This window comes from Papaver somniferum, chromosome 4 (assembly GCF_003573695.1).
Source record: "Papaver somniferum cultivar HN1 chromosome 4, ASM357369v1, whole genome shotgun sequence".
Classification (NCBI taxonomy): Eukaryota; Viridiplantae; Streptophyta; class Magnoliopsida; order Ranunculales; family Papaveraceae; genus Papaver; species Papaver somniferum.
The window spans coordinates 128,146,209-128,218,297 of record NC_039361.1 but is presented as its reverse complement, the minus strand read 5'-3'; the positions used below and the strand labels follow the sequence as shown (position 1 = coordinate 128,218,297).

The 72,089-nt window shown below is 38.6% G+C and overlaps 2 protein-coding genes and 2 long non-coding RNA genes across 21 annotated transcripts; 2 read left to right on the top strand and 2 right to left on the bottom strand.

The window, feature by feature from the left end:
• The first annotated feature begins 4,472 nt into the window (after positions 1-4,472).
• Positions 4,473-8,322, top strand: LOC113276551. 2 transcript variants are annotated; one of them, XM_026526181.1, is made up of 3 exons: positions 4,473-4,661; positions 5,592-5,613; positions 6,630-8,322. In XM_026526181.1, the coding sequence occupies exon 3, from the start codon at positions 7,426-7,428 to the stop codon at positions 8,284-8,286; it is 861 nt and encodes a 286-aa protein (XP_026381966.1). In that variant the 5' UTR covers positions 4,473-4,661; positions 5,592-5,613; positions 6,630-7,425; the 3' UTR covers positions 8,287-8,322. The 2 variants fall into 2 exon arrangements, with proteins under 2 accessions (XP_026381966.1, XP_026381965.1); XM_026526180.1 differs by lacking the exon at positions 5,592-5,613.
• Positions 8,323-15,276: 6,954 nt separating this feature from the next.
• LOC113276550 lies at positions 15,277-19,932 on the top strand. Of its 16 annotated transcripts, XR_003324506.1 has the most exons (11): positions 15,277-15,402; positions 15,492-16,054; positions 16,134-16,170; positions 16,296-16,423; positions 16,513-16,712; positions 18,289-18,359; positions 18,708-18,776; positions 18,878-18,958; positions 19,065-19,133; positions 19,339-19,418; positions 19,607-19,932. It is a non-coding gene; the product is annotated as an uncharacterized LOC113276550 (long non-coding RNA). The 16 variants fall into 16 exon arrangements; XR_003324496.1 differs by lacking the exon at positions 18,708-18,776 and having other exon boundaries at positions 15,492-15,541; positions 15,624-16,054; positions 18,289-18,678; positions 18,815-19,133; XR_003324504.1 differs by having other exon boundaries at positions 18,289-18,335; positions 18,878-19,133.
• Positions 19,933-23,885: 3,953 nt separating this feature from the next.
• On the bottom strand, positions 23,886-27,952 carry LOC113276549. 2 transcript variants are annotated; one of them, XR_003324490.1, is made up of 7 exons: positions 27,435-27,952; positions 26,980-27,061; positions 26,760-26,873; positions 26,444-26,616; positions 25,127-25,280; positions 24,884-25,003; positions 23,886-24,152 (listed from the first exon to the last, which is right to left on the bottom strand). It is a non-coding gene; the product is annotated as an uncharacterized LOC113276549 (long non-coding RNA). The 2 variants fall into 2 exon arrangements; XR_003324489.1 differs by having other exon boundaries at positions 24,884-25,280.
• A 25,041-nt stretch (positions 27,953-52,993) lies between these two features.
• Positions 52,994-53,731, bottom strand: LOC113273113. The gene has a single exon (XM_026522881.1). The coding sequence runs from the start codon at positions 53,729-53,731 to the stop codon at positions 52,994-52,996; it is 738 nt and encodes a 245-aa protein (XP_026378666.1).
• Between the last annotated feature and the right edge of the window lie 18,358 nt (positions 53,732-72,089).

Sequence of the window (72,089 nt, the reverse complement as noted above, 5' to 3'; positions counted from 1 at the left end):
TCTTTGATTTCTATATATCAAGAGAAGATGCAAACTTATTCTTAAAGTGATCTTTCTGATCTAGCACGTTATCAAGAGACGACATTGGATCCAAACTCATAGTTCGAACAAGGAATGACCAAAGAAGGAGAAGGATCTTTTTATAATTTTTATACTTCCGAAAATATAATATTCATATAAATACGAATATCTCAAATATTTTCAATTACTAGATTTTATTCCCATAATCTACACATAAGTGGCTTGATTTTTCTTCTTCCTCACTAAATTTGGCACACGAGGTGACGAAAGAATGCTGATACCAATCAGGTGGTATTAATATGAGATTTTCTCTCATTATGTAATTTTGAACAACCAGAGTGTCCTTGATCTAGTATCGTATGAGAAATTCTCTTTTTGTTACCTCGAACTAGCGAAGTATCTTTAGATTGACTTGGGTTGCCTATGCAACTTTTAGCAATTCTGTTTAGACAGTTTTTGCACCTTGTCTTATTTTTCCCTTTACCATTAAATGATTTAATAACATCGGAAGACATGTCCTTTTTTAAAATGGGTAAATCACCAATGGAGGAGGAAGGAATAAGATTAAAAACTAATGCAATATTACTTGTTTCCCCTTCTTCAGAATCATATGAATCAGAGGACTCATCTTGAGTTACATCCAGAGCCTTGCTTCCAGTGTATTTCTTAAGATTGGGATAGTCTTTAGCAATATGACCAAACCCTTTACACTTAAAGCACTGAGGCTGATATTCATCATCTTTTTCCTTATCCTTTTTGACAGAAACTCGATCATGTGGACGCGAAGATCGATGAGTATCCTTTATGAATCTCTTACTTCTTTTCTTTAAGAGATATCGAAACTGTCTAGTAATCAATGATAATGATTGTTCAATTTCATCATCAGAATTTTCTGCAATCTGTTCATCTGAATCACCCACCTGTCTATTTCTCTCCATTGGAGCTTTCGGAATTTTTGCAGCTTTAAAAGCGATTCCTTTAGTTTGAATAGACTGTGATTCATGATCAAAGATCTTTAACTTTCCAATGAGTGTGCTTCGTGAGAGTGTTGAAAGATCATTTGCTTCTATGATTGCATGCTTCTTAGAATTTTATCTAGATGACAACGATCTGGGAATTTTGCGCACCATATCCTTTTCAGAAATAGTCTTTCCAAGAGAGAAAGAGGCATTGATTTTCTCAGAGAGTTTAATATGAAAATTTTCAAAAGTGTCGTTGCCATCCATTCGAAGGTTTTACCAATCGGACGTAAGAGTTTGAAGTCTAGCTTCTTTCTCTGATGTGTATCCTTCGAATATGATCTGAAGATTATCCCAAGCTTCTTTCGAAGTTTGACATGTTGATACATGATGTTGTAAATCACGACTTACAACATGTATAATAGTATTCAAACCATCTGAATTCTGCTTAACAAACGCCTTTTCTTCGTTTGAACAATCCACTAAGCGTTTAAAATTAGTTTCCGAATTTTCTACTTTCGGGCGATTATAACCATCGACGACTAATAGCCATGTATTAAAGTCTCGTGATTGAAGAAACGATCTTATATAAGATTTCCTCCATAGATAGTTTGTTCCGTCAAATATTGGCGGTACGTTAATTGAAGTCGATTCATGAGAATTCGAGTTCATTTCTTATAGGTTGGATCGCACTAAACACAGATTGTTAAATCTTTTCGTGTTTTCCTGCTCTGATACCAATTGAAAAGACGAGGGTACCCAAATATACCTCAATCTAAAAAAATTCCACCTGTAAGTCCTTTCTCCGAAAGCGATTGTCTATAAACTGAGTCGAGACAATACAACTAATCGGTTCACACTTCGTGTGATCGTCTATGGATACGAGATCGAGACAATACGACAACAAGATAACTTGTGTGATTGACTATGGATACAAGATCGAGACAATACAACAACGAAGTATGATTACTTGATAATAGGTTTGGACTTAACCAAACACAATAGGATTGCTATCAAGTAATTAGGAACTAACGTTTGTGTATTTTATTTCTAATTATAATTGCGGAAATAGAAAAGTAAAAGACACAACAAGATTTTGTTAACGAGGAAACCGCAAACGCAGAAAAACCCCAAGATCTTGTCCAGAATTGAATACTCTCAGGATTAAACCGCTATACAAAATCTAAACCAACTTCGTATAGTTGAGACCAAGCAACTAAACCTATAGTTCACCTAGTTTCTTCTATATACCTGCGCCTCCAACTTGTAATAAGTCACGCACTTGGAAGAATTCCTTTGGTTCGTATCCCAAACAGTAAAGGAACAACAAATCTATTCAGTAACAACTCTTTTCAAACAAGTGATATGAGTTTGACAAAAGGCTCTTCCGTTTATCCCAATAAACTCCTTTGTCTGGTTCTTAGATCTATCTATCAATACAATTACCAAAGTAATTGTCTAGATTTTGCAATCAATACTCGTAGTCACAAAGACAATATATTGATGCCGATCTACTCAACTAATCAATCAAGATTATCATAAAGACAAACCGATTATAGTTGGATCCCCAGCCGATCAAGTTTTATGCACACCAAAGATTATGGACACAAACAAGCAATCTTCTTTGTCTTCAAATCTTCTTATATCTTAAATAAACACCTGCACACAATCAACTTGAATCTCTTGTGATCAATCACATACAGAAAGGAGTCTGTTAACAATGGATTATCACAAGACGTCTTTAGATCTACAAACAGTCTAAAGATCCCCGTCGAAACTTCGATATAGTTTGAGTGAATCTTATATCAGAAGAGAAGATTCTCAAGCATAAACAAACTACGTGCAATCAAAGTTCAACAACCGTTAGTCAATCAAATCAATCGAAAACTAATAATAAACTGCAACTATCTAGTTTCCCACCAACGGTACTCGTAGAGCTTCTCAATCTCAAAGAAGTCTTAAAAAAGAGCAGTCGTAAGAGATTTCTCCTAATTAGGGTAATTTCCTCTTCGAATAGACGACTCCACCAGTAACAACACAACTAGGTAGTTTTGTTGGCTCTAAGGATTAGTTTACTTGAAATGCAAACTTCAATGTTTATAAACCAAGGAAGTTTGGACACCAAGGACTTTCCAAAACCGAAAATATTCTCAAGATATGCAACATATTTCCAAATTCGGCTTTCATAATTCCTGGAAATTCTCTGTCCAAATATTGACCGAAATCTCAGTAGAAAATCTCCAATTAGTAAATGCACATTACCAATTTTTATTTTCTAAAGATATGCATTTTAATTGCTGGAAATTAAAAGCATATAAAACTAAAAACCTTAATTAAAAGATTCTCAATTTATTTCGATTCGGGATTCTCCTTTAGTTATTAAGGAATATCTTTGAACAATAAAAGATAAGAGTTACTGCACGTGTTCAAAGTATGTCGACATCTTTACTTTGTAAATCCTTTTTCATATTTACAATCCTGGAATCGATTTTCCACACTTCCAAATGAGTTTAGAATTGGTTCATCTGATTTCCAAGAACTATGTGATTGATCAAAACATTCAATCACCATTCATGGGTTTAACGGTTCTACCAAAACAAGTTTCAGTTCTTCCTCCAAGTGGTTACTAGGATCGGTCACATTAATTTCCAAAAACATTGTTAACTAAGTACCAGGATCGGTTACCACTTATTTATGGTACTTACTTGTGATCGATTGCACAAGTTATAAGATCGGTCACACCAATTACTAAAACTTGTTGACCTACTACAAGGATCGATTACACATCTTGTGATTAGTCCCAACCAAGTTTTAGGATCGGTCACCCGATGACTAGGAATGGTCACACCAATTACAAATATCGATCATACCATCTCAGGTGATTACTTAGGATCCGTTTCACTAATAAAAGTCATACCAATACAAAATTCAGGCATTGTGAATAGTTTTACCAAGATACATAAACAAATTATGAGCGGTTATATTAAACACACATACTGGTAATCCAAAGATTTGCAATGAATAACAATACCAATAAGCCTAGCGATTTCTCTTTCGATTCATAAAACAAGTTTATGAATTGTACTTCCTTTAAACGAATGTAAAACATTGTTTCCAAGGACAAAATTGTAGCACCACCTAAGCTAGCAGCTGACTAATCCAAGAGATTATGTGATACCCTGTATTTTCCTCCACCCATTTTGTATGTGTGTCGGGTCGGGTTCTAACCCGAGTTTGATAATCCGTTTGTTGTTCGTTGATTTGAGATTAAATTGGAAGTTTAGTCTGGTGCTTTCTATGTTTTCCGTGCATCAAGGATAGTAGTAATTCTAGTTTGTTGACAAGCGACATTCCTTATAGTAGGTCCATAATCCTGACTACGTTTGTAAGGCTAAGAAAATTAGATGATTTTGGTTCCACCCCTCTAGAGTAGTGGACTGGGGTTGGAATAGTCAATTATCTTACCAGAAGATTTAAGAACAGGGAGTAAATGTCTGCAGGAATGTTTAGAAGCAGGAAAATAAATTTGGGGGAATGGGTTTTTATTGCTTATGGAAATGAAAATAGTGAAATTAAAGTTGAAAAACAAGGAGTATATATATCTCTCAGACTTTAGGAATTGAAGCTAGGACATGAGAACAGTTCTAAGGTGGAAGACAATTAGGTGCTTGCTAATTACAGGTAGGTTTACTACTCATCCTTTTTGAGAATTTTCTTATTCATTTGGGTTCACTAATTCCTAATTTTAATTAGAAATTCTATGATTTAAGTTATTTGTTTTCCTATTTGAATTTGTTGGCAAAACTTGATTTTGAGGTTTGTTATGATTGATTAATGAATGGGAATCTTGTTTACTGTCACTAGAAATGACGTGATTCCAAGTCTTCCTTGCCACTGTTTTATGAACACCAGACGTTTGTAGAAATGCTTGTACGAGCTTTGGTTCCTTTTCCCAAGTTTTTGTGACATAAAACCATGTACTCTTTTACACTCATGAAAGTATGATTCTGAACCCATTCGTAATATATGATTTTAGTTACCACTTTACATTTGATTAATTTTACTTCCTGCCTGTGCGCAAAACTTGATCGAAAATATGAAACCTTGTTGAGTTTTGGGTGGTTGTAAACCCCGTATGACTGTACTGATAACCCCATTTGGATTGTTTGATTCAATTGTAAACCATTGTATGGGTTTGAAAATGAATCTCATTTTGTTGAAAGTAAAGCAAGTTTTATGAAGAAAACTTATTGAGTTCATGCCTTCCGTTAGTTGGAACATAGTTCCATCTTACGCTGGGTAATGATCCCCATGGGAACGTAGCTTCCCGACCATCGGTGGCGGCTATCCGTTCCGAGAAACGATAGGTAAGTGTACGAACCAATGTTTTCGTGCCGTGGACTCAATGTACCGAAATCTAAATGAATTGATTTGTCGGAGGCTTTATGGGTTTGTGAATTTATTTGTTAAATGTGCTTCCAGAGTTGAAGTTCTAACTTTGCTTATTGATGTTTTCCTTATGTTTTTCTGGGATTTGTTTTCCCCATCTCTTTGAGGATGGGAACATAAGCCTATTGAGCCGTAATCTCACCCCAATTGACGATTTTGCAGATTTTATCGAAGGGCGAAGCAAGTGAGAAGTCGTTATTTTAAGCGTGCATTGCTTTTATTTCATTTCCATGTCACTTGATGTTTTACTTTGAGAGAATAAACGTGGATTACTTAGGCTTATGAACCACGTCTAGAAGTTTTTATTATCCAGTTGAAGGATTTTTTGAATTGAGATTGTCTTTGAAAGCTATATTTAAACTGAATGTTGAAAAACCATGTTTTCTGACACATTTTTATGCACCCCGTTGACTGTGAAACTGGCACCAATAGGTAAGGATTTAGGCGACATTTTTATGCACCCTGTTGACTTTCTTAAGGATTTAGGATTTCTAGCCTTCAACGTCCAGCACGCCAGATCTGGAAACTGCAGGTTCACAGTTCAGTGACCATCTTTGCGCATACTTTTCATAGACCAAACGAACCCTGAATCTGGATTTTTCAGGTACATTTGAAAGCTGGGTTTGTCTAGTTTTAGAATTGGGGTCAAGCTCAGAATTTGAAATTATAATGAAGTCTGTGGAGCCCCGACAGCGCACACTGTCTGAGACGTCAGTTTTGCGACGTTTCTGTCCAGTTTTTCCACTGTGTACTGTTTGTTTCCCACATTTTTTGTACTTTAAATTTTACACTTCTTAGTGAGATGCAGATTAATTCTCAAATTAAATTATTTAGGCCTGAATATTGAATTGTGGGTACAAGATGTAAGCCAAGAAGTAAGTTTAGGCTTCGATACCCGGCCGTAACCTCTAGAACTTGGGTTAACACCAAGACCCGAATTTTGGGGTGTTACAAGTTGGTATCAGATCATTAGATCTAACATGGGACCTTAGGTACACTTTCTATTATAAAAACTCTGTGATTGATTGTTTTTTAAGTTTGTTTGAATCGTTTGGCTTGATTGATTGCTTGTTATGTTTGTTTGGAGTGTTAGCTTGATTGTTACTTGATGTTGTGTGGTTCTTACTGAACCCTTTGGAACTGTTAGCTATATATATATATATAGGTATCTTTTTGAATCGTTTGTTATATCCTATATAGGATATGGCTGGAGATGTACCTCCTGAACTCAACAAGGAATCTACTGAGAATGATGTAAATGGGAATTAAATGCTAGCCGAAGCCATTCGGCAAATGACTGAGAGTTTGCTTGAAAATAAGGGAAGCACGTCAGGTCCACAGGTACGTGATGATTTTAAGGTGATGGATGAATTACATAAGTATAAGCCAGCACCATTTAAGGGTTCACCAAATCCTTTGGATGCCGATAACTGGTTACTAGAAATGGAGAAAAGAATGGAATTGCTTGAGGTAGAGGATCGTCTTCGAGTTAAAATTGCTACGTATTACCTTCAAGATGCTGCTGGTCATTGGTGGACGGTGACTAAAACCAAGGAAGGGATGCAGAAACTTACTTGGAATGAGTTTCAAGGAACTTTTCCTCCAAAAGTTCTTTCCTGTGGCTTTGAAAAATGCCAAGATAATGGAATTCATACAGTTGGATCAGGAGAAGGAGGGATTGTCCGTTTTGGAGTATGATATGAGGTTCGAGGAGCTATCTCGATATGCTACTGATATGGTGAAAACTGAGCACTTGAAGGCAATTAAGTACCAAAAGGGGCTGCTGCCAGATATTCGTTTTAAGCTTGCACAACACATGATCACGAGTCATAATGAAATATTTGAGAGGGAATTGATTATTGGGGCAGCGTACAAAGAATTTCGAGAAGGGAAGGACCGAAAGAGAAGTAACTTTAACAACAGAAATGAGCCTCCTAAGAAGCCAAGGCCAGAGAATGCACCGAAGAGATGATACGAAGTGGTTCACCGCAATAATATGCAAGAAATGACTTGTTACGAGTGCCGCAAGCCTGGACATCTTCGTAGGAATTGTCCGCTTCTTAACGGACAAAGGTTTCGACACGGTAACCGTGGTAACAACTCTCAACACAACAGGCCTAATCAAGCGAGACCAACACCACCAACTAACCAACAAGGAAAGGCGTTTGCAACAGTAGAGACTAAGGGTGATGCTGACAATGCAGTGGTAGAAGTTACACTTCTTCTATTCAATTCTTGGGTTAAAGTTTTATTCGATCCGGGTGCTACTCATTCCTTTATTTCTGATCGGGTTGTTCTAAGTTTGGATTTGCGTTCTGAACCATTAGAGAAAGTATTCCATGTGATAACACCAGTTGCTAGTGTTAGCCTAGGTCGTATTTGTCGGGCTTGTATAGTTCGCTTGTATAGGCCTAATCAAGCGAGACCAACACCACCAACTAACCAACAAGGAAAGGCGTTTGCAACAGTAGAGACTAAGGGTGATGCTGACAATGCAGTGGTAGAAGGTACACTTCTTCTATTCAATTCTTGGGTTAAAGTTTTATTCGATCCGGGTGCTACTCATTCCTTTATTTCTGATCGGGTTGTTCTAAGTTTGGATTTGCGTTCTGAACCATTAGAGAAAGTGTTCCATGTGATAACACCAGTTGCTAGTGTTAGCCTAGGTCGTATTTGTCGGGCTTGTATAGTTCGGGTTGGTTACCAAGAACTATCAGGAGACCTTATTGTCTTGGGAATGACATTATTCGATGTTATTTTAGGCATGGATTGGCTTGCGAAATATCAAACATTAGTGGATTTTTATAGGAAAAAGGATCACTTTTCTTTCCAAGGATGGTGTATCCTTTTGTTTTGATGCTGTAAGGTATTCTCTTGACATCCTTGCTAGTATTATTTTGTGTGGTAGGCAATCAAAATTGTGTCGTAATCTTAACTTCTTAGCTCATATGGATAGTGGTAGTAAGTCTAGTGGGTTTGCTATCGAGGAAATTCCAATAGTTAGGGATTATGTTGATGTTTTTCCTGATGACTTACCGGGGATACCGCCGAAGCATGAAGTTGAGTTTACAATTGATCTTATTCCGGGGACATCAATTTCAGTTACACCATACCGTATGGCACCGGCAGAACTTAAGGAACTCGATAAGCAACTATCAGAATTACAAGAGAAGGGTTTTATCCAAACTAGTACTTCTCCTTGGGGCGCACCTGTTCTCTTTGTAAAGAAGAAGGATGGGTCTCTCCGTTTGTGTCTCGATTACCGCAAGCTGAATGATGTTACTGTGAAGACTAGATTTCCTCTACCAAGAATTGATGACTTGTTCGATCAACTTAAGGGAGCAAAATTCTTCTCGAAGATTGATTTGAGGTCTGGTTATCAACAACTTCGGATCCGATATGAAGATATACCCAAGACTGCTTTCCGGACACGTTATGAACACTTTGAATTTCGTGTCATGCCCTTCGGACTTACTAATGCTCCAGCTGATTTCATGGATTTGATGCATCGTGTATTTGGACCCTTCTTGGATAAATTCATTGTGGTATTCATAGATGACGTTTTGATATATTCCAAGACTAAGGAGGAACATGCTGAGCATCTGCGTATTACCATGGAAACGTTAAGAAATCACCAGTTGTACGCCAAATTTAGCAAGTGCGAATTTTGGATTCAAGAAGTGTAATTTTTGGGTCATGTAGTAACTAAGGATGGAATACGTGTGGATCCAGTCAAGATTGAAGTTGTACTCAAATGGGAGAAACCAAAGAACGTGTTTGAAATTCGAAGCTTCCTCGGCTTGGCAGGATATTACCGAAGATTCGTGGAAGGTTTCTCAAGCCTCGCAGCACCGTTAACGAAGTTGACAAGGAAAGGGGTGAAATTTGTTTGTGGTACAGAATGTGAAACTTCATTTCAGACTTTGAAGGAGAAGTTAACATCAACATCAGTCCTAATTACACCAGAAAGTGGAGTGGGTTATGTCATTTTCAGCGACGCGTCTTTGAAAGGACTTGGATGCGTACTAATGCAGCGTGGACGAGTGGTGGCTTATGCTTCTAGACAACTGAAGTCTCATGAACAGAACTACCCAACCCACGATCTAGAATTGGCCGCTATTGTCTTTGCTTTGAAGAATTGGAGACATTATCTTTACGGCGAGAAATTCGAGATCTTTCTGACCACAAAAGCTTGCGATACATCTTCACTCAAAGGGATCTGAATTTAAGGCAACGACGTTTGATGGAATTTATCAAGGATTATGAGTTTAATTTGCAAAACCATCCAAGTAAAGCAAATGTTGTCGCTGACACCTTGAGTAGGAAATCAAGAGGAACCCTAGCTTGTTTGGGTTTACATACATGGAAGCTATACGAGGCCGTTGAAGGGTTGATCCTAGAAGATAAAGGAACAGAAGTTCGTGCCTGTAATATAGTGGTGCAACCCGTTCTTATTCAAGAGATAGTGGAGACTCAAAAGTATAGTGACGATTTGAATGAAATATGCAAGAAAATTATTGATGGAACTGGACCTGACAGTTGGGCAATTCAATCTGATGGAGGATTAAGATACTTTGGGAGGCTTGTTGTACCTAGTGCTTTGAGGAGAAAGGTTATGGACGAAGCTCATAAGTCTAAATACTCGATTCATCCCGGTGAGTCAAAAATGTATAAGTACTCGAGAAGGTAATTTTGGTGGAGTGGTATGAAGAAAGACGTCGCAGAATATGTATCTCGTTGCCTAACTTGTCAGCAAGTGAAGATAGAACATCGTAGACCGTCGGGACTGTTACAACCTTTGCCTGTTGCGGAATGGAAGTGGGAGCATATAACCATGGACTTCGTCACCGCACTACCTTGAACAACATCAGGTCGTGATAATGTATGGGTAATTGTGGATCGCTTAACGAAGTCAGCACATTTCCTTCCTATAAAGAAGACGGACACACTTGGCACCCTAAGTCAACTTTACATAAAGGAGATTGTAAGACTTCATGGAGTTCCATTATCCATTGTGTCTGACAGAGATCCACATTTTACATCTAAGTTTTGGGAAATCTTTCAAAAGGCTATGGGTACGTCCTTGAGCCTTAATACTGCATTCCATCCGCAGACCGATGGGAAATCTGAGCGGGTGATTCAGATTCTTGAAGATATGTTACGTGCTTGCGCTTTAGACTTTAAAGGGAGCTGGATCGATCAACTGCCATTGATTGAATTCTCTTACAAAAATAATTATCAAGCTAGCATCGGTATGGCACCGTTTGAAGCACTTTATTAGCGATCTTGTAGATCACCTGTTTGTTGGATTGAAGTTGGCGAGAAGAGTCTTCTTGGACATGAGTATGTTCGTGAGACTACAGAAAAGATTCAGGTTATTCGAAAGCGACTTTTAGCTGCACAAAGTAGGCAAAAGAGTTACGCCAATAATAGGAGAAGGCCCTTGTCTTTTTCTGTTGGTGAAAGAGTTTTTCTTCACGTAAACCCTCGCAAAGGGGTAATTCGTTTTGGTAGTAAAGGCAATTTAGCACCAAGGTGTATTGGACCTTTCAAGATTATAAAACGAGTTGGTGACGTGTCTTATGAACTTGAGTTACCGGCGCAAATGGGAAAGGTTCATAATGTCTTTCATATCTCTGTGTTGCGGTTGTACAAACCGGATGAGTCTCACATCATCGACTGGCAAGGCATTGAAGTTCAAGATGGTGCTACATACGAGGAGGCACCTATTCGTATCCTGGACGAAAAGGAACAAGTACTGCAAACCAAGACAACTCGCTTTGTTAAAGTCTTATGGAAGTTTCATGGTTCCGAAGAAGCCACTTGGGAGCTCCAGTCCGAATGAAAAACAAGTATCCGAGTCTTTATAAAGGTATGAACATCTTAATTTTGGGACGAAATTCCTATAAGGGTAAGAGGATGTGATACTTGTATTTTCCTCCACCCATTTTGTATGTGTGTCGGGTCGGGTTCTAACCCGAGTTTAATAATCCGTTTGTTGTTCGTTGATTTGAGATTAAATTGGAAGTTTAGTCTGGTGCTTGCTATGTTTCCGTGCATCTAGGATAGTAGTAATTCTAGTTTGTTGACAAGCAACATTCCTTATAGTAGCTCCATAATCCTGACTACGTTTGTAAGGCTAAGAAAATTAGATGATTTTGGTTCCACCCCTCTAGAGTAGTGGACTGGGGTTGGAATAGTCAATTAGCTTACAAGAAGATTTAAGAACGGGGATTAAATGTTTGCAGGAATGTTTAAGAGGAGGAAAATAAATTTGGGGGAATGGGTTTTTATTGCTTATGGAAAATGAAATGAGTGAAATTAAAGTTGAAACCTAAGGAGTATATATATCTCTCAACTTTAGGAATTGAAGCTAGGGCATGAGAACAATTCTAAGGAGGAAGACAATTAGGTGCTTGCTAATTACAGGTAGGTTTACTACTCATCCTTTTTGAGAATTTTCTTATTCATTTGGATTCACTAATTCCTAATTTTAATTAGAGATTTTACGATTTAAGTGATCTGTTTTCCTATTTGAATTTGTTGGAAAAACTTGATTTTGTGGTTTGTTATGATTGATTAATGAATGGGAATCTTGTTTACTGTCACTAGAAATGACGTGATTCCAAGTCTTCCTTGCCACTGTTTTATGAACAACAGATGTTTGTAGAAATGCTTGTATGAGCTTTGGTTCCTTTTCCCAAGTTTTTGTGACATAAAACATGTACTCTTTTACACCCATGAAAGTATTATTCTGAACCCATTTGTAATATATGATTTTAGTTACCACTTTACATTTGATTAATTTTACTTCCTACCGATTTTAGTTACCACTTTACATTTGATTAATTTTACTTCCTACCTGTGCGCAAAACTTGATCGAAAATATGAAAACCTTGTTGAGTTTTGGGTGGTTGTAAACCCTGTATGCATTGTACTGATAACCCCGTTTGGGTTTGAAAATGAATCTCATTTTGTTGAAAGTAAAGCAAGTTTTATGAAGAAAACTTATTGAGTTCATGTCTTACGTTAGTTGGAACATAGTTCCATCTTACGCCGGGTAATGATCCCCGATATAGAGAAATGGGTAATGATCCCCATGGGAACGTAGCTTCCCTACTATTGATGGCGGCTGTCCGTGCCGAGAAACGATAGGTGGGTGTACGAACCAAGGTTTTCGTGTCGTGGACTCAATGTACCGAAATCTAAATGAATTGATTTGTCGGAGACTTTATGGGTTTGTGAATTTATTTGTTGAATGGGCTGCCAGATTTGAAGTTCTAACTTTGCTTATTGATGTTTTCCTTATGTTTTTCTGAGATTTGTTTTCCGCATCTCTTTGAGGATGGGAACATAAGCTTATTGAGCAGTCATCTCACCCCAATTGACGATTTTGCAGATTTTATCGAAGGACGAAGCAAGTGAGAAGTCGTTATTTTAAGCGTGCATTGCTTTTATTTCATTTCCATGTAACTTGATGTTTTACTTTGAAAGAGTAAATGTGGAATACTTAGGCTTATGAACCACTGTCTAGAAGTTTTTATTATCCAGTTGAAGGATTTGTTGAATTGAGATTGTCTTTGAAAGCTATATTTAAACTGTATGTTGAAACACAATGTTTTCTGACACATTTTTCTGCACCCTGTTGACTGCGAAACTGGCACCAATAGGTGAGAATTTAGGCGACACTTTCTTAATGAAAAACGTTCCTTTATGTCTTGTCTATAATGGGTTCAAAGGGCTTAGTGTTTCGAATTATTGTTTAGGATTTTTGACCTTCAACGTCCAGCACGCCAGATCTGGAAACTGCAGGTTCACAGTTCTGTGACCATCTTTGTGCATACTTTTCATAGACCAAACGAACCCCGAATTTGGAATTTTCAGGTGCATTTGAAAGTTGGGTCTGTCTACTTTTTGAATTGGGGTCAAGCTCAGAATTTGGAATTATAATGAAGTCTGTGGAGCCTCGACAGCGCAGACTGTCTGAGACATCAGTTTTGCGACGTTTCTGTCCAGTCTTTCCGCTGTGTACTGTTTGTTTCCTACATTTTTTGTACTTTGAATTTTACACTTAGTGAGGTGCAGATTAATTCTCAAATTAAATTATTTAGGCCTGGATATTGAATTGTGGGTACAAGATGTAAGCCAAGAACAAAGTTTAGGCTTCGATACCCGCCCGTAACCTCTAGAATTTGGGTTAACATCAAGACCCGAATTTCGGGGCACTAACAATCTAAAACATCTATTTAAAACACTAAGAAAGAAGTTCTAAACAAAAATTAACCGAATCTAAACCCTATCTGAAATAAATACAAGAACTCCTCTCAAGTGATACATATTTAACAGTGAGTTGATTTACAAATAGAATATACAACAAAATAAACATAGCGGAAGCTAACCAACTAACGAAACCAACTCCTCAAAGCTTTCATCGCCATGTGCACAACTTGATCTGTCTCTGAAACTGAAAGTGGGAATTGAGTGAGCACATCATCCCGAAGGGTGCCCAGTAGAAATAACAACTAACTTTCAAGTAATCACTAGAATGATTTGTAAACAATGCAGGTTTTGCTAAAACCGATAAAACGCGGAAAAACAGGTAAAGCATATTAAAATAATAAGTTGTACTGAAATATAAAGTTCTACCAACCATTAAACCGACACATATTCACAACATAAATAATAGTTGAACGACGTCTTCCTTCAGAGTAGCAACGCATGAATGTTGCGGATTCTTCAATGATCATTAAAGCGCCGATGAGGTTTCCGTCCTCAAGTCATAAACGATATGTACCTTACCAGTACCTTATTCTACGCGCACTCTACATAGCAAGTATTCAAAGAAATTAATGGCAACAACATTATATCCGATCGAAGTGCTTACACAATGGAGAGCCCACATCCGCCCACGCGTAAATCCAACAATCATATATAATATTCTCAACATCATTCTCTTTAAACACCAAAACATAATATAATAGCTTTTGAAAGTAATTTAAAAGAGCGGTAAACATTCATGTATGAGACATGCGTTGCCCATACAGAAATAGGGAAAATAATATTCAGTGACGTGTCACACACCTATTAGTTTATTAGTGGCAGCAATTTTCACTCCTTTAGCGCATAAATATAGATATAACTTTTGGGAACACACAAATCTCACACCATTCAAAAGGAAACCTTCTCCCTTTCATGTTAACAACAAATAAAGATTGTAACCGCTTTCCAGTCAATGGAAAGAATCACTTTTGAAAATAAGTAAATACTCCCAAAACACAGATATCGGTTGTTTTTAAAGATCCAAGCCCATCCCAAAGTGTAAAAGAAAACTAGTTATTACACACAGATAATACATGCATACACTATCATATAGTAACAAAGATATGCATGGATTTCACAAAATATAGATTTGTAAAAAAATAATGAATACATGAGAGTTCGTTATCAACTCCCACCTCTTTCGATGACAAGCCTCGCCTACCTCAAGATCCATAAGTCATTGGTTCATTCTTTAGATCTATCGTTATTAATAAAGATTAACTGTTAACACTACACCAAATTCAAGGATTAGTAACTAGATTTCGCAACAGCTTAGGCCCTGTTGCAAATTTTCAGTTGCGAATTTCAGTTGCAAATTGTTTGCAAAGTACAGTGACAAAACTTGTAACTGTTTAAACTTGTTACAATTCGCAACTAGATTGAACTGTACGCGTGCGAAAAGTGAGTGTGGCTGTCCACATTTTCAAACTGACTCATTATTCAGCCCATTCAGATTCTTTGCAAAGCTGACCCGGTTCTCTTATCTCTTTTATCAGCCTCTCATTCTCAAATCATTTTCTTCTCCTCTCATTTCTCCCTCGTTCTCCTCGTGGAAACGATGGAAACAACACCATCTAGATCTGCTGAAACCCATACTAATTTATCTCTTCTTAGTGATCCTTCTCTTTTTTTTTTCCAGATATTATTTCGAGAGGTAAATACAATACTAATCTCAATCTGCAAAACCTAAAACTCGTCCTTTATCAATGTTTTAATTTCTATTTTGAATCTTGTATGTTGCAGCTAATTTACCTGCTTCAGCTTATAAATCCGGAGAAAAGCATCATGAATCAGTTATGTCTTTGTTCTCAAACCCTAAAAAATGTGATTTTTGCGATTTTTTTTAACACTAGAACCCTAGAAATTTGTGTACAGAAAAATGGAGTGATGTATGAGTGACGATGAAGATACTGAAGAAGAAGAAGAATCTGAGGAGTTGTAATCGTTTCAATGATTTTCCTCTTGATTCTCCCATCCAAGATGAGTTTCTTTCCCTTGTCATTAGATATTTTTTGGGTTTCATTGGATACGTGTTGAGAAATCTTATTATGATTTAAGATAAATTAAGGATGCTGAGATATGGATTTTAAATAAGTTTTTCTTATGGAGATGTTAATAGCACACCGATATAGTAAGAATCTAGCTAAAAGTTAAACTTGATTGTTTGGTTTGTACTGTAGAAAGAAAATTTGTAATTGACGCTCCTGCAATTCTTACATGTGTTGTGCCGAATGTAATTCGGGTTTGATCCTACTAAATGTGGAACACCTGAGGTCTTTTTCAAAGATGAGGATAATCTTGAACAGGTGATTGCTACTTGTTGTAAATATAGTTACTAGATGCTAGTTATTGACACTGATCAACGATTATTGTCATCGGTTTTAGGTTGATTGTACTAGACAGAAGAATCAAATAGATCCTGGTAAGGCTCTTTCTTTTGTTTCTTAAGTTTAATTTGCATTGTTCCTTGAGGTTGTATAACCAGTTTAACCCATTATGTTAATAGTTTCAGTTCCAATCTGAAGTATTAACTGTTTTGTTGTGAAGGAAGAGATGGATGTACAAGTAAACCAAGTTGGTAAGGAAGTTCAGCTAGGGAACTATGAAGACTACTTGTCCTGAAGGCAGGTTTTTGAATCGACTATGAATGCAGCTTATGAGTCTAGGGTTTTGAGGTGATGACTCATTTAACTTGCGTTTTAGTTCTTCTCAAAGTCTATGCTACTAGATCTTGCTCAGTTAACTATAATTGAACTCCATTCAGGGTTTTGGTGATGATTGTGTTGTGGTGGTGATGAAACAGTGCACCAAGGTCCAATAATGAACATGGAAGAAACTCACTGCTCACTCGTATGTCTTATGAATTCTTGTGATGGGGAGTTAGCTTTGACAGCATGGGGTACCTCAGACTGCGATGTAGTAATCTTGCCTTAACTGAAGCATGCATTTTGTCTTTGCATATTGGTAAGCAATCTAATTGATATTGTCTTTTAGTTAGTGTTCGTTATCTGAATGTCAATTGCCATTACAGGACGGTGCTTGTCATTGCAATAAAATGTCTTCATGATCAATGCCAGCAAGCACGTTACACTTAATATCATTTAATTTTGTTCTTAATGATTTTGCTTGAACTTTTTTGTTCCAATATATGTATGTTCACTGATGAGATACAAGTCGTGTTGTCTACTATGCTCTACGACTGAACATATCATCTTATAGCATAACAAGAATATGCATCTCTGAACATCTGTTGATCCACAAACTGCACAAGGATATAAGTGTTCATCAATCCTTGCCTCTATTTATCTTATATTATAATGCTTGTTTTTTTAGTGAAAATTGTGTCTCAATTGCAAAGACATGATGCAGGTTATCTATAAAACTTGAGCTTGATTTCTATGAACTATTAAATGTCATTTGGTCTCACGCAATGAGTATACCTCTATGATTGGAGTCCTTAGCAGCTCTTTGAGGCATACCTGATGTTTCTTTGCGCAGTCATTTAAGTTCTAAATGTGAATGTTAACAGGTCAAACTGATGCTTTACCTTATAAGAACTGCCAACTGTGTTTGACTATTAATATGATATATTGTATAATATTGAAGTATGGCTTAGTATTGGTTCGTTGATGAGGCATTTACTTAGGTTTTTCTTTCTGAGATTTTCCCTAAAGTCCCTCCATAGGATTTGCCTGTGAAATTTACTTAGTTGCTACTATTGTGCAGCGATACAGGTCACTTTGATCTTGATGGGAAGCCAAGCTTTTGATTATAAATGTGCGTAAGTTACAGTGGCGGAGGTGGCTTACCCAGGCTGTAGCCCACCCCAAAATGTAGAAAATCTCATCTTTCCTAGCGTAACCGTCAACCAAAAAAATAATAGCCCAGGTCAAAATTGAAGTCAGCCCATTAATTCACACACTATACTCACGGGATTTCACTTTACCGCGCAACTGTTTTCATTCCCTCTCTAATACAGAAAGAAAACAAGTCAAAATTGTAGTTATTTTTCGTCTTCTTTATAGTTTTTAGGTTAGAATTAGGGGATCAAACACTGAAACTTTGTTGTCGTACAAACAATCGAAGGTTCTCTCGCAACCACAATCCAATATCATTATCAAACTGTCATCTATAAGTTCACGTATTCACTGATAATAGGTAATTACTTTTGAGTTTACTAATTATGGTGTAAAATTTTCATCTAAGATTATGTAGAATTGGGAATTGAGATTGGTATTTGTAATTGGATCATTTGTATGATTATTTCTACTAGAATAATGCATTTTTAGCTTGATTCAGTGGTCTATCGGTCTTCCGTTCTCAATTAAATTCTATTAGTTCTTATTCTGTTTTTGGAATTAGGGTTAACTTTGAATTTTCAGTTGGGAACAGGGGGATTCTAGGTTATATCTTTAAATTTTCTGGTTACAATGAGCAAACCTTCGGTGAATGTCTTTGAATCTTTCTGCAAAAAGTATTTGTTCTTTTTCATATTATGTTCATAAACTGTACCAATTGAAGTTGTACCTGACCCTCGTAGGATTGGCAGTGGAGATATCAGTATTGAAGGAGCACAAAATGTAGAAGGTGAGGAAGCTAATGGTGCAAGAGGTAAACACTAAGAAATTGATCATTTATAAGGCACGAGGGTACATTTAAATCCCCACATATACAACAATGACGTGTGCTAATGACTTCATGAATCAACGTCAAGATCTTGCAACAATGTTTAATGAACAATCCGTAGTTATGGCTAAAAACAGGTTGCCTCTGGATTATTCCATGGGTCTCTATATCGAAACTAGATTGAGTGATGTCTTTGTGATTGTTGTCCACTGTTTTTGTAAGAGTCTGAAACAAAGGATGGACTAACTCAATGTGTGGTGTTTGAAGCGATAGAATACTGTGTTGCACGCTTTGCTCACTTCAGGTATTTTACCGCGTTTTTCTTTATTGCAGTTGAGATTAATGAATTCCTGAGAAATTTTTTTTAGCCCACCCGAACATGAAATCCTGGTTCCGTCGCTGGTAAGTTACTCACTTTTTCTTGTTTTTACGTGCTTTAGGTCTGTCTGAAGCTTTTGCTCTTCCATTATTATGATTAGGGGTGGTGCTAATATATTGCGCAGAATAAACACTATTCTTATAGTTACTCCCTTTTGAGGGCCAGATTGATTTCACCAAAGGCCTCTGTCCAGGATGGTGAAAAGGTCCAGAACATATGATCATCTTAGCTTTGACCTTTCAATAATGGTTGTTGTCTTCTAGTTTTACTTGAAAGTTTGTGACTATGATGGGTTGTGTCTTATCAAACAGTATGTAGATCAACTGCCAAGTGCTCATCCTGACAGTTCTACTGACAAATCAGAGTTACAGAAACTCCCGGTGGGCATTCTTATCTTAGCTGCATAATTGGGTTTCCTTAATTGTATTTCAAAGTTCATCTAAACTCGTGACAAGAACTCGTTACATGATGGTGTATCATGTGATGCTGATGATTTTGCCTATTAGCGATGTCAAACTTCTTAGGTTGCATCTTCGAACACCCAATTGGCAACTAGATGATTGTTTTATCTGCTTCTTGTTTCAGGATGATAGAAAGACACATCCAATCTATCCTTATCAATAGGAACTACAGCGCATCCCTTCTTGATATCTTTACAAAAGATGGTACTTTTCTAAGCAAGCAAAGACTACTCATATTGTTGAATATTTGGGATATTGTTCGTACAATAAAATTGCATGCTTTCTTTTGGAGTCCACTAGCATATACTGTCAAGTATTTCGTTTTCACCTTTTCAAACTGTGTGCCATATATGCTGAAAATTTCCTGTGATTTCCTGCTTATGGTGAAACAGATTAAACAAACATGGACGTTATACCAATATATGTGATTTCGTGAAATCATGTATGATGTTGTCTCCAAATGAGGATGTTAACAGGTGGTCACTTTGTCTGGATAATGTCAATCTGTCCAGACGATGTCATTTTGGTTTCTTTGAGATGCTAGTCTTTATCTTCTTTTGGGCAAGTTGTGGTGCTTGTTATGAACTTGTAATAAGATGTTTCTTTTGGAAAAAATCTTTCTTCCATTTTGCTTTGATTTTATGATGAAACATTGAAACTTCAAGAACTGTATGAACAGGGGTAATTTGAATTTGATAAGAGGGAACTATGATTTTAACCTGGTTTTGACCGGTCAAAACCACCATTTTTTTGTTGTTGCAAAAATTTCGCAACCGCAGTAAGCAATTGCGAATTGCGACCGAAAGTTTGCAACGGTAACTTGGTCGTTGCGAAAGATTGCAAAATCGACTTTCACAACAGAGGAAGACTGTTGCGACCCCGCTTTGCAACAGTATTCCACCGTTGCTACTCACTAAAAATGGTGTAGTATAATCACACAAGCACTCTAAAGATTAGCCAAAAGGCTCGTACAAGGTTCATAACACAATCTCATACAATTCTCTATTTACAAGCTAAGTGAACTATCTGATGGTTCTAATCCCATCTATGGTTCTACACATTTTCATTATCTATCTTTAGCATACAAAAGTTTATTACTCCAATTAGATTGGTTCTATAGTCCATCGGATATGTCTTATGAATATCTACAACTTTGTAGAAGGAACTAAAGGTTAATTCGGACCACAAGTGGTCCAACTCATCATGATAGAAACACTAACTCTAAGCCCAAGTCCACTAAACCAGGCCCATTAATCTAAGACCCAGTCCAAATGGTCAACAAACAGTCATAACAGTAAGAGGTCTACTAACAGTCAATCGTTAATCAAAGTCCAAGGTCAGGTCAACAGTCAAGGTCAATACAGGAAAACAATGAGTCAAGGCCAAAACTATTTACACATACTAAAAACACCAGTGCAACATAATCACAATGATTCCAGCCAAATCTGCTAAACTCATATCTAAATCTTGATTTCTCTTTATTCAGTTCCATGAACACCAACTATTCTGCACATCTAATTCTTAGCTGCAACTCATTCATTCATCTCCATTTCATTACAGGAAATACAACACTATTAACATATCTTAAGCTTTATCTGACAGTGACTTCATTTAAATCACTTCTCATTTTAACACCAACAACAATACCACCACTGCACATTCATACATACACCACTCTAAGCTGTCTTCATTTCACCAATTCTCAATAGCAGTCACTTAATCCCAACATTTGCAACTTATACTCACTGCCACCAGCAAAACAATACCCTTCTCATCTTCTTCACATTCTCTCAGTTCAAACCACTAGACCCATTTGGATCTTGAACTCAAAACTCTACCCTTCATTGTAATGGCATTGAAAACATTGTCAGCAACCCAACTACTCCAGTATTACCACCAGACCATCATTCTAAAACAATATCTTTTCTACACCCAACACAGCAGCAACGACACATTACTCTTCTAAACTTCACCAACATCTGAACAACAATTCATTACACTTTTAACAATCTAGACATACACCTCTTTAACTGTAACCCATACCAGTCCTTTATGCAACACCTGAAGCTCAACTACAACTCTCATTGCATTAGCACCACCCTTACTTAGTCAATCCCATTCTTTATCACTTCCATAACTTCAGTTAAGGCCACCGCTACCAACAGAACTTCTTCATCAATACCTGCAGTACCATTACCAGACCCAGCTCTACACATTCTCCCAATTCAGACACACATATAACCGAAACCACCGGCACCATTAAAATCTGCAGTTCCACTGGTAATTTCCACAACTCTGATTTATATGAACCACCATTGTAACACCACCACCTTCATCTGAGACTCAATTCCACACAGCTACAAATCATGTATCATCCAAACCCAAACACTTAAGCAGCAACACAAACTCTTGCAATTCCATTCATCTAACTGCATCATCTTCTTTATCACTTCAACAATTCTAGTTACAAACACACAGGCAATACCATATCCAGCTACAGTTCAACTTCAATCATAACAACTCCAGCTTCACAGAAATCACTACCAACATCAGTTTACTACAATTTACAACTTCTTCATGATTTACCTTTCACTTTAATTACAACAGCAACAATAATCTGAATTCCCAGACCACCCTTGAACTGGATTTCCTTGAAATCCATAATTGAGTTTTACAATTGATCAAACCTGAATCACAAACTCTGCTTCTTTCCAGAACCCTAAATTCAGTAATTTAACTACAATCACCTGAATTCATTCCATCTTCAACATCTGCAGCTTCCCCAGTTTCAAGAACCCTAATTTTCAATTCATCTAAACCCTAAACCGAAACTCAATTACCTAAAGAAACCAAATTAAACCTTATACAACTCTTCCTACCCTAATTAACAACAAACCCATGAAATAATTCATCAAAACAAACTCAGTTTCGTAAAGAAAATCAATCAAAGCAGAAACCCTAAATAGCTTACCCTTTTTCTGCTTCTTCCTGTGACTAAACAACTTCAACACCATCACCTTCGTCGTCAATCGATAATTAACCAAGATTATGATGAATCGCTCACACAAACAAACGTAAAATCTGAATTTGAATCTAACAGAGAAGAGAAAAGGAAGAACTGAGAAGAAACATGAGAGGAAAGAAGAAAGAGGAAAGAAGGAAGAATAAATTCTTCGGTTGACTTTGGTGATAAGACCAAAGAACATTATTAAGGCGCCCAGAAAATGGATAAGGGCAGCCCAGGTCGGTTTGTCTGCAAAAGCCTACTTTGCACTTCATACAAATCTGATGTTTTCTTCTTTGTCCGGTATCCTAAAGACACGCTCGAGTAGTCCATTCCACGTAACTTTCCGAGATCTATCTAGCGGTACTAGTTTCGTATCTAGATCTTTTGTTAGATTATTTTTTATTGATTAATGTTCGTGTTAAACTAATCAAGTCATTAGCGGCTTAGTCACCACTTGACTGGTCTAATCGCATTGACGAACTTGAGGGTCGTTACAGATATCTTCACCCATACCCATACACATAATCACAATTGAATTCATATGATTATGTCGATGTCTTATATACGAAGTTCAAAAGATAGACGTTATACTTCGTATTGTAATTCCTTAATACTACGTCTAACTAGAGTATAATCATTCACAGTTTCGCAGTTATGTTTTCAATATGCACGACTTGAAAGATACGTTAGGAATGAAACAGTTCAAGTCAAATATTACTAACCCTAAGTGGAAGGATGATGTCGTCGATGTAGCTCTTTACTTCTTCACATTCTTCAAGTCTTCATGTAATACTTGTAAGTCTCATATCCTAGTAAATTTCTAGCTAACCTATACGAAGTTGACTCTAATAAATAATCAAGCGACTCTTTAAATGAGTTTTGATTCACTAAAATATGATAAACAAACTTGGCATACTAACGCTTGGTGGGTTCAACCGAGCTATGCTCTAACAATATGACACATAAATGACTGCAAACTTCCACTTCAAAAATTCATAAGCCCGTTCTACATCATTCCTCAAATCCATTTATCCATTCGTAAAATACCTAAATGAACGGCCAAGTCGCCATGGGTATGGGGGCTGTCGAAGGTAAGCTTGAACTATAGTTAACCATATTTGATAGATTTCATACGTAAGATAATACCCATTAGTATATTGATTGTGATATTTACTTGGGCTAAATTTCCATAATTTAGATCTTCAAATAAAAGAAATTTGTGCAAAACATTTATGTCATTTTGTGAACCAAAAAAAGCATGACATATCCAACAACCATAAGTAGCAGCAACTTCCAAACTAACAGTTAATTTTGGATAATGACCTTTATATTGACCAACCCTATAGATAGGGCATCTTATCCTTACCCAATGTACTCAGTGAAGACTATCTAGTGTTCCTAGAATTCCCCTACGGGTTATATATATGTACTAGGGATTAACCCGTGCCGTGATGGCACGGGCATACAGTAGGTTGTTGTGTTTAAGCGCGTGTTATAAGAATTGTGATCTTTGTTAAATCATTTGATTTCATTGTATTTTTCAAGGGGATTCCGGACAACAAATTTTCTTTTTGAAGACTTTTGATTCAGAACTATTATACTACGCATTTGCTATACAGGTAGTATAGCAAATATGTAAAATAATAATGATAAAAGAAAGTACATCAAGAAACAATTTAAAGCATACTTCGATGAGTGTAAAATAATATAAATCAAATGATATACTACAATTTATGAATTGCTGCCTTATTATACTGAAAATTATCTTTCATCTGAATAGGGGAGCCACTACAAAAACTATGATAATATATTTACAGCATACAATAACTAATTATATTAAAAACCAAGGAAACTGTGCACCCCTTGTGCCACATACACAAATAACCACCATCGAGTCAAAAATTTAGAGCGGATCAGAAGCGCTTGCCGTGCTGCAATACAAAGCACATATTAAATTAGCATGAGTATTGTGCACTCCTTCAGTGAATGTGGGTACATCAGTAGATTCCCAGAATGTAACTACTTCAAATACTACTTCAAAGCAGTGTAATTAATCGAGTGTGGGTACTGGGTACATGTATAGAGGAAAGCTAATTCTGTAGTTAATGTAATCGCTAGAAAGGATGTGAGCTGGATGAGGAACCAAACATGTGGGGTCCCATGCAATCTTTCTAAGGTGAAATCCTTGAAGACATTACCCCATTAAAATATTTCAAGTTAAAAACAAAGGAATTGAAAATGAAATGCAAACATTGTTAAAAGCCTAAAGCAGGATGTGAAAATTTTGATTGATGCCCTAGTAACTCAAGTTAATGCAACTCTGAACTCTCCATCACAGTATCTGCATCTCAAACTGATGGTTGTGTGAAAACCTTATATATTAATTCAAATAAGCATATCAAGAATGTCATAGACCATGCTAATGCACTGATATAGATGTGCAAGAGATTATATATGTAACTCAAAAGGAAGCTAGTAACAGCATTTCCACTTGTAAATGCAAGATGCATGAGATTATGAAATGTTAACAAAATTTGGTAGCAGAGTATGGTAAACAGTAGTATCCTATATCTTAACATAAATGTTAATTACCCGCAGGGCAAGCATGAGAATGATTTAGGTTCTGATGCTATTCCTAGCCACTTTATTGTCTAACACTTACCGTCTTTTTTCTCATCAGAAGGAGCTCTGCCCACCACGAAGTACAAATATTTATAATCACCATCGCATAAACGATGATTGGAGGTGCTTGTAAGTAAAATTACTCAATAGAGCTCAGAATCTATAAGAACAGTTAAAAATTAAAATTATACAGAGTCAGCTAAATACAGTGTTAACCAATATATGGAGTGCGTGGAAAATTTAAGCATTGAATATTTATTTATCCAGAAGCAGATCAATATACCCGTCCGCGACTATTTCCAAATATAAAACTTCTAACGTCTTTAAGCTAGCAGATGTATGTAGTCACATAGAGGCTTCCTCAATCCCTTGTCAGCGAGTATGCTTGTGCTGTATTTAATCCCCGCGTAATTGTCAAGCAAGGGAAAGCTTCGTTCCTGAAATTCCAAAAGCATTAGCAAAATTACATGAAAAGAACCCATTAAATCCATTGCAAAGGCATATGCTATTATTCATGGTTTCAAGCTACCCGGCACATGGCGGAAAATAATTACTTGTTATCCGACCAAGTTCCTAGTAATAATTAAGATTATAAAAAGAAAATCAACAAAAAATTTCCAATTCTACACAAAATTTGGAATTCACAGAGAAGAATTAAAAGTGTGATACTTTAGAAACGTTAGATCTTTCAGAGAATGAAGAACAAATAGAAAGGAATTAAGTGGGTACTCCAAGAAAATCTCTCATTTCTAAATACACAAATATAAAGGAGTTAAATGGCCACAAACTTAGTAGACTAGAAAATTAAAGAAAACTAAATTACCAAAGAGATATGTAACTGCTCTATGGTGAAAGTGACAGAAATTTTTTGACTCTCACAATTACTTAGATTTAACAACTATCTTCTCTTAATAAAAGCCTGCTTCTGGATATAGAAAGTATTGGGAATTCAGCCCAGCTGGGTTGCATAGATACTGGTACGGTGTCTGATACCGGTCCGATACGGCACTTTCAAAAATGGCCGATACGGATGCCGGCCGATATGGCATACATATAATTTTGTTACTGTAATTTTATATGAATCACTAATGTATTAGAGCACATAAATTCAATTTAACCCCAAAAACACTCATTGTACACCTGTATCACACAACATTTCAGTACCACATTGCTAGCAAAGTTCCAAATTCCTCTCTCAACCCTTTTTATGATGGGAGTAAACTCCTTCATTTTTTTAAAGTGTTCTCTCCTTCTTATGTCAAAGCACGTGAAAGTAAGAGAGACCTTTATAAAAAAATTGAATGAGAAGCTTTTAGAAAACTAATAAATTTTTAATAAGCCTTTTGGGAAGTATCTGAGGGTATCATATCCGATTCGGGTACCAACATAACCCTCAGGTATAGTCACAACCCAGCAACCCAGATTCTCAAACTATTACTTATGGAAAACTCGTTTTCAGACTACTAATTAACCAAGATGGTAAACGAAAATGATAGCTCTGATAGAGCCACGGGAATTAATCATGGATGATGACCACAAAAATAAAATAAAAATAGAAAGCTAAAATAATGCAAAAGAAATGATTATTATGAAGGAATACCAGCAGTTAACAGATGGATGTTCCAGAAGGGAGAGGTGCAGAAAGTGAGATTAGAGTAAGGATGTTAAGCGAGTTCCTTAATGCAACCAGGTGGCCTGTCAGACACTCCAGTATTATGTTCTACTATAAATTCCACCACATCCTCCCCCGACCGTTAATGATTCCATTATCACCTGAAACAGCTCAAGATAATATCAAGGACATTTACAAATTTTGAAATATTAATTTAAACCTTTGCCTAAGAGTGATCCATTTTTGTGGGAGAATAAAATAGTTGGAACCTCAATCAGATATATCCTATAGATCCTATACTTACAATGGTAATGAGTATGTTGATGCCAGCAAAATTAAATTATCTTGTCCGTTTCAATTGGTTTATATTAGCGCTGAAGAAATCCAGATAGTTAGGTTGATGTGTATCCCTGTATAGCTACATAGAATCACAGACCAACATATCCTTCCCAGAATCAACATCGTTGGATTATAGAAATTGTTTATCAATTAGCCAGGTCAATAACGAAGATTGATATATCTACCTGGGAACCACTTCAGTCAAAGTAGAAAGAGCAAACATATTACATTTGAATGCAGCTGCTTTTATTCCTTCTTCGCTTGAAACTGAAACCACATCATAAACTTATTTATTGGCAATGATGAACCCTAACATTGCTATTAGTAACAGCAATCAACCTAAACAGATCACAAACAACTTCCTATTAGAGATAAATACATCCAGCAAAACCCCTAAAAACAAAATTATTTAAATATAATACCAAATATTGGCAGTCAGAAAAAGTCCACCCCAAAAAGAAAAAAACTTCCTTATTTAAAACTTTCAATGTCATAGACCTTGAAATCCCTATAATTAGATCAAAATTTGCGTCTGAAAAAAATAAATCAAAATTTGCGTTTAAAAACTAAAAAGCACTTGAATTTCCATGTCAATTAGAAATGAAATAAAAACACCAAGAGGATGGAAAACTTTGAATACCTTACTTGAAGAGATCATTTGAATCTTTCTTGTTCAGTTTAGATTTGGGACAGTTAGGCTTCTGTTAGCGAAGGGTTGAAATTGATCGTATTAGGTAAGGCACAAATAGAGATCATGCTCACTAATAGTAAGGTTGGATTTGATTTAGTGTTGGAAGCGGAAGAATGAGAGAGCGAAATTATAGAATTCTTGCGATTAGAAGGGGGAGATTTGGGCGTTTCATTATCAATAAATATAGTTGGAATAAAGGATACAATTTATCTGAGCAACTGGAAGCCATAGAGTAGATTTATCTATTGGGGATGAAATCTTGGCTGCCACTTGCAGTTAGAAAAGGAGATGAACATGAAGCCATACAGAACTGAAAAACTTACATTTGGTTGGGAAAATTAATAATAATGGAAATTGCTGATTGATTTATCTTTTTGAGGACAAATAGCCAAACTGTGTTTTGTATTCTTGATATGTATCTTAGTTTTGCTTTAATATTTCTCTAACATCCATTCTAGTTGGTTTTCATAAATAAGTTGGACCAAAATGATTAATCATTATACCGCAAAACAAAAAAAGATACTTGTACTCTTGTTCGAAGTTATTTTTCCCATAATAAGATATCGTTTGAATACGCAATTTCTCATTGTTGATGGTGGATTTTTGACGAAGGTGTTGATGGTGGTTTTCAGCTTAGGGTTAGAATTGTAAAATCTTACATCTGATATGACGTCACTCTGTAAGGAAACGGAGCCATGAGTGTCAACCTCTTCACTGGCACATTTATTGAGCAACTCAATACTTTCTTATGAAATTTACCCAGAATGGTGCATGTAGCAACAATCCCAGACATTCTGTAAATTTTGGCACCTTGCCTACACTCAATTAATATAAGTTTCTTTGAATGCTTTATGTGCCATATTCCCCGACTGAACCCTTAATGTTGATATGGCATGACAATTTGTGTTCACTCGCAGCAGAGTAGCACGAATTCCAAATATCAAGGATAAGGTCTTTGCATAAGGTATTCAATCAGAAAGCATGCTGCTCTCTGGCAACGAACTTAAAAGAACTATGTGTCAATACATAGAATTCAATCAATTATCCTGACTAATTTGCAAAAGTTAGGGTTTTGCGCTTTGCGCAGTATATCAAACCTTACTTGTCGAAATTAAGCCTAGGAAAACTAGGTAATTAATCCGCCATGGATTAGCAGATGCAAAATCTTGCCCAAGATCAGAAAACAAGGAGCCGCAGGATAGGAGTAGCAATAAAGAGAGGCATGGCCATGCCTTTGGCCAACCAGCGCCATTTGCCATTGGCCACGCCCCATCCTAAATCGGCCATATTTCCCTCGACCAATCAGGTCGCCTTAAACTCGCTACGCGCCCATAAGTTGTGGCTGGGCCCACACTTGCCGGCCCTATTTTCCATCGACCAATCAGGTCGCACTAAACCTACCACGCGCACCAAAAAGGTGGCCACGCCCATGCTTAGCCGGCTCCCTGCTTTCATCGACCAATCAGGTTGCTCTAAACCTGCCACTGCTTTAAAAATGGTGGAAGTTGTGTCAAAATTTTACCCTACCAAGTTGGCTTCCCGAAACCATGCCAACATGCTAACGGCATTTCAAACATGTCAGGCGCATGCCAAATGACATGCCAAACGCGCATGCCAGGCGCACATGCCAAACGGCATGCCAAACATACCAAAACCATGCCAATCGCACACGCCAAACAGGCATGCCAAGTGCACATGCCAAATGTGCCACCTACCGCATACTACATGCCATATACGCTAATTAGGGTTTCGACATGCCAAACCCTAATTTAGGCAAAGTTCCCTCGCCAACCGAGCCAAACAATGTTCCACAAAACATGGGGATTAATGTGGCCATTAAAACTGATGTTGCCACACCACGTTTGAATCTAACACCAACGTGCCAAAAATCCAGCAGCCATGGCTATGCCAGGCGCCACTTGCAACATCGTGCCGCTGGCATGCACAAACTATGCCATCCATACCGCAACACCACTAGCATGCACTAAAGGCGCCACTGTGTCATTGTCAGGCGCCAACGGAAGGTAGCCACAATCAACGACTACCCTTCCCCATGAGATGCAATCTCAGCCATCCAAGTTTGCCACTGGTGGGTTTTATAAACAACCTACAAATTGACCTGCAAGTGCACAGGGTCAGTTGTAGCTAGTGATGGGAAGAAAGGGTTTGTCCACAGGGACTTGGAGGGAGCTATTGTTGTTTTCTAAGTAAAATCTAACCTAAACAGGGAATTGGGGAAAACTAGGATATTGAATCCACCTAAATCCTCAGCTATATCATGTCCAGTGCAAGTCTTGTTTTTGGCCTTAGTAAACAAGGTGAAGGTTCAGGCCTGCCTTGTGTTCTGGGCTTTCATCTAGGATAAGCTATTCACCTAGTTCACTAATGCATCCCTAGCATTGATGGTCTTCTTACAGCACCATCAATCACAGATAGACTTGATCACTAATTGACTAACTATCCTATATCTAAAAAAAATTGCTCACCTAGTTAATCCTGTTCACCCCTAGCATTGGTGGTCTTCTTACAGCACCCCCAATCACAGGTTACTATCATCACTGAGTAATCAATTCTCCATGGTTCTAATTCAAGCTCATCAAGAACAAAACTAAATCATTTACTTCACTGTGGCATAGAGGCTTCATCTGCTTCCTAGTGATGAACTAAAACATGGTAAACAGAAAGAGTAATTGAAATTGAAATAGAAATTGAAATTGAAACTGAAATTAAAATTAAACCTACTCAGACCCAAATTGGGGGTTAACTTGGCTATCCCAAGAACGAGTTCTAACACACACCCATATCATCTATTTATACAAACAATCAAAAACCCCAAAACAGTGAAATTAGGGTTTGGTGAAAATTAAAATTAGGTTTTACCTAATCACTGATAGCAATTATAACTCTTCACCCATGCTTCCTATTCGTATTCTCCTGCTCCCCACACCAACTGTGATTTCTGCTTCGACACATGCTCGTCCTTCCTCTTCTGCTCTGCTGGTCTGTGCTGTTGCTCTAGCTCGACCTATCTTATTGTTTTCTCATCTAGGGTTTCAGAGAGTTGAGAAAACTATAAAATAGATAGCTAGAGGAATAGGGGGAGTGATGGGTGTTGGGGTTTGGTTGATTTGAGAGGAGATGGTGGTGGTTGAGGTGGTGGTTGAGCGGGGCAGTGGAGTTGGTGGCGCTGGACATCGAGTTGCAGAAGAGAAGAAGGGGGAAGAAGAAAGAGAAGGTCGATGGAAAATGGATTGGGGTGCGTTTGTTTTGGGTATAGGGTATTTGGTACTCGGGTGTTGAGCGGGTTTAGAAATTGTTGATGAACAGCGAGGATGAGACGTTGGATGCGAAGATGATGGATCGATCTAACGGCGAGACAGAAGGAAGCGAGGAGCGACCGTTGGATGCGGAAGTACAACGAAACTGACGGCTCAAGATGGAGTTAGGTGCTGTAGTGTTTGACAGGAGCTTCAGACTTCGATGCACGACGATGAAGCGACCGTAGGATGCATCTGTGGATCCAATCTGACGGCTACGAGCTTAGGCAGGCTTTGGGCTTGGTCTTGGACTTAGGTTATAGTTTGGGCTTAGACAATTCTGAGCCCACTTCTTCTTTAAGAACAAATTCTTCCTTCCAAGCCCACTTCTAGCCTTCTGGTCTTGCGCACAACATTCTTCGCGGCTTCCTTGTGTGATTCCTCTTGGCTTCCACCACTTTTCTGCTCTTTTGGCTCCGTAATTCATCCAAGCTTTATTTAGTACCTAAAAATACAAAATTAATTAATAAAAATATTTATTCTTGAAAAAAATGAAAATACATAATATGGGATAAAATGTAGAATTAATGCACAAAAGATGAGTTAAATGCCAAGAAAAATATATAGAAATATGCACTTTTTAGCACTCATCAAATACCCCCAAACCTGAATTTTACTTGTCCTCAAGTAAAACAAAACTAAGGAAATCCTACCTATACCACTGTCGTTGTTCTCTCGAATGCATTTAGCGTATGCACTAAGCCTTTTAAACCACTAAGTGTCCCTAGTGGACGAGTGAAGTCTCGTGAAGGTTTGCTTAGAACGTACCTACAAAGTTCTAGGACAAAATATAAGCTCAGATTCCATCAAATATGACATGTGCAAGTCAGTTTAAGCTCACAGCAATATGGAGATGTCAATCTAGCTATCAAAGGCACAATCCTAGCACTGATAACAAATAAAGACATGTGATAAGAGTGTAAAGTGTATCTACACATGTGTAAAGAAAGATCGGATGTTATGACTACTAATCACCAAGAGATAGTTTCTCAGGCTAAGAACCGAGGTCGAAATCTAGCTAGCTGTCCGGACTTTACGAGAATTGTGAATGAGTTGGAGGTATTTCACAATTACTCGCGTTGTACATCAGTGGCATACACCCTTCCTTGCTTATAACACAAAAACACAAAAGATGACTCTTTACATGACTCTTATTTACATTGACTACTCTCTTTTATTTTTGGAACAAGAGAGGATGGAATTGATAAATACTTGATTCTTTTTTTTTTCTTTTTTCCTTTTTTTTTTTTTTTTGATTTTTTTTTTTTTCTGAATAAATATTCATTTTTTCTTTTTCTTTTTCTTTTTCTTCTTTTTTTTTTTGTGAATAGAATTTACAACATGGTAACTCTTTTGATACATAGAGAGAAAGGAATAAAAATTACATGACACTTAGCAAGAGGTAGCCCTTTTTGATGCACCCAGTTAAATTCGATGGTTGTCTTTCTTAATGTAACCTCCACCTTCTATCCCAACCAACCAAAGAACAAGCTAGTCAAGTTTCGTTCAGTATTCTAAAGTGATTGGCAACTAAAACTTCCGATAGAACACCTCAAGGATGAGGCTATACATGTATTGGTAGATCGTGCGCGTGCAAGTTTCTTATCACTATGTGAATTGTGCTAGAATCAGGGTGCCTAAATATCTAGACTAAGACTCCTAATAAAAATACATATTTGCACAAGAGTCAACATTTCAAGGTAAATGAGCTCCATTTTTATGATTTTTTTAATTTTTAATTTTTTTTTGGAATTTTTAAATTTTTTCAAAAAGAAGGAGTTCTGCTTTTTTTTTTTTTTTTTTTTTCAATTATGGCATATTATCAAAGTATCTACTTTTCACCCCCAAACCTAAACTAAACATTGTCCTCAATGTTTCAAAATATGAACAATATTATAATACAACATATGAAGAGGATCATGCTGAGTAGAGAAAAAGGAAAGAGAATACCCGATTTCGGCGAAAGCAAGATTAGAACTCCGTTATTCAAGGCAAGAATCCAACATATGTCAGCCGAGATCATATTGGATTAGCAAAATATATACAAAAGGAACAAAAGGTTTTTTTTTTTTTTTTTTTTTTTTTTTTTTTTTTAAAATTTATCTACTGGATTATGTACAAAAAATTCACCATACACCAATAATCTAAAGAGTTGAGGATCAACCCAAAAGACGAAGTGTAGAGGTTTCAACAGCTTCACACAAATATAACAGGAAAGAAACGCAAGTGAAACTGTGAAACAAAATGAGCTACCCCCAAACCTGGATTTTTCAACGGACAAAATTTTGGAAACAAAATCTCGCAGTTTTGGGGGTTCATCATGCACAAGGTCTAGCTCGAAATGAACTGTGCTAGGGACGGGCAAACATGCTAATTCCAACTGTGGCTCCTCAAAGATATTATACTTAGATGCAAAATAGTCCAAAAGGACTTGGGAAGCACACAGTTCCAAACCTAGATTAGGGACTCTCAGAAAAGTCGGTTTGACAATATGGGTACAAACCAAATCTAGGTTGGGTGGAAGGCCATCAGATTGTGACTTATGTAGGACGATAGGCACATCATTACTAATCACATCAACATCTCCTAAGTCTTCTACACGTGTCACAACATGCTCACAATCATCAAACAAATTGGCAAGATCACAATCAGAGTCATCAACATCATCAACAGATTTATTCTCATGCATCAGCAAATCAGGAGAAATATCACAATGTGACCTAGGTAGAGAATCAGACACATCAAATATATTTTCATGCATATTAACATTAGTGTCTACAGAAGATTCAACTATTCCTATGTCATGCTCATCTTCACAGAATAATTGTACGAATCCCATGTCAATATCAAAATCATATGAATTACAATGAGTATTAGAAAGAACAACATTCATGAAGGTCGAGGGCGAGAAGCCATATGTTTTTGAACCAACAGGTTCCACAATATTTTCATGTTCTTCTAACATATCATCATAATCATCATAATCATCATGGTAGCATGCATATTGGTCCTCATTAACAGTGGTGGTGTCATTAGTCGATTCATGTTCCTCTAAATTAGGTTCATATTCAACATCATTTACAAGAATGGGACTAGACACTTCATTAGGGACAACATACATTTCCTCATGAATTTCCTCCTTTTGTAGGTGAAGCAAAATCTGATCTAAACATGCCTGAATTCGTGATGTAGATCTATCAAAGTTTTGCTCACTGAGTCTGAAAGCTTCTGTGGTGGAGTCTAAATTCATGGGAGTACAAAATTCTTCATGTTCAAATTGTGGTGAATGGTACATGTGTGCATGGTCATTAGGGTTTACAAAATATTGATCGCAACCCTCAAAGGATTGATTATGGTCCCAATGACTACCATTCTCACAATTTATGGGCATTTCATACCTTGGATTTTCTCTAGATTGCCTAAAATTATGCAAAATATGACAATTCTCAACAGGGTGGTCTAAACTACCACATGCGGGACATGCATAGATTTCAGGTTGCCTAAGAAAATTAGATGTGACAGATTCCTCATGTGATTGCATTTCTAAAGCTGCGATTCGAGCTTCTAATTGATCGATCAGTGATGATTGTGTGAGTGAGGCACTAGCAAAATGTTCATTTTCACGTTGTGATGAATGATGCATGTGTGAATAGTTACTAGGGTTCATGGATTGAGGCTCGGGACTTTGAAAATGTCCATAATAATTCCTATAACTATTGACATCATGGTCTATGGGAGGTTCATAACGTGGAGTATGTCCATACGCAAGTTCTCTAAGGGATTTGTTGTATTCCCCAACTGTAGACCAAGATCTAGACATGATTTGGCTCAAAAGCTAAGTAACTATGTTACAAAGCCCAAAATTTGGTTTTTAATGGGTTTGGATTTTTGGGAAAAATTTGGTTTTTTTAATTGGGAGCAAAAATTTTGGTTTTAGTATTGGGAGCAAGCCCACATTGGTGGGAGAAATTGCTTTGCCAAGGGAAGGTGAACAAGCCCACAATGTGTATGCAAACTGAAGCCCAATGTAGCTTTTGAGATAGCCCAATTGTTGCTTGTTTGGTCTGCGGCCCAGTTGGGCTTTTAAAAGTTCAGTTTTTCTAATTTAAAACTACAGGCCCAAATCAATGTAACACCACAAGCCCACAAGCAATTAAACAAACAAGCCCACAAGAAATTAATTACAAACCCAACAGAAAAATGGAAAAAATTATTACAAACCCACAAATTAAAAATGGAAGCCCACAGGTTGGGTTCTCTTAATGGGTTTAGGCTTACTTGCTTAAGCACAGCCCAGCTGCTCAGTTTGGTTGCAAAAGCCCAGTTGGGCTTTGGATCATCCTAAGCTTTAGCTTTTCTGAGGCCCAGTTGGGCTTTGGTTCAACTTCTTCACCTTCTGCAGCTTACAGCCCAGTTGGGCTTTATCTTACACCAGCTGCAGCAGCTTCAGTGGCAGCAGGAGCACCAGTTCAGGTTCAAACAACAACAGGCCAGCAGCAGGCTTTGGGTTTCAGGCTGCAGCTTTGGTTCAGCAAGTTTCAGCCTTAGCAGCACAGCAACAGGTGCAGCAGCTCACAGGATTCTTGGCCTGGCACCAGCAGGAGCACCACAACAGCACAAGAGCACCAGCAGCAGCAGGTGGTTCAGTTCAGGGCTTGCAGGCAGGGCAGCAGCAACAAGGGTCAAGTTCTTACAACCCAGCAGCTTGGCAAGCTCAACAGCAAGGTTAAGAAAGGTCTAGCAGCAACATGCAACAGTTAGCTAGCTAGCTAGCAAAGGCTAGCCAGCAACAAGACCTGCACCAGCAAACAAATGCAGAGAACAGCAAACAAATGTAGAACAAAAACAACAACAGCGCCGCTAACCGAGTCCCCGGCAGCGGCGCCAAAAACTTGGTGGGTTTTATAAACAACCTACAAATTGACCTGCAAGTGCACAGGGTCAGTTGTAGCTAGTGATGGGAAGAAAGGGTTTGTCCACAGGGACTTGGAGGGAGCTATTGTTGTTTTCTAAGTAAAATCTAACCTAAACAGGGAATTGGGGAAAACTAGGATATTGAATCCACCTAAATCCTCAGCTATATCATGTCCAGTGCAAGTCTTGTTTTTGGCCTTAGTAAACAAGGTGAAGGTTCAGGCCTGCCTTGTGTTCTGGGCTTTCATCTAGGATAAGCTATTCACCTAGTTCACTAATGCATCCCTAGCATTGATGGTCTTCTTACAGCACCATCAATCACAGATAGACTTGATCACTAATTGACTAACTATCCTATATCTAAAAAAAATTGCTCACTTAGTTAATCCTGTTCACCCCTAGCATTGGTGGTCTTCTTACAGCACCCCCAATCACAGGTTACTATCATCACTGAGTAATCAATTCTCCATGGTTCTAATTCAAGCTCATCAAGAACAAAACTAAATCATTTACTTCACTGTGGCATAGAGGCTTCATCTGCTTCCTAGTGATGAACTAAAACATGGTAAACAGAAAGAGTAATTGAAATTGAAATAGAAATTGAAATTGAAACTGAAATTAAAATTAAACCTACTCAGACCCAAATTGGGGGTTAACTTGGCTATCCCAAGAACGAGTTCTAACACACACCCATATCATCTATTTATACAAACAATCAAAAACCCCAAAACAGTGAAATTAGGGTTTGGTGAAAATTAAAATTAGGTTTTACCTAATCACTGATAGCAATTATAACTCTTCACCCATGCTTCCTATTCGTATTCTCCTGCTCCCCACACCAACTGTGATTTCTGCTTCGACACATGCTCGTCCTTCCTCTTCTGCTCTGCTGGTCTGTGCTGTTGCTCTAGCTCGACCTATCTTATTGTTTTCTCATCTAGGGTTTCAGAGAGTTGAGAAAACTATAAAATAGATAGCTAGAGGAATAGGGGGAGTGATGGGTGTTGGGGTTTGGTTGATTTGAGAGGAGATGGTGGTGGTTGAGGTGGTGGTTGAGCGGGGCAGTGGAGTTGGTGGCGCTGGACATCGAGTTGCAGAAGAGAAGAAGGGGGAAGAAGAAAGAGAAGGTCGATGGAAAATGGATTGGGGTGCGTTTGTTTTGGGTATAGGGTATTTGGTACTCGGGTGTTGAGCGGGTTTAGCAATTGTTGATGAACAGCGAGGATGAGACGTTGGATGCGAAGATGATGGATCGATCTAACGGCGAGACAGAAGGAAGCGAGGAGCGACGTTGGATGCGGAAGTACAACGAAACTGACGGCTCAAGATGGAGTTAGGTGCTGTAGTGTTTGACAGGAGCTTCAGACTTCGATGCACGACGATGAAGCGACCGTAGGATGCATCTGTGGATCCAATCTGACGGCTACGAGCTTAGGCAGGCTTTGGGCTTGGTCTTGGACTTAGGTTAGAGTTTGGGATTAGACAATTCTGAGCCCACTTCTTCTTTAAGAACAAATTCTTCCTTCCAAGCCCACTTCTAGCCTTCTGGTCTTGCGCACAACATTCTTCGCGGCTTCCTTGTGTGATTCCTCTTGGCTTCCACCACTTTTCTGCTCTTTTTGCTCCGTAATTCATCCAAGCTTTATTTAGTACCTAAAAATACAAAATTAATTAATAAAAATATTTATTCTTGAAAACAATGAAAATACAGAATATGGGATAAAATGTAGAATTAATGCACAAAAGATGAGTTAAATGCCAAGAAAAATATATAGAAATATGCACTTTTTAGCACTCATCAGCCACCAAACTAACAGACTTATGGCAACTTTTAGGCAACCAGCCGCCTAAATCCCGTGGCCATGGCTATGCCTGGCGCCACTTACACCATCATGCCGCTGGCATGCACAAACTATGCCATCCATGCCGCAATGCCACTGGCATGCACTAAAGGCGCCACTGTGCCATTATCAGGCGCCAACAGAAGGTAGCCATAATCAATGACTACCCTTCCTCATGAGATGCAATCTCAGCCATCCAATTTCTCCACCGAACTGATAGACTTGTGGAAAGTTTCAGGCGGCCAGCCAAGACGAGTCTAATAGCATCACATGCTATTTTCCTGCGACAATTCTCGTGATTTTGACTTTCAAAAGTGCTAAATGTTTTCCACAAAGAACACTCGAGACATTAAACATGCCAAAAACTGGGGGATATTCATCAGGGTATTGGTATGGCGGTTTACGGCGTGCGGCGTGCAATACACCTGTTACAAGAAAGTGTCATGAAGAGGGGCGGTTAGTAATAGTGTAAACGTTTCCTTCATCGTGGAAGCATAAATTCTAACATTACACGTTACTCCACTCTTCCACCACTCAATCGTTTCCACTTCCTACGAGATCAGGGTACGTTTTATTATGACCTGTATAAATAGGTTTCACCAATTTCCACCAAACGACAAGTTTTGGTCAGGAGAGCAACACAGTATCCAGAAATCACCTGATAGCTCTTCATTCAGCTAGCCAGTTCTACTTTCTGATACAAGTCACAAACAACCACACTTTCAGAATCAACGCTAGTCTCTACATTTTCTTTGCTTCCCTCCCTAAGAACAACCCTTCTCCTTCACTTTGTCACCGAAGCAAGCCTGGAACAACCATTTATTAGTTTAGGCCAGATTTGTACATATTGATCTCTCGAATCAAAAGTACTCTCGTGCAGTACATTGTTTAGGGTCTAGACTCGTTTCTCATCCACACACACGAAATTACCAAAAACAACAGAAACTGTTTTCACCCTCAAACAATTGGCGACCACATTGGCAGATTAATCTCTCGATTGCAATATCCATCATCCAATTTTGTCACACGAGAAGATTTGGAACGCTCTGAAGTGCGTTGTTCAAGGAAAGATAGATTCAAGAGAATTGCGCCTGGGGAATGGAGATTCTCCGTCTTACCACGACATGAAGATGTTTCACAGAACGACTGAGGATTTCTCGCAATATGGACGGCGTCACCCATAAAACTCGAATTTACACCCTGAGAATCCAGTTTTGTTTAAAGACCCTAAAAGCGAGTAAGTTTTTTCAGGCAATGTTTACACGACCAATTGCTTTGAGTTTCAACATTAATAATAGAAACTGATAACTATGTTATCCCAAGATTTCATGTTATCCCATATTTTCCATTTTCATATGACATTTATTGTTTTGTGACTTTTCTGGAATAATTATGCTACTCACAGTCGTAATCAAAGTGGCATTTTTTAAAAATAATTCATTCCAAGAATAATCCAAAACCCTCATAAGAAGAAATGATCTATTAATCCCAAAAACCAGAAAATCAAACCATAAACTACGCGTTTTGTTTGCCTTTAAAAAAAAAACCTAAGAAGAGGAAGTTCAGAAGACAGAAGATATTCAAGGGAAATCATTCAATAATGGTTCGTTCTTCTTGGAGAAAGCATCCTTCGCGCTTTGAAAAGCCGCCCGTTTCAGCTTCAACTCCGGAGACAAGCTTGCGACTTCTGCTTCCTGATGGTTGATCACATCCGCAGAGGGACCTTCGATCGTTTCAGCCTGCAACTTTTGGATCTCGAAAAAACTTTCACAGAACCAAGATACGTTGAACTCAAAGTCTACGCACATATCCCGGTGAAACTTCCAGCTTGAGACTACATCTCCTGAATCAGTATGGCCAGTCACATTGCACATGTCATGAAACGAAGATAAAGCTTCTTCCACGCGCTTGACCAACGCAAATCGGCTAGTGATCTTTTTGGATGTGGCAATATGTCCATACCTTTTCCACATCTTGGTATATAGCGCCTCATACTTAACTGGTACACTGAAACCTCCAATCAGCATGTGATCTTCATAAGGAATCAAGAATGGAGGGACGAAAGCGGCGCCTGCAGCTGAACCCGCAACCAACAAGGGTTCTTTAGTAATAATTGCACCAGTTGTTATAGAAGCGTTATTCACCGTTTGAAGCATATCAAGCTCTCCAGGACGATCAACCTCCATCTCCAGATTACCAGCGGGCACAACTTCCATGAATGGAGATGAAGCTATATCTTCACTGTGACGATTCTCTCTCTCAGGTTTATCTCCAAGAATTTTTCCTTCCTGCAATGTTATCGATTGAACATTTATTCCAAATAAATATCTCAAAAAGAAAAAAAAACATGTGGAAAACTCACCGACTCGTCTGAGGGATCACTGGAAGAAGACTCATCATTACTTTCAGAAGAGTTATTCTCATCATCACTGGATTCCGAACTTTATTTCTCGTCGGATTCTCCTTCACTGTGGGGAGACTCAGTGTTGCCACCCACTTTTTCGAGAGATGCCGTCTTATGGTTATGCGCGAGTTAGGGAAAGGCGTTCGTGCTGTTAAGACCCTGAGTTTCAAAAAAAAAAAAGAGAAAGAGACGATCAACAACAAAACAGAAGATTTGTATCATCCAATCAAGTAAATAAGGAGTTCATGAATACCCGTGTGTTGGAAGAACTGAAGGTCACAAGAGCCGTCGAACCCGATTGGAAGCCGCCTGCACGATTTTCGACCTTCGCTCCCTTTTCTGGGGACTTCTCATATCCGGGCTAAGAGATTTCGTTAACTGTGGGAAGCTCCCTCAATAATGGATGTTTCACCAAAATCGCAGATGAAAACTTGCCACGAGGATCTTTCACCACGTCATTCACGAACCCGTGGATGGCAAGAAACTCATCCTGCCAAAATATGTTATATCTGGAGGTAGTCGCTGGATTCTGTTCTGAAAGCAGGAAAGGGAGGCTTTTACCCGTGCAAGGACACTAGCATCAAGAACAACTGACAAAAATTCTTCTGGAGCCGACGACTGCCGAAGAAATGGGACTCCTTGGTCAAAGACCATATGCCGAGCAGCCTTGTTAATGTTATAAGGAACTGCCTCATAAGATCCTCGAAAAAAAGATGGCACGTGTCCGGGTATACATCTTCGCATGAATACCATTTCTCCAACGCTCATATTCTTTTCAACAGAAAGCAAAGTCGTGTTTGGGGCAGAGGCAAAAGTGTTCGCCTGAACTATGGATGCATGGACCGGAGCCCAGGGACGAAAGTTAACTGCGTGCGCGTTGTCGAGGAAGTCAATGAGATTTGATCCAGGTCTTGGACGCTTATTCAACCAGCGAAGTATCTTGGAGACACCATAGGATCCAGGGAATGAAGCCAGTGGCTTGGGAGCATAATTTTTGAAGTGCTCCCACAACCACGTTTGGAGAAAGGCGACGTGGACATACGAGTCTACTTTCATATAGCCATTGGAAGCATAAATGTCCGCATCCAGATGATCCAGATGGGTGTACAAAGAGCCAAAAAATAAGCTACCAATGGGGAGAACAACACCTTTCGCCAATTTGATGGCAAATTTGATAAGCTCCTGGCTTATCTCCTTATTACCAGAGCCATCATCAAAAATATCCCTGGATATCCACAGAGCTAAAAATGCCGCAACATGGAGTGTAATATTCATCTCATGATCTGACTCCGATTCATCCGGGAACCACTCAGAAACCCACAAGTTATGGAAGCATTTCGTCTCTTTTTCCTTCCGAACGAATCCTGCAGACTTCTCGGCGAGAATGACACGCATTTTTTCTTCTTCATCGGACAAGGTGATGTTAAGATTCCCTGTTGTTGGAAGGTTCAGCAAGATGGCTACACTCTCCAAGAAAATGGTCATTTCACCCCACCTGCATATGGACGTGTGAGTATCCGGACACCATCTGGAGATAAAAGTGATCAAGACCGCGATATCTTTCCTGATTTGAAGTGTTGCAGAAGCCATGGCAGCATTGATGATTTGTGCCCTGGTCAGATTGGCCTTACACAGTCTTGACTTATCATGAATTGCATCAATTTATCAAAAGAGTGCAATGGACTCTGACAAATATTGAAGTCAATAGGAGAAGCAAGATACTCTTTCTTCTGAAGACAAAACCGCATTGCACGACCTGGCCGAACCTATTGGACGTCTCCTTCATTCTCGGAACCGGTCAAAAGGATTGTGACATATTTGGGATGTGTCCTCTTAACTGTGGAAGACATTGTGAAGAACTCATCATCCATATTCGGCTTGGAGACGCTAGCATTTTTCGACGCAACGGAGGAACTGGTTTCAGGTGACATCTTAACAAAATCTTTTTATGCTGCTTAACTACAATGGAGCAAAAACGGAGAAAAGTCATTACTTTGAGAAAACCGTGCATGAAGGCTTTGTCAGAATCGAGTACAATGATTAAAAATCCACGGCAAGTTTTCTACGGGAAACTTTGTTTAGCCACAAGTCATAGCACGCATAGACAAAAGGAGCACGCATAGCCAAAAGAGTGGGGACTGATGCTCGCTTCAACAAGCCATATTTTACCGCAGAAAACACGTCCTTAGACAAAACCGTGTCTTGCGGCAATAATTATGCTCACGACTACAAAAGTAAAAGGAAACCTTAAAGCTAGGTTTTCATGGGAAAGGAATTAATGACAGCCACCCGTCCGTACATGCCTACTTTGCATAATAATTGTTTACGTTGCTATTAATATGGTGGCTAACATTATTGCGGTGCTACTGGCAAAGAGGAATCATTCATACTGAAGTATTTCAAAAAATTTATGGAAGATGTACCTATGGCTAGGGTTTACACCAATACAGAAGAGCAAATAAAAGAATAAACACTGGGATACGTACCTGAAATATGCTCGCCTGCTTTATTGCTACTGCTCTGCCGCTAGCACCAAGACGTGGAAACAAAGCTAATAATACGAGATTAAGAGGATAGTTAACGCCTTTTATAAGCATAGCACTTTGGAGTTCGAGTGAAGGAAGGTTTCTTGTTTGGGCTATACACGGAAAGAGGCAACCGGTCCCACGCTGACAACGCTCCATGACTCCAACAGGTCGCGACCAAGACAGCGCCAACAGCCCGCGCCCAAGCCGGGACCAACAGCCCGCGCCCAAGCCGGGACCAACAGTCCGCGTCCCAGCCAGTGCCATGCCCAGCTCCAACAAGCCACTCCCAGCGCCAAAAATCCACGCCCAAGTCAGCAGCCATCTCCGCCGTTCAAAGAAGCACCATCGACCTATCCATCCAAAGTCCAGCGCCATCTTCTCCGCTCCGCAGCCAGCCAAAGCAGCGCCATCCTTGCCATTCGAAACAGCGTCAAGGCTCCAGCACTCCGTAGCCAAAGCAGCGCCATCCACCTTTTCGTAGACAGCCAACGCCCGTTCCGCGGACCAAGTTGCAGTGCCACCTCTGTCGATCAGTAGTAAAAGTTGCAGCGCTGACGCCAACACCCTATGTCCAAGCCGAATTCATGCAAATCCGCCAATGCAAGGATCACACATTCTTTATGCCTCCTGACAAAGGTTAGCCAAACTTTCCTGACAATCTCTTCATGACTTGCCGTTTCGATTTTATCCTTGTCTGTCACCATCTCATGCTTACCCCGCAACAATGCCACTGTTACGAGCTAAGCAGGGGACTTAATGTTGATGGTGGTTTTTATCTTAGGGTTAGAATTGTAAAACCTTACATCTGATGTGATGTCACTCTGTAAGGAAACGGATCCATGAGTGTCAACCTCTTCACTGGCACATTTATTGAGCAACTCAGTTCTTTCTTATGAAATTTACCCAGTATGGTGCATGTAGCAACAATCCCAGGAATTCTGTAAATTTTGGCACCTTGCCTACACTCAATTAATATAAGTTTCTTTGAATGCTTTCTGTGCTATGTTCCCCGGCTGAACCCTTAATGTTGATATGGCATGACAATTTGCGTTCACTCGCAGCAGAGTAGCACGAATTTCCAAATATCAAGGATAAGGTCTTTTCATAAGGTATTTAATCAGAAAGCATGCTGCTCTCTGGAAACAAACTTATAATAACTCTGTGTCAATACATAGAATTCCAATCAATTATCCTGACTAATTTGCAAAAGTTGGGATTTTGCGCCTTGCGCAGTATATCATACCTTGCTTGTCGAAATTAATCTTAGGCAAACTAGGTAATTAATCCGCCATGGATTAGCAGATGCAAAATCTTGCCCAAGATCAGAAAAAAAAGGAGTCGTAGGATAGGAGCAGCAACAAAGAGAGGCATGGCCATGCCTTAGGCCAACCGGCGCCATTTTCCATTGGCCACGCCCCATCCTAAACCATCCATATTTCCCTCGACCAATCAGGTCACCTTAAAATCGCCACACGCACATAAGTTGTGTCCGGGACCATACTTTCCGGCCCTATTTCCCATCGACCAATCAGGTCGCACTAAACTTGCCACACGCACCAAAAGGGTGGCCACGCCCATGCTTAGCCGGCTCCCTGCTTTCATCGACCAATCAGGTTGCTCTAAACCTGCCACAACTTTAAAAAAGGGTGGAAGTTGTGTCAAAAGGTTACCCTACCAAGTTGGCTTCCCGAAACCATGCCAACATGGTAACAACATATCAAACATGCCAAAACAAACATGCCAGGCGCACATGCCAAACGCGCATGCCAGGCGCACATGCCAAGCGGCATGCCAAACATACCAAAAGCATGCCAATCGAACACGCCAAACAGGCATGCCAAGTGCACATGCCAAACGTTCCACCTACCGCATACTACATGCCAGACCCTAATTTAGGAAAAGTTGTCGCGCCAACCGAGCCAAACAATGTTCCACAGAACATGGGGATCAATGTGCCCATTAAAACTTATTTTGCCACGCCATGTTTGAATCTAACACCAACGTGCCAAAAATCCAGCAGCCATGGCTACGCCAGGCACCACTTGCACTATCGTGCCGCTAGCATGCACAAACTATGCCAGCCATACCGCAATGCCACTAGCATGCACTAAAGGCTCCAACGGAAGGTATCCACAATCAACGGCTACCCTTCCCCATGAGATGTAATCTCAGCCATCCAAGTTTGCCACCAAACTAACAGACTTGTGGCAACTTTTAGCCGACCAGCCGCCTAAATCCCGTGGACATAGCTACGCCAGGTGCCACTTACACCATCATGCCGCTGGCATGCACAAACTATGCCATTCATGCCGCAATGCCACTGGCATGCACTAAAGGCGCCACCGTGCCATTATCAGGCGCCAACATAAGGTATCCAAAATCAATGGCTACCCTTCCTCATGAGATGCAATCTCAGCCATCCAAGTTCGCCACCGAACTGATAGACTCGTGGAAAGTTTCAGGCGGCCAGCCAAGACGAGTCTAATAGCATCACATGTTATTTTCCTGCGGCAAGTCTCGTGATTTTGACTTGCCAAAGTGCTACATGTTTTCCATAAAGAACACTCGAGACATTAAACATTTCACAAAATGGGGGATACTCATCAGGGTATTTGTCTGGCGGTTTACAGCGTGCGGCGTGCAATACGCCCGTTACAAGAAAGTGTCATGAAGAGGGGCAGTTAGTAATGGCAAGAATTGTGCAAAATTTTCCTTCATCATGGAAGCATAAATTCTAACGTTACACGTTACTCCACTCTTCCACCACTCAATCGTTTCCACTTCCTACGAGATAAGGGTACGTTTTATTATGACCTGTATAAATAGGTTTCACCTATTTCCACCAAACGACAAGTTTTGGTCAGGAGAGCAACACAATATCCAGAAATCACCTGATAGGTTTTCATTCAGCTAGCCAGTTCTACTTTCTGATACACTCACAAACAACCACACTTTCAGAATCAATGATTCTGGTCTCTACACTTTCTTCTCTTCCATCCCTAAGACCAACCCTTCTCCTTCACTTTGTGACCGAAGCAAGCATGGAACGGCCATTTCTTGGTTTAGGCCAGATTTGTACAGATTGATCTCTCGAATCAAAAGTACTCCCATGCAGTACATTGTTTAGGGTCTAGACTCCTTTCTCATCCACACACACGAAATTACCAAAAACAGCAGAAACCGTTTTCACCCTCGAACAGAAGGTTATATTCGTAAAACCACATTGGAAATGATGTATCTGTGATCAGCATCAGAATCATTAGAAATTTATATCTTCACTTTCCGCAAGAGAAGTAAATTGCAGTTATATAATCTCATCAAATGTAATAATACCAGAAATAACCCTGTGTCGTAACGGCACGACATGAGACGGAATAATTTTTGGTCATAATGATTTATATAAATCCTATAAACTAAGATAAGACTTATATTGACCCATGAGAACTTGTAGCTGTGAAAATCTTAGATATTTTTCATCCAAATAATTATAAATTCGGTCACCCTTGTAATTGATAAAATAATAATTTTTGACAAAAATGCCAGTCAAATTAGTTTATTTTGCCCTAAAATAATATTTTTTTTATTAGATCTCTAAAGATTGGTGGTCTTTGATACTGTTTTGCGTTGTATTCAGACTATTGTGCTGAATCTTCGTCGATATTTGCCACATTTTCCAGATGAAAATATAACACCACTCTGCACGTTTTCCATATTCGATATTTGCAAAACCAAATCAGGTTTTGAGACAACATGAGGAAACTAAATCACATTTATTATTACACTGTAAAGTGACTTATGAGGTATGGTCTTACTTCTTGAACAGTTATGGAGTCAGGAGGGTTTTCTCAAGTGATGTTAAAAGAACCCTTTGGGAATGGAGTAACAAGAAAAGTAAAAACAGGCTCAAGCGCATTGGGGTTATCTCCCTTTCGCAATCTGGTGGAGTGTTTGGAGAGAAAGGAACAATAGGCTTTATAAAAATGTCTCTAGAAATCTGAAGCAGTTAATTATATAAGTGAAATGTTTGTTGTTCAATTGGACTTTAAACACAAATATCTTCACAGGTTTTAGTCTTTCTACTCTGATTTATAACTGGGATGTTGTGACACACTCATCCGTATAATTGTTTTGGTTACTATGGCACTTCTTTGGTGACTATGTAACATTCTTAATGAATTTGCCCTTTGTCAAAAAAAAAAACCCAGGTTTTGAGAAGCTGAAGGTGAATCATGATAATAAAGAAGGATTTGGTGATAGTGATGGCTCAGTATTGAAGGTTTAGATGACAATACTCAATCGTGTTGTTGTGGAGGATAAGACAATCAAGATCAAGAAGATAAAAAAAAATAGCAGATGCAGAGGAAAAAGGAAACCACCAAAAAATCCAGGGAGGTTTGTGAAGAGATTGAGGTTTCCGTGTCAGTGTAGCTTTAAAAAGGAATGTGATTCCAAGATAAATTGTTGTCCCTTTTGCAAGGATGCAAAGAACGCAAGCTTGCGAGTCCATGTCCTAGCTAGGTCAATTATAAGTTTTAAAATAACATTTCTTTTTCACTAATATTAAAACTAGGCCTATGATTGAAGTGGAAAGTTTTGGTGATTCATTATTTGGATAGATCTCAATTGTATGTAGTTATTTTTGTTTTTCGATTGTTTCCAAAAAAAAAATGAGTCAAATGAAATTGAACATTTTGTATTTTAACATAATGTTCTTTGTTCTTTGCATGTTGATGAAGGACATGTAATTTTCAAAGCATAAATAAGGGTTTTACATGTTGTAACCGCAAATTTTGTATTGTTATTTGTTCTTTGTAGGTTGATGAAGGTGGGCTAATTAGATTTTAAGAAGATATCATTTTTAATAGAAAATATGAGTGTAAAAATATGGGTTTTACATAGTTGTAATATTTAACTGGTAAGGATTTTTTGTTGGCACGTTATTTTTTTTTAATTGGTTGGGAACTAATTACGAAGGTTATCAATGCATATATCCATAATTGAAGGAGGTTACAAATCTTACATGGGTCGAATGTCTTTGTCTGAAATGAGACTGGGATGGTTGGATGCGATGTTTGTCTATCAAAATGTTATCCGACCGTCCAAGGATCAAGAAACCATTCTGTTTGTATTATAGGTATGGCGAAATTATTAGGGCTTCTGAAGTAGAACTTTCAGTATTCCATGTATTTTACAGTTAAGCTGAAAGACTCAAAATCTCTTTTGAATTTCAGAATTCATCTTTGGTGTATGAACTTCCCCAGAATAATATTCAGAATTAATATGATAAATGTCGACTCATATCTGAATTAAATGCTCCTAGACGGATTGCCTGCTAGTATAGAGTGATTAATTAATTGAATCTAGTATCATATTCATCGGTTGAATTCCTAGAAAAATACACTAATTAAACCATAACATTCATTTACTCTGATTCATGACTTTGTCAGTTGAATTGGAAGGACCCTAAGTTCTATGACTTATTACATCGTAAGGGCGGACCCTGTGTTATGGTACCGGGTGTATTAGTAATAATTATTAATTAGCTATTGATTATGTTTTACGTTGGTAATCATGAGTTAGTTATGTGCCTGTGGGAGACGCACAACTACTCACTAGGGTTTGGTTTATATTCCCGTGTTGTAGAGAGTGTGTGGTAGAAAATTATTAATCCAAAAACTCTTATCTTCTTCTCTTTCTCTCACTATTCTTATCTTCCTTGAGCTTTTTTGTGCCGTTTGTAAGGTAGATCCTTACAACTGGTATCAGAGCACTCGATCTGAGTGCTTGTAACAATGGTTAATCAAAAGGATTTCGACGATCTACATAAGAAGTTTAATCTTCTCATGAAGAGCCATGAAGATGTGATCCGTAAGTTTGATGAGACTCAAGGGAATATAAGTAAATCAATCAGCACAAAAATGGAAACTATGGAAGGAAGATTAATAGAAAAACTGAAAAATGGAGATGGGTTGTTATATACTCCTCAGAATCATCTGTTTCATGGAAAGCCTGCTGGGAATCCTCAAGATGGTAGTAATAGACATATCTCGTAACAGTTCTCTAATTCTCACAAACCTAAAGTCGAAGTTCCAAGTTTCGATGGATACAACCCCAGATCTTGGATTAGAAAGTAGAGAAAATAATTTCAGCCGCATACCATCGGAGAGGAGCAGAAGGTGTTACTAGCCTCATTATATTTAGAGGGGAGAGCCTATGTGTGGTTCCAAGACTATCAAGAAGGAAGAGAGGTGATTATTTGGGAAGAGTTCGCTTTTGACATCAACTTCAGGTTTCAAGAGCTAGGACATGATGATGTATTTGGTGAATTTAATAAGTTGAGTCAAAAAGGCTCGGTGATCGAGTACCAAACATAAGTTTTGTATGGCCTAAGCTACCACCCCTCTCTATTCCTGCACGCATCCCAAACAGAAGTTTTGTAACCTCACCTAAGACAATTTCACCGTCCCTAAGAAAAAATTCTAGTCCCAGATTGCCACCCATTAAGAAGCTTACATATGATTATATGAGAGCTCGGAGAGAAAAAGGGATATGTTATAACTGCGACGAACTATACTCTTATGGGCTCAAATGCAAGAAACATTAGTTGTTCATGTTGGTTGTAGATGATGGAGAGAACTTCATACCAGAGGAAGAGTCACCTGAGGATTCTCCGTTGATTCGAGAAGTCGGGGAAGAGGTGGAGATATCTCTCCATGCCTTGCCAGGTAATGTGTCGCATAACACTATTAAAATACGAGGCATGACTAACAATAGAAGGACAATAACTATATTAGTGGATAGTGGTAGCACTCATACATTTCTTGACCATGAGATAGCTGGACTTAGTGGCTCCTATATATAACCAACAACAACATTTCAAGTAGCCGTAGCAGATGGAAACAAACTGATCAGTGATGCAAGGTGCCCAGATTTTTCTTGGAGTATGCAGGGCCATGAATTTCAATTTGGAGTTAGATTGTTAGCTCAAGAGGCTGTGACATGGTCTTGGGAGTCGATTGGATGAGGAAAGTCAGACCCATTAACTTTGATTTCAAAAAGTTAACCCTCTCATTTTCATAAGGTAAAGAAGCTATTGATCTCAAAGGTGAGGCATACTCTACAAAGGTCAACATGATGACAACAAAGGAATGTGACAGGTACTTCAGAAAACATAAGCATGGGATTGTTGGTCAGTTCTTCTCTCTTACTTCTCAGAAATTTCTCCTATTACACCAGAACCATTATAACCCTTATTGGATAAATATCAAACAGTTTTCCAGGAGCCTACTTCTTTACCTCCTAAAAGAACCCATGACCATCATATACCTATCAAACCATTATCCACACCACCCAACCAAAGGCCTTACAGAATCCCACATATCCAGAAGGAGGTGGTTGAGCAACTAGTTCAAGAAATGCTAAGTTCTGGAGTAATTACACCTAGCCACAACCCATTCTCATCCCCCCATTCTACTAGTTAAAAAGAATGATGAAAGCTGAAGGTTTTGTGTGGACTATAAAATATTAAATGACCTTACAATAAAATAAAAATATCCTATTCCTGTTATAGAAGAGCTGTTGGATGAGCTTAAAGGGGTATTTGTATTCACCAAGATAGATCTAAGGGCTGGATACTACCAAATTAGGGTGTATCCTTCAGACACTCATAAGATAGCTTTCAGAACACAACAAGGCTACTATGAATTCTTGGTTATGCCCTTTGGGCTGACTAATGCACCAGCTAGCTTCCAAGCACTGATGAATGATGGTTTTAAACCTTATTTGAGGAAATTTGTTCTTGTCTTCTTTGATGACATCTTGGTCTACAGTACAGATATGAAGACTCGTATTCAACACTTGGCGCTCACCCTAGAGCTAGTCAAAAAACATAGTCTATATGCTAAAATGAGCAAATGTTCTTTTGGAAAGTCATCCATTGAGTATCTTGGGGACATTATATCAGGTGAAGGTGTAGTTACTGATCCATCTAAGGTTGAATGCATGAAGGAGTTCAGGGCATCTTAGGACTGACAGGGTATTACAGGAAATTTGTGCACCACTATGGGCTCATTGCAAAACCACTGACTGAGCTGCTGAAGAAGAACAGTTTCAGATAGAATGCAGAGGCTCGGAAGGAATTTGAGTCACTCAAGACATCCATGATTAACACCCCAGTATTGATCTTTCCAGACTTTGATAAGCCATTTGAGCTGGCCACAGATGCTTGTGACTCAGGAGTAGGGGCAGTGCTGATGCAGGATAAGAGGACCATTGCCTTCTTCAGTAAAGGGACGAGGGATAGATTCCTAGCTTTGTCAACCTATGAGAAAGAATTGATGGTTGTAGTTATGTCATTAACTAAACGGAGATCTTACCTGTTGGGGGTCAAATTCACCATTTACAAAGATCACCAGAGCATTAGACATTTCTTAGATCAGAGAGTTCACTCCATGATGTAGCAGAAGTGGCTAAGAAAATTGTTAGGCTACAATTATGAACTGAAGTATATAAAGTGCCGTGAAAATGGGGTTGCAGATGCCTTATCAAGAGTCCAACTAACAGAAGATGCTGACTGCAATGCCATCTCAGTGTTACAACCAACATGGTTGGCTAAAGTACAAGGGAGCTACATTCAAGATAAATTAGCAGATGAGCTTATTCCCTAGCTTTTGGTTACACCCAATTTTGGAGACTTCACTTATCAACGAGGAGTAATCATGTACAAAGGAAGACTGTACATTGTGGACCATGGGGACTTGAGACAAAAGGTTAGGATTTCCATACATGCTTCTTCAGTAGGTGGTAATTCTGGTTCTAGAGCTAGATACCAAAGGTCTAAGTTGTATTTTTATTAGAAGGGACTTAAACAGAGCATTTTATATATGGTACAAGAGTGTGATATTTGCCAGCAACATAAAACTACTACTTCACTCCCAGCTGGCCTTCTCCAACCCTTACGAGTACCTGACCAAGCTTGGAAGGATATCAGCATGGACTTCATCTCAGGGCTTCCTAAGTCAGAGTGTAGGGAAGTAATTCTGGTTATGGTAGACAGGTTCGCAAAGTACCGCCATTTTTTGGCACTCAGACACCCTTATACTGCTGCTTCAGCAGCTAAGGTATTCTTAGACTATATTATCAAACTCCATGGAATGCCCAAGACTATTGTTTCAGATAGAGACAATGTCTTCTTGAGTAATTTTTGGAAATCATTATTCTCTATGATGGATACTGCATTGCATATGAGTACAGCCTACCACCCACAATCTGATGGGAAGACAGATAGGGTGAATGCTTGTCTTGAGACCTATTTGAGGTGTATGACTATCTTCAAGCCAAGTAAATGGGTAGCTTGGTTGCCATTAGCTGAATGGTGGTTCAATACAAGCTTCTATACTAGCCTGAAGTTAACTCCATTTGAAGCTCTGTATGAGTACCCCCCACCACAATTTGGAGTAACTGCTTCGAGTATTAGCATCAGTTCAGCAACAGATGATTATCTACAACAAAGGCAATCCATGGATGGAATTCTGAAGGGTGTATTAGAGGAGGCTAAACATAGAATGCAGCAGCAGGCTGAAAAAAAGAGAATTGAGAGAGAGTTCAAGTGGGAGATTGGGTATACTTGAGGCTAAAACCTTATAGACAATCATCAGTTCAGCTGAGAAGGAACCTTAAGCTTGCTGCAAATTTTTTTGGGCCTTACAAGGTGCTTGAAAAAATAGGGAAGGTATCTTATAAACTACAGTTACCACCAGGGTCTAAAATTCATTCCACTTTTCACGTCTCCCAGATGAAGGCAAAGTTAGGTCAGGGTGCTCTTTTAAAAACTTCTCTACCAATCCTCGACAAGAATGGCGAAATGAAGATCAAGCCACTCAAGGTGTTGGCCACTAGACAAAGCAAAAGGAATAATCACACTGTCTCGCAAGTATTGATTCAATGGGAGCCCCTCCTTCCTCAAGATGCAACATGTGAAGACAAAGATTTCATGGCTAGTCAACTCCCAAAATTGATCCTTGAGGACAAGGATTTGGAGGATTAGATGGTATTGTCAAGACCCTAAGTTTTATGGCGTATTATATCGTAGGGGAAGACCATGTGTTATGGTACCGGGTGTACCAGTAATAATTATTAGTTAATTATTTATTTTTTTGATCGGCAAAGAAAATGATATATTGATCAGAAAAGAAGCTAATATCGTTAGCTTGTACACCACGCTTCTTGGAAACGGATTTGCTTTGTCCTCCGTTGGGAAGGTATAAAAGAATTATACCACCCTTAGTTACAAAGAAAACAAAAGAAAGAATAAGATGGTAACAGGCTACCAGACTTATTGAGAAGTAAAATACACTGTAAACCAATTCCTCGTAACATCATTTGCATCCACAGACTCAACTTCCTTTATTGCTAAATACCAAGTATATAAGCAGTAAACTGATTTGTTGATAATATCTCTGGCAGTGATGTTCTTGTTATTAAAAGATTTGTCATTCCTTTCCTTCTACAGACTCCACATAATAGCAGCAGGAATTAGGTACCAAACTATATTGCATTCCTTACTGCCCTGAGCAAATTCCCAAGATTGCAACATTGAAGTTATATCAGCTGGCATAGAGAAGAACCAATTTGACTTACTCATGAAATCATTCCAGACTTGTGTAGCAAAGGTGCGATGAAGTAATAAATGAGAAGAAGTTTCATCTGCATCATAAAACAAACAACCTTGAGGAACATCCATACCTATTCTTTTTAGTAAATCTCTAGCAGGTAATCTGTTGTTAGCCAGTAACCATAAGAATAATCCAATTTTAGGAGGACATTTAAGCTTCCAGATAAGATTAAAAATTGGAACAGTGAGAAAACTTTCATCATTAGCAATGATTTTATCATATGTTGAACTTACAGAGAATTGCTTTGACTTTGTAAGAGACCATTGCAATTCATCAGTGCAACTCATGTTAAATTTGAAGCCATTCAAATCTGCAGAAAGGAGAGAGTACTCAGCTCTAGCAGCTGCATTGAGTCTTCTGGGGATATGAAAATTCCAGTTGATAACATTAATATCAAAAGATCCCATATCAACAACAGTGAAATTTTTAGCTCTAGACACTACATACAAATTTGGATAACAAGATTTGAGAGAATGAGGGTATAGCCAATTGTCATCCCAGAACATGTAAAGAGCACCATTGTTGACTTTGAATTGAATAAATTTCAAGAAGGTAGCATGATATTTCATAATTGCTCTCCATACAGATTTACCATAAGTGCATTTGGGATTCTTGTAGCCCAGCAGACATCTCCAGAATCATGCTTTTCTTCCACTAAAGTTCTCCATAATGCTTTATCTTCTACTGCATATCTCCATGACCATTTACTAAGCAAACCATGGTTAACAGCCTTCAAATTCTTGATTCCCAGTCCACCAACTTTCCTTCTTCTTGCTAAAGCAATCCATTTCACCAAGTGCATTTTTTTCTTCCCTTTATTGTCATGCCAGAGAAAATCCTTCATTATTTTTTCAATCTTCTTCAAAACTGAGGCTGGCATTTCAAAAAGAGATATGTAAAAAACTGGCAAGCTTGCCAAAACACATTTGTAAGTGTAATTTTACCAGCTCTGGACAGTAAAGGTTTTTTCCAACCTGCAAATAGTGATGGGAAAATAGAATGAATCCGTGTGTATTCCGCAGTATTGATCATCCCTGATCCATATTTTTATGTATTACTGTGAGGCTCCGTAATGTATCTTATGTTGAGCATTATACAACCAAGTTGATTTTCTTAGCTTAGTTGGTGTTCCGTGAGGTATGTTATGTCGAGCATATTGAACTAAATTAATCATCTTGTTTGGCTATTTAGTTATTGCTCCGTAAGTTTTCTTATGTCGAGTAAAACAAATGACAATTAAATTGATTACTTTTGTGATTAGTTTGGTTGTGTATTCCGATTAGATTAATTATGGGTTCTCTTGTAATTAATCTAGTTGAGTATCTTCGTGTCTCCATAAGTTCTTTTATGTTGAGCATAATCAATTGAATTGATCACTTTTTGTGTTTAATTTGATTCCGTATTCCGATTAAATTAATCATGGGTTTACTTGTAATTAATTTGATTGAGTTTTTGGATATAGGAAATCATTCTTATGGTTTTTGGTGTCCAATAAAATCCTTCTTTTCTTTTGAAATTAAGGTCTCTCTTGTTGTTCTTTCGGGAATGACCTCAAATGGGGGAGAGTTCTTTTGAACTTGTGCTTAATGGTCATATCTTGAGGGGTGTGCGGCTGTGGAATTTTAGAGGGGTTATCTTGTATTTTTAAACTCCTTGATGAATGCATTTAGCTTCGACTTTATGATTGCATCTAAATTAGTTGGTATGTATTTTTTACTTTTTTCATGAAATGTCTCTCTCGGAAATTTCATTATGATCCCGTTATTGTACCTTTGCCAATTTTATTGACAAAAAGGGGGAGAATTAATATGTAGTTCACACTACAAATACATATGGTTTCCGGATCATTGTGTAAGGGGGAGTGGTTTCCATGTGAGATGGAGTATTGACTAAGGGGGAGTGATACATATCACCATAGTATTATTGTTGAAGTTGTGATACAATTGAACTTTGACACTGTGTATTAATACTAGCTATGACACTGTATAACAATGATCGACAACTATGTTTTCTCATTGTTATAGCTACGGATCTTCAACGACGATGATGCTAAACTTACAACCTTTGGGATCATTGGAGTACTTGGAAGTGACGAAGATTTCGAGGAATGTTGAAGATTAGACATGTGGAATAGGAGCTACTAAAGTTTCTTTATCTTTTTTGTATTCCATGTGTATTGATAGTTTTGTCGCTAAAATTGACAAAGGGGGAGATTGTTAGAGCATTGCTCGGTCGAACTCGCATGCGTTGCTATCTCAAGCATGTTTGTCAATGTTAGTGATCAATACTATAAGTCTTGATTTCTAGTCTATTATAGCTAAGTCTCGGACTAGGATAGAAAGTGTAGTTGAGCTCGAGGACTTCATGGCGATTCATCATACAAGTAGAAGAACTACTCAAGAAACCGGTGGAACTTCTCGACAAAAAGGTATGTGAAGACTTGAACTTATCTATCACTCAAAAGTCTATCTACTATATCCCATACTCTTTGAGACAAGAAGTCATATGCTATATATATATATAGACTTTGATTATACACATTTGGTATTCCGATCCGAGTATACCTGGCCTATATATATCTCGAAATATGAGTTGGTAAGCTTTTCGCTTTAACTAAGTTTTTCTTTACCATGTGATGAAAGTCATGATATGTTTCAATCATCTTGAAAATTGCTTTGACGAGAAATGGTGTAACAACTGTGTAACGTCCTCTAAGAATGTTTCAATGATTGAAATGAGAGTTTAGATTACATAATCAATAGTGGACATAAGCATTATTGAGGAAACACATTTATGTATAAGTCCAATTCCTTGAACCAAAGTTTGCGAACTTTGTTGATCAATAGAACCGGAAGAATGGTGTGAGCCAAGTCCGCGAACTCAGTCCGCGAACTACCGAAGTTCTCAAACCCGAGAATTTCTGTTGGAGTTGACAAACTACTTGCGTGAAGCTAAGTCCGCGAACTCAGTCCGCGAACCCAGTCCGCGAACCGGCGAAGTTCTCAGACCCGAGAATTTATGCTGGAGTTTGTAAACTCTGCCCGGTAACTTAAGTCCGCGAACCTAGTCTGCGAACTTGAGAAGTTTATATATCTCAAGATTATTTCTGAACTTAAACTTAAAAATACTAAGGAATGCAATTTGCAAACCGTGGCTATAAAAGTTCATGAACCGGTTCAAGTGAATCAAATCATCTTTTCTTCAATTGTGTCTTGTGTAGTACATAAGATTTCCTTGCAATTGAACAACTCTCTAACTAGTTCATTTGAATTCATTTGAACTAGTTATGGTGAAGAAGAACATGGTTGATATGAAATGCTCATATGGCTAACCTTTTGGTTAACTATTGTTAAACCAACAAGTGCATACGCTTGGGTACGGTTAACAAACCAAGAAACGTGCATTGTCAAGTGTGTGTAACAAGCTAAGTTTTCGATCTAACGGTTGAGAAATATTAGCTTGAATCTAAATCAGGTTTTCATCTAACGGTGGATATTGATTTCTTTGTTAACAAGGTAACTTAATTGCAAACCCTGATTTGAAAGACTTTATAAAGAAGACATCTAGTGTTGTGCAAAACTAATCCCCACACCTTACCTGTGATACTAATTTGCGTGCGAGAGTCGATTCTCCTATAACCTTTGATTTTCTTCTTCTAAAACCAGGTTAACGACTTAAAGACTTCATTGGGATTGTGAAGCCAGACCGATACTACTTTTATCGTAGTTGTGTGATATGATCCTGCATCTTCTATCGTACGAGTACAATCAGATTTATTGGCTTGAGATTGATATCTCCGATAGGAAAGATATAAAAAGTAATCACAAACATTTTCGTCTCATTGTTTGTGATTCCGCAACATCTTGTTTCGCTACCATACGATTAAGATTATTGTGAGGTGATTGATAACTCTAGGATGTTCTTAGGGAATATAAGATCAGATTATCAATTGGTTCCTGTTCACCTTGATTATTATCAAAAGACGGAACAAAACCTTTAGGATTTATTTGTGGGAGACAGATTGATCCTTCGATAGACGTGTCTGTGTGAGACAAATTTGTTTATTGTCAAAGCCTGCGATTTTGGTTCGTAGCAACTCTTAGTTGTGGGTGAGATCAGTCCTGCTGGGATCAGAGGCGTAGGGAGTACAACTGTACCTTGGATCAGTGGGAGACTGATTGGGGTTCAACTACAGTCCAGTACGAAGTTAGCTTTGAGTACGTTAGTGTATGTAGCGTCTTAATACAGTGTGTGTTCAATATGGACTAGGTCCCGAGGTTTTTCTGCATTTGTGGTTTCCTCGTTAACAAAATTTCTGGTGTCTGTGTTATTTCAATTTCCGCATTATATTGTTTTATCTTTATAATTGAATTAATACAGGTTGTGCGTTAGATCTTCAATTAGAGTAATCCAACCTTTGGTTGTTGATTGTTATTGATTGATACTTGGTCTTTGGTACCATTCAAGTTATTCCTTGCATTTGATTAGAACTCGCAGTTCATGCTTGAGTAAATCAAATCAAGAGAGATATAAACTCGTTGATATACTTTTAATTGATTGAGTCTTGTTGATTCTCTTAAAAGTATATTCGAGTTTGTCCATACAGATTGCTAAGTGAAATATTGGGTGGTGTTGTTAGACCCCCGCTTTTTCAATTGGTATCAGAGCAGGAAAACACGTCTAAGACCTTACAAGTCTGTGTTTGTAGCGATCTGACTCTATGGACAAGAGTACTATCTCTGATAAACGCGTCTCCAGAAATAAAAGTTCTGTCTTGTCTATCTCAAACATAGACGAACCCTGTGTTCAAACTAGACAGACAGGCTCCGACATGTGTTTTTCCGTTTTTCCTTTAAAAGGGTATTTCTCTCTAATGGAACGAGAAACAGCCAAAGAGTGTGAACTTATGATAAATTATGTTAAATTCAAGATGATTGGTTGAAACAACGTGTCAAAATTCTTCTTGGAGAAATAAGAGACTATGATTCCAAAAACTCTGAAGCTTTTCCTTTATCTCTTCTTAAGGCAAGTCTTGAAAGGAATATCTTGGAAATTAAACATCGCTTGAGCAAGCTCTCAATTCAAGGATGTTTCAGGAAATTCTCTAGACCTTCATCATCAATTACTACTGTGGCTGAGGAAGATCCAGAAGAAAAATCAATGTCATCTTCTTGTGAAAAAGACGTGCCTATACCCTCTTGTCGAAAATGGTACACATCACATGAAGAGAGGAAATCCTCGCAGAATGTTAAGATAGTACTTTCTAACGTTCAGAAAGTCTGTCCCTGTCATGTTTCAAGAGGACCAGTCAGGCAAATGAGAAACTCCAGGAAAGTCAGTTCTATGAGTTCCTTAAATGCTCTGACTCAGAATGAATGTCTTAACAATCTAAGAGAAGATCAGAATCTTCCTATCTTAAAAAGGGGATTTAATGATACATTCAATGTGAACAAGATATAAGGAAAAAGCCGATTTCCTTCAGTAAGAATCAAATCTCTGAGTCATATTTCTGTAAGGATGAATTTTATGGTTTCCATTTCACATCTTAATGGTTTTCCTCCAACAGTTTTATTAAGAAAAAGGATAACCAAGAGCAATGTTCATTTAATGAGCCAATGGCTCATACTTGTGTTAAATAATCACAAGGTTGAAATCTCACTTGTGAAATCCTAACTAAGTGAGAATTGTTTAGGTATACTTCTTGTAAAGTGTCAATGATTATTTAGGTAATATCTTATCGTTCTTAGATGGATAACTAGTCAAACAATTTTACATGAGTATTTCTTTTTTTATCTTGTTTTTGGCTTTGCTTTCAAACATGGTTTTGAATTCTAAAAGGCATGGACTTTCTCATGCGGGATTTGTGAACCATCCTCTTACGGGTACACAAATGGTTTTGTGGTCTCTCATGGACCAAGCTTGTGAACCCTAGTTCTCTCGAATCTTATTTATATATCCATCCTATTGAGTTTAATTTATCACTCTAGGATTATTATTATCAATGTCTTCTTCTTCCTGCTCTTGGGATTTACCTGAAAACTTTGTTGATAATGCAGTATATTTTGAATTCGATAAAGAGAAGAGAACCTTTGTTGAAGTTGAAGGATCTTTTCCTCAATATCCTATTTCTTATTCGGATATAGAGGAGGTTGAAGAGATTTCGTCAGATGTAGTTCTTGACTTCCTAAAGAACTTTGAGGATGCAAAACAACAATTTGATGGTACAATAAAGTGTCTTAATGTGGTAAGAACTGACTTGAAAAAGGTTAACTCTGACCTTGTTCTCATGAAGACCCGTGTTAAGGAACTTCCCAAAAACGATTTTCTCTCCAAAGGTGTAGAAGATGTTGTCGTTCACGTGCCTGAAAACCTTAAGACTCATGAGTATCCAGAACCGTCTATATGATCTTAGTTCGTGTTCGGAATAGCACTGGAGTCTGTTTTCCTTTAGCTTGTTTTATTTGTTGCCTAGTAAGTCTTCTTTTTGATTTAGTTGGAAGAATAACTAGTGCTTTGAATAGCAATGATTGTGACTACACATAGCTGTTATTGTTCATCTTCTTGTTCTTTTTTAGGTTTATTGGTATTAAATTCTAAAAACTATTTGGAGGATGATGTTTTTTAGTACTAATCTTTATGATTTGATATATTGCAATTTGTTATGGGATATTGGTGTTTACGTCCGTGAACTATGTTTATCCCATACTTTGTCAAAAGTAAAGTCGTTCATGTTCGGTATTCACGTACTGGTAAAAGAATGAATGGACTTTTGACAAATACAAAAGTTAAGCCTATATTGTCAATTATCTTGATGGAAGATAAGTTAAAATTTTTTGTTTCCAAGGATTATGTCTATTAATATCGTTATGTAAATAGTGATGGGAAAATAGAAAGAATCCTTGTGTATTCTGCAGTATTGATCATCCCTGATCCATATTTTTATGTATTATTGTGAGGCTCCGTAATGTATCTTATGTTGAGCATTATACAACCAAGTTGATTTTCTTAGCTTAGTTGGTGTTCCATGAGGTATGTTATGTCGAGCATATTGAACTAAATTAATCATCTTGTTTGGTTATTTAGTTAATGCTCCGTAAGTTTTCTTATGTCGATCTAAACAAATGACAATTAAATTGATTACTTTTGTGATTAGTTTGGTTGTGTATTCCGATTAGATTAATTATGGGTTCTCATGTAATTAATCTAGTTGAGTATCTTCGTGTCTCCATAAGTTCTCTTATGTTGAGCATAATCAATTGAATTGATCACTTTTTGTGTTTAATTTGATTGCGTATTCCGATTAAATTAATCATGGGTTTACTTGTGATTAATTTGATTGAGTTTTTGGATATAGGAAATCATTCTTATGGTTTTTGGTGTCCAATAAAATCCTTCTTTTCTTTTGAAATTAAGGTCGCTCTTGTTGTTCTTTCGGGAATGACATCAAATGGGGGAGAGTTCTTTTGAACTTGTGCTTAATGGTCATATCTTGAGGGGTGTGCGGCTTTGGAATTTTAGAGGGGTTATCTTGTATCTTTAAACTCCTTGATGAATGCATTTAGCTTCGGCTTTATGATTGCATCTAAATTAGTTGGTATGTATTTTTTCCTTTTGTCATGAAATGTCTCTCTCGGAAATTTCATTATGATCTCGTTCTTGTACCTTTGCCAATTTTATTGACAAAAAGGAGGAGAATTAATATGTAGTTCACACTACAAATACATATAGTTTTCGGATCATTGTGTAAGGGGGAATGGTTTCCATGTGAGATGGAGTATTGACTAAGGGGGAGTGATACATATCACCATAGTATTATTGTTGAAGTTGTGATACAATTGAACTTTGACAGTGTGTAATAATACTATGAGACTGTATAACAATGATCGAGAACTATGTTTTGTCATTGTTATAGCTACGGATCTTCAATAACGGTGATTCTAAACTTACAACCTTTGGGATCATTGGAGTACTTGGAAGTGACGAAGATTTCGAGGAATGTTGAAGATTAGACATGTGGAATAGGAGCTACTAAAGTTTCTTTATCTTTTTGTTGATGGTGGATTTTCAACAAAGGTCAAAACCGTAAAAACATGATACTGCATATTTCTGACACGGCTTCAGGAATCCATGTGACGATTCGTGTTTTACGAAGTATGATGCATATGTCGCTCGAAAGGCCTCTCCGGAGCATTCGACACTGGTAATTTCATCATAGCCTCTATGTACAATAACTTAATTGGGTGGTTCTCCGTAAGATTGAAAGCTTAATGCCTTCAAGATGTCGGTGACACTCACTATTCCCTGACTACATAGAGGAATTCGCCTTTACATAGAAGAACGATTGGGCGGTTCTCCGTAAGATTGAGAGCAATAACGCCTTCAGGAGGCCGGTGACACTTAATGTTCCCTGACTATGTAGAGTGTCTGTGTATAGACTCAGGCGGTCCTCCATACATGAAATGTTGAGAGGGAAAAACGTCTTCGGGACATTGGCAACACTCGCCGATTCACTGACTATACGCAAGAGATTAAATTCTACGTCATATTCACCACTGAATTCCTAGAAGATAATCTATCTTATCTTATTGCTCCTATTCCATGGTCAAACTCACGACTGGTTCTATGGAATAGTAATAGATAAATGTATTATTCATATTTCATGATCAAATCCACGGCTGATCACATGAAATGGTAATAGATATTACTCCGATTTCATGGTCGAATCCACGATTGATCTCATGAAATGGTAATATCACCACCTATCTTATTACTTCGATTTCATGGTCAAATCTACGCTTCCATGAGATGGTAATAAAATTATCATTTTATTATTTCGAATCCATGGTCAAATCCACAGCTGATTCTATGGACTGATAATAAATGACTACTCACTTTTATTGCTCAATTTCATGAATCATTCTTCACTGGATTTCATAAATTAGTAATAAATACTCAACAATCGGGCATCTGGACTACTACTGAGTAAGCCCCACAAAAATAGTGCAAGTGTACTCGACAATGATGCACGACTGAGCACCTGGATGCACAAACGAGAATCCAAAAACATGGACAGACGAGGAATCCTACGCAAAACTGGAGAAAACGACAAATAATAATAAAATAATAAGGGGCGCTCAGGGGCCAGGCCCACCAGCTGGTCGGCCATGCCCTAGCCGTGGCCTGTCCCATGCCTCCTTTATTATTTTGACCTATTTTGCTATTTTCATGAACTCATGAAAACTCCTTGATTTTAACAACTTTCCTTGTTTTTGCGCAAAACTCATGAATTTCACATAACTTCATGGATTCATGAAAAAATATGATAAAATAGGGAAAGGTGTACGGGACCAGGCAACCTAGCCGGCCGGCCATGCCTTAGACGTGGCCGGTCCCACACCTCACAATACCTAGACTTTTATAACTATTACTCCCCAAATTCATGAAACTCCTCAGTTTCAACAAAACTCATGGATCCTCCGTATATCCTAGTTTCATGGAAATAATAATATAAAATTAGGGAAAGGTGTACGGGACCGGGAAACATAACTGGTCGGCCATGCCCTAGCGGTGGCCGGTCCCACACCTTGCAATCCCTATTCTTTTATAATTATTATTTTCCTCAATTCATGAAACTCCTGGGTTTGAGCAAAAATCATGATTTTGTCATAACTTCTCAAATTTTGCTCGAATCATGAAAAACCAAAAGCCAACATGGTCACACGGCCGGTTAGCCTCCCACAGAAATTTTATAATTAAAATACACTTATTTTAATATCTAAAAAATATTGATGAATTGATCATACATGCTCATTCCAACAAAAATCAAGAATTTCAGTCAAGATGAAACTCTTCTGAAAATTCACAACGTTGCTCAAACTCACATCAGGAAATACTGAAACTCTCGGTATGGATACATGGACACCACGACAACATGTGCATGCCTTCATGACCGACCAGGGTCATCTCTAGGGCTTGCACAAATCCGGTCCCACATGTTTTCATAATTCTGACCTAATTTGCTCAATTGCTCGTATTGGGCCCAAACTTTCTTCAACCAACCTGGGGATTTCTCAAACGGCCAACAACTACTCACGTGCGGACCAAGAGCCGGTCCCATGCTCTCTTAGTCAGTCCTCACCTTTCATATCTAGGTTTTATCACCTAATGCTGAACCCAGTAATATTTCAGTAAATAATGAAACCGACATTTAATCATCATTCTTTCACCAACTCTCGAACTGAGAACCCTAGTGCATGCTCATTCGAGCACTGGGCACCACATGGCCCCCCATCATCCCATGTGGTCGGTCCCTATATCACTCATGACTTATTTTCAGCGACCCATCAACTATGATCTGAAATTAGGGTTTCGAATAAAATGTTCTACGAATCATCATTCTGAGCAAGATTCAAGAACTAATTAATTTATATTGATTCAGAAACCAACGTCTGAATTAATCATATAATATTTGGTAATCTACCAATATTTTAATATTTTATTGGGTCACGTCACCAATAAATATTTCGTCGAATTGAGCATACTTGCTTAATTGCTCAAATATTGATCCAGCTATCAATAATTAGTAAATTATCAGTAATTTGTCGAATTGAGCATACCTGCTTGATTGCACGATAAATTATAAACATTCAGTATTTTGTCGAATTGAGCAATACTTGCTCAGTTACTCGTCAAATTCTCAATATTCAGTAATTCGTCCAATCGAGCGATACTTGCTCTCGCTCGTCAGTAATTCATTACTGAATCTACAATACTGACACCATTTCAGAGAATTACATGTTCGATCCATGAATCGCTGAGCATTCACCACTTATGCTCGATTCAACAAAACCTAGACTCACTGTCTAATCAGTCAACAACTGACTAATCAATACACGTCTGTCACTCAGACTCCACGATCCGTGAGACATCAATCACGTCGAATTGGGGGATAACAGCTAGGGTTTTGGTCTGGTGGCCTACAACACGTGGATTCATCCACAACGAGAAATGTGAGTAAGTCGTGTCAACGGTTGGAGGAGTTATCAAAGTAGTGGGTAAATGATCAACCCAGTCTCTGCACGACCTGGAACTGGTTGTACCACAATATCCCACTTTCCCACTCTTTCACTCAAGAAACCGTCACACTTACAGGGATCAAGGTGTTCACAACTCTGATAATATAAATAAGTCTCTGAGTCCATGATTGAAAAACAACAGACAATGATTGATCACTAGCTATCAACTGTCTACGCATAATTCCTCGAGAAAACTACTCTCAAGAATTCATCAATCCATCAGAACTTATTAGAACTCATCGGTTCACCACAAATTGCAGAAACCTTCAACACACCCACAATCCTTGATCATCACTGATCCCACACAATTCTCAGCTTCCTTCCTACAGATCAACCCATATCCCTCTTTGCGACCGAATTGACTCTGGAATGGCCATTGACTTGGTTTAGGCCGGAGTCATACAAATTGATCTCTCGAATCTAAGCACTCCCTTTGCAGTGCATCTGTGTGAGGATTAACATTTCTCCCGGCTGATGAGTCTTGACAGCACGCTCGTCTCTTCACTTCCCAAAAAACCGTTGACTCGTTCTTCCCCATCTACAGATTGGCGACCACAGTGGGAGAATAATCTCTCGGTTGCAATTTTCACAAAATGGTCGATCTTAGGTCAGGTTCAGTTACAAATACTAACACAACCAACGCTAACACTAGCAACAATAGTGGTACTCCAGAAACCATTCTTGATTCCAATGATGGTGGTACCACTCCTCCTCGAACCAACGTTGAAAATCATCCTCTCTTCGGTCGGCATCCCGAAGAGGTCAGAGAAAATCCACCTACCATAGCCGATCTCATGAAGGTCCAGAAAGTTCTCGCTAAAAATCAGACTGACATGGATGCAACACAGAAAGAGTTGTGCAATTATCTCAAAACTCTCACTGACAAGATGTCAGAGAAGATTCAGGAGAAAGGAAAAGCCAAGGAAACATCTTCAACTGCTGATACTGAAGTTGTTCCAGTCCACATAGTTGACGATGATGAAGTCCACAAAGCTGCGGAAAACCCACCAACAAAGGAGCCTGCCGGTTTCATCACTCGTGAAGATCTAGAGAGATTCATAGAGGATCGAGGAAAGGGCAAGGCACCATATGTCCATCGTCATCAACCTCCCTATTCCTCTGCTGTACACAGGATTTCTCTCCCGAAGGGATATACTTCTCCAACGTTCACACTTTACAATGGAACGGGGAATGCCCGAGAGCATGTTTCTCGATTCTTGGAGGCATTAGGAGAATATGAACACAATGATGTCGTCCGACTGAAGGAGTTCTCAAAGTCTTTGACCGGCCGAGCATATACTTGGTACAACAGCATCGCACCAAGGAGCATCGATAATTGGGGAGAAATGGTTAATTCCTTCTACAGGAAATACTTTTTCGTTTCAGAACAGATTACTCTTCCTGACTTAGGTATAATGGCTCAGAAAAACACCGAACATCCGAACGAATATGTGAAGAGGTTCGGAATTCAAGCCTTGGATTGTCATGATCCTAATGTTACTGAACAATAATTGGTGGACTTGTGCATTAACGGGATGATTCCTGTCTACAGAGCCTTGCTGGAAAATCTCTGGTTCCAAACTTTCTCAGAACTCCATGAAGCGGCTAAGCGATCAGCAACTACTACTCCAGCCTTACTGGAAAGAACAAAAATTGTCAAAACCGAGGAGCTGCGAGACACTCGAAGCAACATCAGATGCCTAGTCAATAAACAATACAATGTTCAACCTTCCGTGAATGTTGCTGGAGGAGGAAAAAGGAAACCTGGGGCGCAACGACATAAGAATGCTCCTCCAACGTCCCATCCTACAAAAGCACCAAGGAAGCACAACCAGAATAGAAATGCACAACTACCGGCTCAGCGTCAACATAACGACTAAGAAGAGCCAGATTTCCCTTTTCCCATCGAAGAGGTGATCGAGTTATTGTAAGTATGGATTCAAGACGGTGAGATAAAACTACCTCTCGTCAGAAGAGAGCCAACAGAAGAAGAAGTAGAAAATCCGCGCTACTGCCGTTTCCACAGATATGTCAGTCATCCAACAATTGATTGCAGAACTTTGAAGCGCATATTCAAAGAAAATGCTGATTCAGGAGAATTGAGTGCACAGAAATCCTATACCAATCAGAACATTTACACTCTCCGAGCAGCCGGTCAAGGAAGCAGTTCAATCCTTAATTGATCATGTATATGAGTTGTTGTACTTGTCGAAGGCCCAAAGAAATGATATGTTTCCTGCATTGAACCGCATTGTGTCAGGAAAACGATTAGCAATTCAGGAGGCATTTCCCGAACCTCCAGTAACAGACAAGGAGATGTATGACTGGGGACTTCTCACCACAGTTCATCTCAAAGGAAATGAACTCAAGTGAGCGTTGGTTGATGTTGGCACTGCTGTTAATATCATTCCTCTGAAGACTCGCATAGCCACGGGCATCACTCGACGAGAAGCCACTCATGCTCCTGTCTCAGTCAGAGACCATGAAGGAGTCTTCAGAGACGCTTATGGTTACATCACCCTCAAGATGAAAACTGGCTCGACTTGGGAAGAAACCAAATTTCAAATAATTACGGAGGACCCAGGATATGATATGATCCTTGGATGAACATGGATTCATGGTGAAAAGTTAAATCCAATTGCACATTTCTCTTTTGAAGAAAGCTTCGACTCAGAAGAAATAGAGGACACTCCACCATTCGAGCATCTAGAGAATGTCCAAGCCTTAATGGAGCTCACACAAAAACCTGAGGAGAGCGCACACGATTTCTTCAAGAGGTTCCGCACTCAGGAAAGTATTATTCCTCCTCATGTGCCTGTATTATCAACTTCCAAACATGATACCCTGGTCCGGGGACTCAATTATGCTCATAACTTGGCTGTCACCAAACGCTATGAATGGCTGGCTTCGCCTCAACAATATTACACCAAGTGGTTAGATGCATAGCCTCTATGGATCTAGCATCTCACAAACACGATCATTGCTAGAATAATGACCGAGTTTGACAACCAATATTCTGGGTACTCTCCCTTGCATGAGTATCCACACGTGCCGCAGAGAGCTTCCCAGACCTGGGATCCTAAGGTACGAGGGATCCCTAACCAGCAAAAGATATTCAAGGCACGCGCAATCCAACCCAACAAATTTCATGAAGGAGATTTAGTTCTCAAAGCAGTTAAACTCAAAAAGCGTTCAAGGAGGAAGCCTAACTGGGAAGGGCCTTTCATGATCACCAAATCCATGGTCGGTGGGTACTACAAGTTGATCGACATGGATGATAAAGCCATTGTACCAGTGATTCGTGAGAAATGGCTCAAAGCTTTTGAAGCCTAAGAAATGGACATTTGAGGTATTGGAGTTCAACACATGAACGTCCAAAACATCTGGATTTGGCATTTAGGATTTTCTTTCATTGTATTTTCAATCCCTCTAAAACGTTTGAAATACTTGCATTTAGTATTTTAAATCAACAATTTATCAAAGTTCTTTTACTTAAATAAAAAATCCTTATCATGTCCAAAATAAAATCCTCAATCATTCACCTATCCAAAATCGATCGAAAACCAAAATCAAAATAAGACCTCACATCTCTCAGAAGTTCAAAGTTCAAGAGATCATGGAAAAGGAACTAAAGTAAGCCATCAAAGTAAGATTTCTTCTCCTCTACAACTTTCAAGACTTGCAAAGATGCCTTGGCCGACTCCAGCTCTTTTGTCAATCTAGCAACCTCCATCTCCTGCTTCGTCACATCATCGCTTGTCATATGTACATTCTCCTTGATTGTTGATTTGATAGCTTCCATTCTTTCACGAAGCCATCCCACGTTGAAGCCCTGATTCTCAGCATGATCCAGATTGTGCTACCAATCAAAGAGTACACCTGGAGTTACGGTATTTCTATCCCTGGTTCGCATATCATCTACAACTCGCAAAAGAGCTCCTACCTGATTAGTGGAGAAATAACTCTTTTGTGTAATTGTGGCGACGACAATGTGACCATACCTCTCACACATTTCTGTATACATGGTTGTATATGCACTGGGAATGTTGTATCCACCGACAAATTTATGGTGTGGGAATGACTCACCAAATGGAGGAACAAGAACGACCCTTGTTGTAGGATACTTGTATAACACTATACGATTTTCAACAGCTCCTACCATTGCTGGAGCGGTTTCTCTCATCTCTAGAGCGAGCTCTTCTACGACTGGAGCATCCTCTTCTATTTCCATTGAAGCAGCGAGTCAATTTGGTCGATCATGGTTTCTTCCGCGGCTGGCACGGTTTCTTCTACCTCTGAAGTGGTGGCAATTGGAATCATATCCTCCTCTAAAACTTCAGTAGCAACATCTTCATGACTTTGAGGTGCAGATATAGTAGCATCGTCATTCGGATTCACCGTATTGCTCGAATCGTCATCATTGGCTCTGTCATTCCCAACTTCAATAATTGGCACCTATTATGAAGATTACATGGGATTATAGCAATCCAAGCAAGGGAACTAAAAGCAATCATAAACCTAAAGTGTAAGTAATCTAACATCATCAAGGTTCATTATTATGCGTTCACGACATGATCAAATAAAGTGGAAGTTATGAAAACACGTTTTATGGCGGAGCTCATCTAAAGAGTTTTTCACTTCCTTGTACAAAACGATGAACTGGGAGCAATCAGTGACGAATCTAAATTTGAGTTATATACCATTCTCTTCGTATGAGTGTCCTCTACAATATATCAAAATTTCATAGCATTTGTATAAACAATCAAAAAGATGTGGCCGAAACATCCAGTCGCATGCCAGCTGAGAAATTTCTGAAGGTCTCCTGAAAGTTCACTGTTTCGTCGATTTCGGACTTTAAAAGTGCTCAAACGCCAAAAAGCTTTTTTGAAAAACCATGGAAATTTTCTGGCGGTGAGGATTCATGGGTAGATCGCGAAAATCCGACATTGGATGAAGATTTTATGGCGTTTTTGCTAAAAGACGGAGTTCTGAATTTTCTGGTGACGTATTTCAGTAAAAAATTTCAGTCATTCATATGAGTCTTCATTCATTCAATTATGAATAAGAGATCCTATACTTATATTAAGAAAATATAATTTGGTTACTTACTTGAGTGGTCTCTAAGCCGTTCGAAGACCCAATATTGTCGGAGTCATCATTAGAAGCGTTATTACTTTCATGCGGTTTCGGGTTTTGAGAATTCTCCGTCTCACCAAGGTTCAAGGATTAATGAGCATCATCAATACCTTGTTCATCCACGATAATTTTTTCCTGGATTCATCAACAACAATTATTATTATTTCATTCAAGGAGATGCCACGATCACCTGCACGAAAGAGATACTTACGTCGACTTCTTCATCAGTGCTGGATTCCTGAATTGTTTTCCGGAGAACAAGTTTAAGACCGTCAATCGATGGAGAAAAAGTCTGAAAAGAAATAACAAACCTTGGTCTTGTGATCCTAATTGCACGTGCAGGGAAAAGTCATGACACAAGGAGCGCTAACAACTCACCAAAGAAACAGCTGGGGACTGCACGTCATTTGCTAGCATCCTGTAGTCCTTACTTCTGGGTTCTCCGCTCCCGTATACTTTCTTCCATTTCCGTGCAGTCCACATTAAGCCCCAAAAAAATGGTGCAAGTGTACTCGACAATTATGCACGACTGAGCACCCGGATGCACAAACGAGCATCCAAAAACATGGACAGACGAGGAATCCTACGCAAAACTGGAGAAAACGATAAATAAGAATAAAATAATAAGAGACGCTCAGGGGCCGGGACCACCAGCCGGACGGCCGGCCATGCCCTAGCCGTGGCCGGTCCCATGCCCTAGCCGTGGCCGGTCCCATGCCTCCTTTATTATTTTTCCCTATTTTTCTATTTTCATGAACTCATGAAAACTCCTTGATTTTAGCAAATTTCCTTGTTTTTTCGCAAAACTCATGAATTTCCCATAACTTCATGGATTCATGAAATGATATTATAAAATAGGGAAAGGTGTACGGGACCGGGAAACCTAGCCGTCCGGCCATGCCTTAGCCGTGGCTGGTCCCACACCTCGCAATCCCTAGCCTTTTATAATTATTACTCCCCAAATTCATGAAACACCTCCGTTTCAACAAAACTCATGGATCCTCCGTATATCCTAGTTTCATGAAAATAATAATATCAAAATAGGGAAAGGTGTGCGGGACCAGGCAACATAACCGGCCTACCATTCCCTAGTCGTGTCCGGTCCCACACCTTGCAATCCCTAATCTTTTATAATTGTTTTCCTCAATTCATGAAACTCTTGGGTTTGAGCAAAAAACATGTTTGTCATAACTTCTCAAATTTTGCTCGAATCATGAAAACCCAAGAGCCAACATGGTCACACGACCGGCTAGCCTCTCACGGAAATTTTATATATTAAAATACACTTATTTTAATATTTACAAAATATTGATGAATTGAGCATACATGCCCATTCCAACAAAAATCAAGAATTTCAGTTAAGATGAAACTCTTCTGAAAATTCATAACGTTGCTCAAACTCACATCAGGAAATACTAAAACTCTCAGTATGGAGATATGGACACCACGGCAACGTGTGCATGCCTTCATGACCGACCAGGGTCATCCGTATGGCTTACACAAATCCGGTCCCACATATTTTCATAATTCTGACCCAATTTGCTCAATTGCTCGTATTGGGCCCAAACTTTCTTCAACCAACCTGGGGATTGCTCAAGCGGCCAACAACTGGTCACGTGCCCACAAAGAGCCGGTGCCATGCTCTCTTGGCCGGTTCTCACCTTTCATATCTAGGTTTTATCACCTAATGCTGAACCCAGCAATATTTCAGTAAATGATGAAACCGACATTTAATCATCATTCTTTCACCAACTCTCGAACTGAGAACCATGGTGCATGCTCATTCGACAACTGGGAACCACATGGACGCCCATCATCCCATGTGTTCGGTCCCTATATCACTCATGACCTATTTTCAGCGACCCATCAACTATGATATGAAATTAGGGTTTCGAATAAAATGTTCTACGAATCATCATTTTGAGAAAGATTCAAGAACTAATGAATTTACATTGATTCAGCAACCAACGTATGAATTAATCATGTGATATTTGGTAATCTACCAATATTTTAATATTTTATTGGTTCACGTCAGCAATAAATATTTCGTCGAATTGAGCATACTTTCTCAATTGCTCAAATATTGATCCAGCTATCAATATTTAGTGAATTATCAGTAATTTGTCGAATTGAGCATACTTTCTCGAGTGCACGATAAATTATAAACATTCAGTATTTTGTCGAATTGAGCAATACTTGCTCAGTTGCTCGTCAAATTCTCAATATTCAGTAATTCGTCCAATCGAGCGATACTTGCTCTCGCTGGTCAGTAATTCATTACTGAATCTACAATACTGACACCATTTCAGAGAATTTACATGTTCGATCCATGAATCGCTGAGATGGAGTATTGACTAAGAGGGAGTGATACATATCACCGTAGTATTGTTGTTGAAGTTGTGATACAATTGAACTTTGACATTGTGTAATAATACTAGCTATGACACTGTATAACAATGATCGAGAACTATGTTTTCTCATTGTTATAGCTACGGATCTTCAACAAAGGTGATGCTAAACTTACAACCTTTGGGATCATTGGAGTACTTGGAAGTGACAAAGATTTCGAGGAATGTTGAAGATTACACATGTGGAATAAGAGCTACTAAAGTTTCTTTATCTTTTTTGTATTCCATATATATTGATAGTTTTGTCACTAAAATTGACAAAGGGGGAGATTGTTAAAGCATTGCTCGGTCGAACTTGCATGCTTTGT

What these genes read in the sequence shown, in the direction of transcription:
- LOC113276551 (XM_026526180.1), top strand. Translation starts at nt 7,426, where the DNA reads ATGCAAGAAATGACTTGTTACGAGTGCCGCAAGCCTGGACATCTTCGT.
- LOC113273113 (XM_026522881.1), bottom strand. Translation starts at nt 53,731, where the DNA reads ATGAAATATCATGCTACCTTCTTGAAATTTATTCAATTCAAAGTCAAC.